Source organism: Phoxinus phoxinus (assembly GCF_949152265.1).
Source record: "Phoxinus phoxinus genome assembly, chromosome: 21".
Classification (NCBI taxonomy): domain Eukaryota; kingdom Metazoa; phylum Chordata; class Actinopteri; order Cypriniformes; family Leuciscidae; genus Phoxinus; species Phoxinus phoxinus.
In genome coordinates, this window is record NC_136896.1 from 24,611,109 (window position 1) to 24,675,443 (window position 64,335).

The following is a 64,335-nucleotide window of genomic DNA, read 5'->3' on the forward strand; positions in this document are numbered from 1 at the left end:
TGTTGGCATGGTCTGAAGATGATCTGATTCAATTTCCGTGAAAATCGGAGCAACGGCCTAGGAGGAGTTAGAAAAAGTAGTTTTTTCTGAGAATTCAAAATGGCAAAAAATGGAAAATGACGTCATAGGGTGCAATCGAATCGACTTGAGCAATGGAATCATTGGAAAAAAGAATTTGGTTTCTAGCCTTGTGAATCTGTGAAGTGAATTTGTGTGTGTGTGTGTGTGTGTGTGTGTTTGTTTATGTATTACTGTTTTACTGATTGTTAAATTCTGCTTCATGTAAAATCTGTTGAAATTTGATTTTAACCTCGGATCGACTGCGTGGAGGAAGGTGTCTCAATGCCCCAGCTAAACTTAAAAGAAAATCCTCTTCCTCATCTGGCTTGCTATTAATGCCGTTCGGGACACAGGGCTGATCTGCCTCAGCTCTTCTCTTTGAAGCAAGAGCACGGCGAGAAGTTTTAGGGGTGCAGAGTGGTGGCACATTAGTGGAGTCAGGAGATCCGGGCTGTGTGGTGTTGGCCTGGGTTTGGGTCCGGGACTGTGTGCTCTCATCTGATGTCTGTGGGGGACAAATCAGAAAATTAATTTGAAAAAATGAATATATATATATAGATAAAGTATACTACTAATAATAAATCCATAAATCCATCCTTTGACAGAAATAATAACGATTGCTCGGAGTGTATCCTGTCACTGACAAATCAGTGGCTGTAATTAAATCATATCACATGATACAATGAAGAAACTATCGAGCATACATAAACCGTTATTAAAAAAGAAGCTTAACTTCATTCAACGTGACAATAAAAAAAAATAATATATATATTTATAATTTTTAATGGACCCATTTTTAACTTAAATTTTAGTCGGTCCATTCTCTCACTGCTATCCTCTCCTCTCCTCTCATTGAAAATGTATGTCTTCCCTAAGTACCTCGACCAGCTCATCGACATGGCCTCTTTTTCTCTTGGCTGGTGGTGGTCGTGGCTCCTCCTCATCTTCGTCATCCACTGCTGAACTTGGCCCTGGTGTGTCCTCAAGGAAGGAGGCAGGTAGGACAGGGGGGTTGGTGGAAGGCCTCTGTCCCAACACCTCATCCATGTGGGCAAACCACTTCCAAGTTTCAGCACTCGCTCCCTTACACTTGCAATCCTACGGCAGAGCAAATAAACCATGCCTCTTAACAAAAACAACAGCAGCACAATACATTTCAGCAAAGACGTGCAAATTAACTTGCTTACGTAGTATTTATTTTTTAAGTACTTCCATTTTTTTCTGGCCTTTGAGGGAGCGGTCTCCAGCAGGCCCATTTTCTTCAGAACTGTCCTAAAACAAGATAAAAAGGAAACACTTATGAAGAAAATTAAGACGGGCGCAATCTTGTCTTAACATTACAAAATATGACACAACAGGACAGGCATACAAAAGTCCTCAGGTTTGGTTAAAACATTTGTAAACATACCTTGCATGACAGTACTACAAAAAACAACAAAGTGAAAGACTATTGCTTTATCTACTGGGCTGTGGGCTTTGTATAGGGTGAGGACTATTTGCTATAAAGAGAGTCTAGTGGAAATAGGCCTTACCTCCAAGCCACACTGTCTGAGTTATCGTCCTCTGTAAATAAATGGTCATTGTCAGCCCTCATTTTTATAAATTCACCTGTCCACTCCTGGAGCCCTAAAACAAAAGAAAATATTATAACAAGTTTTGCAAGCAAAGGGTCCATCAGTTGTATTCTTAATTGCCTGAGAAACGAAGGGCACATTTGAAGTCGTATTAGAATCCGGGTAGCTTTTGTCACGAAGGTTGCAGCCTTTGAATCGGGTTAGCCTTCGTCATGCCGATGTGACATAATCGCACTTTAAATGCCTCTCTGGAGGACGCAGTCTCCGAATTGGGACAAAGCTCATGTTATAAACAGTCACTTGTCGCTAACTAGTGGCATAACAATGTAATCGATACAATCGTTGTTTGAAGCACCACGTTTTTTTACAAAAGGTTAACAAATCTCATGATCGCTACCGTAGACATCAGTGTTTATATCCGAAATATAAACTTTTATCCGAGTACTTCTGTGATAATCTTAATATTTGCAACACAGAAACAACAATACTGTGTGGTTGAAAATGCTACTGTTTGTGAAGCTGTTTCATACACAACTGCTTTCTCAGCAGCAGCGCAAACATAGATTTGAATGTTACGTTGTGATTTTGTCAAATGTTTAATAGACAGAGGCGAATTGTTGTAATTTAGGAATGAGATTGAGTGAGCGATTAATTATGCATCTCTACTTCTAAGGTGTTAAAAATAGTTGTGATCATGAGGAGAAAAACAGAAGAAAGACTTTCTCACCTTTGATCCTATAACTAGGTATTGGCTCAATCTCATGTAGAACACCTTGGACTTCAGACATATTGCCAGCATTTGATCTTGAGGATGTTCTTGGAGACATTTTCACTTCAGTTTCCTTGCCTACTGGGCCTGGAGTCTGAGGCTGGCCCAAAGGCATTTGGAGACCAAGGCTCTGATCCTGTGATCCAACACTTCTCCTTCCTTCTGGGGATTTAGGAGTTTTCTCCTCAGGCTGAGGCTCTAAGCGAATATGCTGGACAACCTCACCAGCACTGAACTTCTGAGGCGTTTTCAAGGGTGTTCTCTTCTTCTGAGAGACAGAAGTTACATCTTTCTCTGTCGATGAGGGGGTGATGGACCTTACAGACGGCATATCATCAACAGTTTTCTCTTCCTGACTTGCAGGAAATGAGCTCTGAGGTAAAGCTGGTCCCATAATATATTCATCTAACATGAAGCAAGGATCCTCGAAAGCCAGTTCTGGAGTTGTGACCGGTTTAGGGCTTTTAACATCTGCAGCGGGAGCTTCCTCATGATCAACCTGAGGTCTTGCAAGAGTTGTTTTTGGTAGCTCAGATGGTGATTTAGCTAAAAGGTCCTGTTTGACCATTTGGACGAGCTCAAAAAAAGGATCATTCTCAACAGATTGATCTTCAGATGGTGGTAAATTTGACCCATCTTTTAAACAAGTGTCTGCAAGTATAGCACATATGACAATCACGGATATGAAATTATATTCAAGCAGATTTAGCAAAACTAGAAAAAAAAACTTACTGTAAACATGTTGCAAAAATTTTTTTTATAGAATATTACAGAAAATGAATGTCATGATCACTAACCAAACGAATGCTCTGACTTCCTCACCAGCACTGAACTTCTGAGGCGTTTTCAAGGGTGTTCTCTTCTTCTGGGAGACAGGAGTTACATCTTTCTCTGTCGATGAGGGGGTGATGGACCCTACAGACGGCATATCATCAACAGTTTTCTCTTCCTGACTTGCAGGAAATGAGCTCTGAGGGATAGCTGTATCAGTAATATCTTCATCTAACATGAAGCAAGGATCCTCGAAAGCCAGTTCTGGAGTTGTGACCGGTTTAGGTCTTTTAACATCTGCAGCGAGAGCTTCCTCATGATCAACCTGAGGTCTTGCAAGAGGTGTTTTTGGTAGCTCAGATGGTGATTTAGCAAAAAGGTCCTGTTTGACTGTTTGCCAGAGCTCAAAAAAAGGATCATTTTCAACAGATTGATCTTCAGATGGTGGTAAATTTGATCCATCTTTTAAACAAGTGTCTGCAAGTATAGCACACATGACAATCACGGATATGAAATTATATTTAAGCAGAATTAGCAAAACTAGAAAATAAACTTACAGTAAACATGTTGCAAAAAATTAATTTATAGAATATTACAGAAAATTAATTTCATGATCACTAACCAAACGAATGCTCTGCATGAACAGGTATGCTTTTTTCCTGCTGGTCTTGCAAAGCCTACAGGATGACAAAATAAAAATTTAACAAATAAATAAATGATAAATTAATAAAAAAATACCCATCATCTGTTTCACAAGACTCACATCAACTACACACCTGAACTGTAGTTGACACTGTCTGTGTCTTGAGAGGTGGGTACTCAAACCTAACATTATGACAAGATGAAACCACACAAAACAAATTATTCTCAGAACAAGGATTCTCCAAGAAAGATTTTTTTTTTCATAATTACAAAAAAAATCATAATCACCTCAAAGAACGATCAATGATGAGATGCTTTAACTGTTCAGATTGATTGAGAACGTGACCATTATGTGTGGGGTTCACAGAGCTTAAGTTGGTCAAAATGAACTTAAACAAGAGAGAGACAATAAATGAACAGCATGTCATGTGCTCTTATATGCAAAGAAACGGTTTAAGGAAACTTATAGTGTTATACCACAACATAATTACCCTGTTGTTCTCATTCAGCTCTATGTTGTCCTCATCTGACACCTGCGAATGCTGAATACGAATATCACAGTCCTGCTTCCTAAAAAGGTAAGAGTCCACATTAAAACTGCTTCTTTGTCCAGTTGCATATATGGCCTATTTGGTAAATGAGCAATATTAAACTATGATGCCTGTGGTGTATTTATTTATTTAATGCCATATCAGCAGCATGGCTAATAATGGCAAAAATCAACAGTATTTCAACTTTTTGATTACAATATAATTTCTATGCATTGTATTTAATGTGGTGTAAATTGATATTCGAAGATGCATCTCCCGTGTATTTCTAATTTCACCATAAATTATTCAAAAAGATTAAAATATAATTCTATCAATAGCTTCTTGCACTATAGTGCCTTTTTGCAGGTAACATTTTGTTTTTGTTCATTGATGTCTAGAACATTTCAAATAATTACAGTTACAGCAAGACGAACGACATATGCACCACACAATCAAGTACATTATTCATTTGTTGTTCAAGATTTCCTTTTTTGAATTATACACATTAAATGTGCGCATTTAAATAATTTAGTTGCAAATTATTATTTTCAGGGAAACGCACTGCTAAAGTAGTTCCAGGCAGGTCTTGACCGCATTACAGCTCCATATCACTTCCTGTTTACTGTAATAACGGAAAATAGGATACAATTCATAACAAGAAAAAAAAAATGACAGACAAGTTCTAGCTTTATAGTGAAAAAAAAAGTATACTTTGTTTCCTGTGGCTTCCTGTGGTCGCATCCAGTTTCAATTTTTAGTCTTATTTTATAAAGCCTGTCACGACCCCGCACCTCAATACCTCGCTGATTTAGTGCAAACATGTCTTCCTGCCCGGACTCTTAGATCTAGCAACGAAAATCTGCTTGTCGTTCCCAGGTTTAAACTATCTACTGTGGGTGGTAGGGCTTTTAGTGTTGTAGGCCCCAAGCTATGGAATAAGCTGCCCCCTAATATTTGTGCCATTGACAATCTCCAGATCTTCAAATCAAAACTTAAAACTCATATATTTGCCATGCTTAATAAATAATCTTCTATTTCACTGTCCACCACTCTCTCACCTTTATTTTATTTTACATACTCTGTCAAAAATATTATTTTGCTAAAAAAGCTTATGTTTGTTATCTTTGACTTATGTTCATTTGTAGTGTTTGCTTGTCTCCGTCTGCTTTTCTTCTTGTTTGCTTGATATAGCCTAATAAGCTGATTGCCTGTTTCTTTTGTCTGTCTACTATTTGTATTACTTTATGAAGCGACCTTGGGTTCTTGAAATGCGCTATAAAAAATAAACATATTATTATTAGGCTATTATTATTATTGTATTTGAAATACATTCCCTTTTTCAATAGTAGGCTACATTGCAAATACTAACAAAAAATTTACTATCTTTAAATATATTAAAAGTATATTAGCATCATGCTTTTACCTATTTTCACAATACAACTTTTAACACACTTTAAAATAATCGTACTTTAGTATATTTTCTAAAAAATATATTTAAAAACAAGCATACTCTTAATATATTTCTAACAAGTGCCCTAGAACTTAAGTACATTGGTAATAAATATGTGCTTAGTTACACTTTTAAGAAATATGCTAAACACGAGCATACTTTTAATATATTTCTAAAAAGTACACTACAAGTACTTTGGTAATAATTATAAGCTTATTACATTTTTGAGAAATATGCTAAACACAAGCATACTTTTAGTGAAGTTTTAGTGTATTTAAAAAAAACATGCTTATGTTGCTCTTACTTAAAATACATTTTATGAGTACTTTGTGTAAGAACATAGCAAAATGATTAAGCTTTTAGTGTGTTTAAAATATATGTACTTTATAAACACCTAGGCTTATATTTTAATTATTTATTTATGTATTTATCATTTTTATATTTTGGAAAAAAAAAAAATTTTTACAATACACCAATGTATTAGAAACATTTGTCAACTAGGCAACTATTAAGCATTGCAGTAAGCATACCTAAAATTAACGTTGTTCACTTGGATGTTGTCCATTACATGATACGTTTGGTCTATTAGATTTTCACTGTCAGCCCAAATTCAGCCTTGTTTTAGCCTAGCCCTAGACCCTTATTCACTGTCTATTTAGCCGTCTAATTGGAAACGAGGATGCACAAATAAGAATTGAGAAGCACCCTACTGTCTATGGAAGCACCCATACCTTTTATAAAGGCACCCATACCCATACTTATTCAGTTTATTAACTTGCCATGAATTATTATTACACAAATGTTCAGTAAATGCATGAAGAGGTATGCCTAGGCTTAACATTGTTTTGACAGTGGCATCATAAAATGCTTGATATGACTCATACCATATGAAGGCTACAGTAGCCTATCTAAAGTGAACGATAAGTAAGGGATAATGTAAAGGTTGTTATAGCGAATACAACTCGCGAAAGGCTGATTATGAGCCCGAAGCGAAGTTGTCTGTGAATTTTTTATATAATCTTTCGTGTGAAGAATGCTACAATTTAGCGGGTAGAAGTTTGATACGGGTAGACTTTGTGTGAGAGTACTTTGTGGACTACAAATCTTCGCTGCTTTCGACGCGTTTGAAACGTCAACACCACTAGCTCACGGCTCTAGCTCACGGATCCCGCTAGACATGGCTGTGTCTTTAGTGCACTTCACCGCCTTCAGGGAGAGGACAAAATCGTTGAGGTTGGCGAAAACCACGGGTAAGTCAACTTTATGGGGTGACGTCACATAGGCGACATGTAGTCTTTCTCGTTATGTCTTTTCCACAACTGCTAGCCGACGAATCATACCATATACTGTCAAACTTGTAACATGAAAGATTATATAAAAAAATTAACAGACAACATATGTTCACATTCATGGCACAATTCAAACGGGACCAGAAAATAATTATTTTCTCCCATTCACTTGCATTGACGGTTTTTCAACTTCTCTGTTTGAGGTCCAGCGGGGTTTTACGGAAGGGACGGGACTTACCAGCTCTATACTGCACAGCCATACAGTGCTGAGGCTACTAGCATGCTATTGGCTGGTCAATGGGAACTGCACGAACCAATGGCAGAGCGGCGTAACTGTGCGAACCAATCGGTGCGAAGCCCGCCGAACTGAGCGCAGGGGTCAGGGGAATCGCCGGGGAAATTCCGGCGCGAATTCCAGGGGAATCCGCCTATAAAAAGATAGGCGGTGAGTGAGTCGTTTGCTCTCATTAGTTAGGCCGCTGGCTCGCTTCTGGATCAGGCCGACAGCAGGCTCGCTGTTGTTCCGCAGCAGACTCCACTTGACTCAGCGAGAAGGCGTAGGCTTCGATGTACAGAGGATCTGCAAGGTCCGAAGATCGTCGCTGAAGGAGCTCATCTGAATTCCCCGGGGATTTCCCTGCGCTCAGTCGATGTTCTCGCGATTCTTAATGTAATCAATCAAACTTTAATTCATGTAATATTTTATTTTTTATCTTGATGTATATAGTTAAAGTGAAAAAAATAATTAATTCTTAAACATATGTATATCGTAATAATTGTTATCGTAATTTTTTTACTTTATCGAAAATGGTGAATAAAACTATCTACCGGTAACGTTAGTCTAATCATTTCGAATGTATGCTGCCTCTGCTAGCCTAACGTTACGTTATCTAAGCGAACTAAAAAAACACTAAGAACGATAACGTTAAATATCTAACTTCACAATCTATAGCTTCGGTTATAGTAAATTAAACCTATAAGTTAAAAGACATTAATGGTCGTTGGTCGTAACAGTTCAAACGACTTGTATAATAAAGTGATTTCTGATTTGTAACTAGGCACTAAATCGATTAACGTTACCCATAAAACGTGTTTGGAACAAATCGGATTGCTTGGGTCCTAAGCTGGGACTCATTTCTTCACCACACCGGCAAGCTAGAACCATTATGAGAGCATGTACAAAACATTATTAAACAACATGATGGTTAATAATATTTATCATACCCGCGTATAACATAGTGGGGGATGAAATGAAGTGGCATGACATCTTGTGAGCACATTTGTTATTATTGTTTTGTGAGTCGGAGTACACAGGTCTTTGATGCGCGTCTCAGCAGCTCGTTTAACAAATGCATCTGCTGTCAGTTTGTGTTGAATATGGGAACGCAATGTGCGCCATTTCACCAGAGTTGTAAGGTAAATAATCTAGGCTATAAACCTACGCCAACGCAACACAGCATATTTGTATTAATATGTTTCTATATGCAAACTTTCCTCAGCTAGCGACTCGCTCTCCACACGCACAGAGCGACTCATTCATGTAACTTACATCAGTTCCCCAACCCTGCTCCTGAAGGACCCCCAACACTGCAAATGTGCGGTGTTGGGGGTACTTCAGGAGCAGGGTTGGGGGGAACACTGATGTACATTGATACCTAATAGTATAATACTATATATTGTATTTTCAAATACTGTGATTGTGCAATAACTAACTATATTCAGTAAAGTTTTTAATTTTTGTGTTGTAAATGTAATTTATTCAGAACCAATATTCCCATCAGTGTTCTGTAGCCTACTTAAATCATCATATTTGTATATGCCCTCTTAAATTGATTCTCATGGCAATTATTTGTATTACCTTTTATAAAGGCAATTTCCCACTAAACCTTTATCCATTGTGTTTGTTTTTCTCGTTCCTCACTGTACATTAACAGCATTATAGTTGAAAATATTCATAGACATCATGTCACTTACTCAATTCCCCATATGGCCCTATATAGCCATGCAAGCCATAATTATAAATAAACGTGTTACTGACCTTCCGAACAGACAGGGTGGTGTGAAGGGAAATTCAGTGCCATCTTCTCCATGTCTTTCGATCAGCACCATCTTCCCGAGCAAAGGCATTTTAAAACAAATTACCTTGTTAAGCAATCACAAAAGACACACTTTTAAAAGTCTATCCTCTGTCACGGGTCACAAATTTGACACATGCCAATGAAAACCGGATGTGCAAAGAAGCATAGGTCTAGCAATGTGGTCTGTAAAGTTTAATTGAACTCCAATTACAAATCGACCTTTATAGGAGTTATGGATGGCGTGGGTTGGTCGGGTTCACTAGGGGTTTTTGCAATGGGGTTTCAGGGTTTTTCCTGGCTGAAAACAAGGTGCAGGCTGATAATGTATTTTAATAATAAGATAATTAAATATTTATCTTTCGTAGACCATATAGCCTACTGTGTTTCCCACAGTATTTTTGTGGGTGGAGCTCGTTACCTCTAGGGGGGTCCGCGGGCATGCACCCCGGAAGAATATTTTGTACATTTTAAGGATAAATTCATTAATCTGGTGCACTTTGAGTCACCCGAATCCGCCGTTTAAAAAAAAATTATCCACCCACTAACCGCCCAAACCTATGATATTCTTTAATTTAGATATATCTGCATCTGATCATCACATTATTCAAATTCTCAGTGTTAAGCATTAAAATATGCAACTTCACACTGAAGTAGGCTGATTTTAAATGAACATTTATTTATCTCTAACCTATTTATTTAGGTTACTTTGACTTTAAAATAAATAGATCTTCTTTTGACAAAATTACATTTCCTTAATAGCCTAAACAGAAATTATTAATGTTTCTTCATTACATCACTGTTGGAAAACACTCTTATCAGAATAAACTATTTTACCTTTATAAAGGTAATTTTTTCCCTAATTTTATTAAATGTATGCTCCATCTTTCATTTCAAATTCTTAAATTTGATAAATAGCCTACATTGAATTATAATAATAAGACACTGACTAGGCTGTTATCAATCAAATTAAATAATTTACATTGAAAAATTACTGTGTTAAATGAGATTATGAGAGTGTTTTAAATATTTTTGATATATATATATATATATATATATATATATATATATGAAATATACATACAAACACAAATAACCTATATTTATATATGTTTATACTACAGGGCCCTTGAATGCTTGTATCTGATAACCGAGAAGCTATATGGCTCTGACTTTACCCAACCTCTCCATGCCGAGTGATGCAGTAAACATAGCCTAGCTAACCTAGCTGGCTACGATTTCAGTACAGTAATATCAAAGATCCTTGCTCCTTCTCTATTATCTGGTAATATTCTATTCACAAAACACAACCAAAAGTACGGTAATGTTAAAATGTACTTGTGAAAAGTAATCCCGGGCCCTATTTGCGATGGTCCACCGATTAGAACAGGAAAATGCCCCACAGTGCTCTGGAATCTGACTGCTGCTAAGCAACGAAACTAGGAGTACGACCGGTTTAAGATGGCGGCCGTATTTCTCAGTGCAATGCTATATGCTACTACTCACAGTACCAAGTCTGAGACTGCACAGGGCCTCGCGCTAAAGTGACACTGACAGTTGATGATTAAAATCAGAATGCCAATTAAAAAGGTCCTGTTTTTGCCCTTCGAAATATTATAATAGTTAAAAGACATTGCTACAAGTGAGACTGTGTATCGTGATTCTGTACAGCTATTCTGCTAGTTGAAAATGTATTATGCAGTAACTTTACAATATTACTCCGAGAGTGTGTGTGACCGTGATTATGTGCATACATGTCAGTCACTCTTTTATTACAGTCTTTGGTCCGTCAGCGCGGCATCGCTCGTCAAGTTCGTAGAAAGCTTTATTATTCAGTCCATTTTAAATTCTGATTTTGGCCGCATCTCAATTCTCAAATGGGTCAAAACATAGATATATTACCTATGCAGTTCAAGTAAATGCGCTAGAGATCGGCACTCATTCAAGGATGTGCATTTATTATGGACGGAGAAACACAGACACCTGCAGGATTTCATCTGACGGAACATAAGCATGTTATAATCTGTCCCAGAGCAACGGTACCGCAGAACGAGTGTAGCCTTTATATCTATAGACTCTTTTAAATCTGAAAACTCCAAAAAGCAACGAAATTGTCAGACATCCATTAGCAAGCTAGTGCATGTTCACAGAGGAAAACCACTGGAATACAGCGCTGGTTGTTCAGTCGAACGATGCTCGACGATAACAGCGGAATCCAAAGCCGTGGGCGAAGTAATGGGTGTATTAAATTATATTAAATAATGCCGAAAAAAAGCACAAACACGGCAGAGATGGCAAGTTCAGCAGCTGGAATTTGCTGAGGTGAAGTGAGTGACGGCTAACCGGCTAGCATTTACATCATCGGGAATCCACCTGTCACTCAAAAGTGGACACACCCTTAATTTTGCAGAACTTTAAATATTAATCAACTTAACGGGTGAGTTATAAAAAAATGCACCCCCCTCACAGTTGTTATGAAGGGCAAAATTAGCTGTATAGACCAAAGCCACATAGAGAACCAGGCTGTAAACATGTTTTTGTCTGCTGTAAAGTTGGGCATTTTAACATGGGGGAGATACAGATTTGACTCCCTTCTGCAGCCAGCCTCAAGCGGCCAGTCGATGAATTGCCGTTTAATTCACTTCCGTGTTGGTTTCAAGAGAGAGATGGGGAGGTTTCCGCTTGGTTAGAGCTAAACTCTGCAGGTCAGTGGCCCTCAAGAAACCTAGATCATTTACTGTATGAGCCATAAAAGCCAAATAACCAATATAAATTTTTCAGCTCCAGATTTTGAGCGAGATCATGCTTTTCGGCCGATTGCCATTAAAAATCTGCTTGTTTAGAAACTAGAAGGTGAACAATAAACATTAGGGTGAACAATTGATCCGTGCAAGTTAATACAGAGGGGGGAAAATTGTTGTGGTAATCTTTAATCAAAATCTGAAAAGCTACTTCCGGTCTGGAATGGAGTTCTTTTTCAAATGGCGTCAGTTTGACGTTCGGCTGAATGTCCTTAACCACTCCCCTCCAACCATCAGTCTGCTATGTGCGAGGGATGGAGAAAAGGTGCGCTAAAGTAAAACCCTGCCCTCTTTTCACTATTCATTTTCACTTGGAAATACGTCACAGCACTGAAGTAAAATCAGTTGCTATTCTGGTTCTTGGGGACTTTAAAACTGTTATTGATGTTAAGGGTAAAATTGACGGTTATTTTCGTCAGTTACAGCTTGTTAGATCTAACGACGTTAGCATTCTGCCCGCTTTGAATCAGACACAGAGATCAAGTAGTGCGGAAGATTACATTTATTCAAATGAATGAATTCTTGCATTTATTTGAATAATTTTTTGAGAGAGAGAGATTCATTCCTGCGTCTGTTCAGTATCTCTCTCTATTAACAATGAAGCTGGGGGTTTAATTCCTTCAAAATAGTGACACAACCCCTTCATTGTTGAGAAATATCATGTAGCGATTCAGTAGCGAAGCTGGTTTAGTTGATCTTGATTTTTTACTAGTAAAAGTTGGCAGTGTTAAGTTTCTGTGCTCCTGATGTTTGTTTGTGTGTGCGCTGTGTGCGAGTGACGTATGTGTATGTGCGCTTCAAGAACAAATATACACATGTAATTGTTACCAACAACAACAATAGACAAGAAACATGAAAAGATAAACATGGAGGTGATGGATTGGAAGGACCCACATCAGAGAAAATCTATTGATCTGTGAACTTCACTATATGAACTGCATTGAATGATTCACTTTCTGCTGCTGTTCTAGGTAAACCATTAGCAGATTAGTTTATTCAAATAAATTCACATTGATTCACTTTATATTACACGTGTTTTATGTTTTCATAGTCAAGAAGAGTCATGGATCTTTCAACTTAATTTGCAAATGTTTTATTTACACAGGTTAAAGGTGAAGAGGGACGATGATCTGCATTAGGAGTTTGTTGCGGTCGTGCTTGTTGATCCACGAGTGCTTCAGTTTCGGATCGTTCATTAGCGTTCAAGCAGCAACTCATTTTCTCTTCGCTCCTTCTCTTTGGTTATTTTCTTCTCCTCCTTTTTCTTGGCCTTCTCCTCTGCCCAGGTGAAGAGAAAAAATGGTACTTTTCTTTTGCACTTTTTCTGGACGTTCACCTTGTGCTGCGTCTCATTCTTGGGACCGTCAGGAGAGGCTACACAGAAGAGCCTCCTCATGCGCTCATCGATCTGAGAGGCCTCATCCGAATGGCCTTGCATGGCCTTGGAGTCTCCCATTTCACTGGGGTCACCTTTCTCTTCCTCAAATCCCTGGATCTCCTCCACTTCGCTCGCCCACGCTTCCTCCTGCACCTCTCTGTCCTTCTCCAAGCAAGCAAACATCTTTCTCGGTTTAATTTCAGCCTCCGGCGTTTGGGAGCGTTCAGACTCGAGTAAGTCACTGGCCCGGATGGTCTTCCTTGTGTACTCCATATACTTGTTCTCCACATCCTCGATGTCAACCAGCATGTTTTGCGGAGGTGGCTCAAACAGGGAAGAAGTGAACCGATGAGGCTTCCGGCTGGGAGGACGTCTCAGAGCAACGACTTCATCAGGTGCATGAGTGAGGCTCGGAGGAAGTCCTTTGAGAGGACGCACTTGGGATGAAGAGCGTCGGATGGAAAACAGTTGATCAGGTGCTGGAGTGGGACGCGGAGGAACCACCAATGGATGCACCTGGGATGAAGAGTGTCGGAAGGAAACGACTTCATCTGGACATGAAGGAGCTGCCGACAGTTTGGGAGGGTCCACTTGAAGCGGAGAACATGGCAGGGATAACACATCCTCAGGTGCTGGAACTGGTTTCTGAGGATGCACGGATGGTTTTGTCACTGGCGGCAGGGGTTTGAAGCGAGCGTCTGGTAGAGCGAGGTCTCCGGAGACACTTGGAAGCATTGGGAGTTCTCCCTCTATTGGCTTTAAGAAGGAAGATCTGGCTGTAGATTGCACAGGTTTGACCTCCACAAGAAGTGGCGTTGGCCCTGTGATCGTCCGTTCCTTCCGTTTTCTCTCCTTCCTTTTCTTTTTCTTTTCTCCAGCTTCTCTAAATCCAGCCGCTAATTCTTGCGCTGCACACTGCTGTGCTCTCTGAGGTTTCTTCCTTCTGCGCAAGAAGTGAGCAAAACTCTCAAACAGCTGACAAACACTGCTAAACAGCGCCATTATGGACACCGAATGCTGCAGATGGATTCAATATTTGTAGTCAATATCTGTAGAAGTCTCAAAAGTCTTTCGATCGATTCACTCCTACTAACAAACGAACAGTAGACCAGAGTCAAAGCTGCAGTTTACAGTTTACAGTTGCCTGGACGCAATCTCCACTATGATGTCACCACATTTAGAACTCTGAACTTTCTGAGCAGCTCCAGAAGCAGAATACACACATTCACACTGCAGGCACCAAATGAAATACTGACTGTTTCCAAACAAGTTTCCCAAACACTCCTTTCCCACACTGAATATTAAACTGAGATAGTGGAAATAAATGTTCCCTGGTTTTAGTTTCATATTTGAATTGCCTGCAGGATCAACTTTGCTAAAAAAAAACCCTGTTGTATACAATCTATGAAATGCCTTCTGTTATCTTTTTTTATTTTTTTATTTTAGCCTTTTAGTAGGCTATATAATTGTAAAGATGTCCATCTTTAGGTTGTGGCTTTTTGCAGTGAAATCTTTTTTTTACTGACTTTTATAAAAGTAAATATAAGAATACATTTTATTTCAAGATGGAGATTAACTGGATTGAAGCAACTATGGTTTACTTGATTACCAATTAAAAAATAGTTTTGTTAAAACGACATTTTATCATTGTATTACATTGCATTCAATGTTTTGGCTCCCTGCAATTAAAACAAAAAAATAGTGGGAAAATAGTGACACAACTGTTATTTATTTGCATTTTATGTTAGTCTGCTATACTGTTATATATATAAAAAATCGCATTGATTTACATTACAGGCTATTTCAAGAATTTTATCTTACTTTTTGGCCATAAAAAGCACCATATCTGCACCAATATTTTTTTGCTCTGTTTGGTCCTCTGAATAAAAATGATGTGTTTTCTCTCCTGGAGTGTAAACACAATGTTCTCCTAGATCAGGGGTGGGGAACGTCGGTCCTGGAGAGTTTAGGTCCAACTTTGATCAAACTCACCTGCCTGTAGCTTTCCAGTAATCCTGAAAGGCTTAATTAGCTGGCTCAGGTGTGTTTAATTTACGGTTAGAGCTAAACTCTGCAGGTCAGTGGCCCTCAAGAACCCTAGATCATTAACTGTATGAGCCATAAAAGCCAAATAACCGATTTAAATTGTTCAGCTCCAGATTTTGAGCGAGATCATGCTTTTCGGCCGATTGCCATTCAAAATCTGCTTGTTTAGAAACTAGAAGGTGAACAATGAATATTAGGGTGAACAATTGATCCGTGCAAGTTAATACAGAGGGGAAAAATTGTTGTGGTAATCTTTAATCAAAATCTGAAAAGCTACTTCCGGTCTGGAATGGAGTTCTTTTTCAAATGGCGTCAGTTTGACGTTCGGCTGAATGTCCTCCTTAACCACTCCCCTCCAACCATCAGTCTGCTATGTGCGAGGGATGGAGAAAAGGTGCGCTAAAGTAAAACCCTGCCCTCTTTTCAATCTAGTCTCTATATAATATCTATGCTTCAAATAGAGCATCACAGTCCCGCCCACAGCCGGTGCCGGAAGTAAAAATTCAATACAATTTCTCCATAGACATTTGGGGTATAAGCCATAAAAACGTAACCATACATGGTAGACTTAAAACCAGCAACGGCTGTACTAAGCGATTGTATATGCTCATATAAACGCCAAAAGTTCATGGGGCACTAACCTTGATTTGAGATAAATGCCTTTTATTCGCGATGTCTTGGATAAGTACTTCATTACCCACAATCCTAAACAATCCCACAATCCCTCAGTGATGCATCTGATTGGTGGATGTCGTGTAAACCCCGCGAAGGTCAGAGCGTTGCCATGGAAGCAGAACTCTAACAGTAGAGACCAGAGCCCGTCTGAACGGAGTGTTTTCTTTAGCGGAAGCCATATAAATAGTTTTAAATCAATACATTCCTTTTTAAATTTATATTTTGTGTCAAATTATTTATTTATTTGGTAGGTAGCCATGTAATAAGCTGGATAATGTATAGCGAGTTGGTTGTTATAGCGAATACAACTCCCTTCAGGCTCCGCTTCGGGCTCATAATCAGCCTTTCGCGAGTTGTATTCGCTATAACAACCTTTACATTATCGTTCACTTTAGATAGGCTACTGTAGCCTTCATATGGTATGAGTCATATCAAGCATTTTATGATGCCACTGTCAAAACAATATTAAGCCTAGGCATAACGTTACCTCTTCATGCATTTACTGAACATTTGTGTAATAATTCATGGCAAGTTAATAAACTGAATATGATGGTCCAAGAGCAGACCATGCACTGGTCCATGCATCAGACCGGTGGCGCTGTGCACTTTCTGGTTTGCTGACCATCACTTTTTAATTTTCACTTGTTGTGGATATTAAGAAAATACATAAAATGTTATTACAATTAAGGATGAACTATAACATCATGAAAATGAGCATGGATCTCAGCCTGTCCTGTCAGCTGAGTGTCCTGTGTCATAAAGGGCTTTGAAATAAACACACAAACTAACGTTACACACTGACTGAACACACGTGTGTTGATGACTGAGCTGCACCATGTTGCTAACGCTATCGTTAACCGCTTTCACACACGCACACAATATATTATTATTTTTATTTACACGATTATTACTGAAATAACTGCTATTAACTACACATTTACTATATAAAATTCACTCAAAAGGCTCTTTCGCGGTTGGCTTCAGTCGACTTCAGTGAGGCGCGGTGGTTTATGGGATGAGTAGTTCCTTCGCTCGGAAATGAAAATATGTACACAGTCTTGTACCTTTGCCTTTTTTTGGATTTTCTCTTCGTTTTTTTACTCGAAATGATATGTTGTATGCTTATGAGTTCAGCCATAGCTGGTTATCATCAGACATGCTCTAAAACTCTTTAGATACGGATTTTTCCAAAAGTCAATGGGAGAAATGAATGGGAAATTTACTTCCGGCACCAGAGCCCTCTCGGGCTGTGGGCGGGACTGTGAAGCTCTATGGGCTTCACTTTTCTCCGTTGAAATCTATGGGGTTGCTGTGTCCATCTTATATACTGTCTATGATTTATTCAGAATGAGGCAGTTTATGAATATGCAACCGATTCGTTCAAAACGCTGAATCATTCAGTAATGAAACATGGATCTCAACTTCCTGTGAGATGCGTGATGGTTCTGCTGTGATCTTTGTTTGAAACTATTTTCGGTGCTGAAACAGAACAAAAACAGTCATTGCGTCTAAAATGTAAGTGACTTAATTTTAACAATTTGTTTATTGAACTGTTCTGAAATCAGTGTCTTGGTTTCAATCGTGATGGTAGGAAAACAGCACTCTGGTCGTGTGATGGTATAATATGTTATAAATAACTGCGCAAGCCTCAACAGTGCAACTTTAGGCTTGTTTGAGATGCTCATTGCCTCGCCTGAAATGTATGCGAGAGTAGCGGCTGCAGTGAGGGGAGGAGTGAAAAAAGTAAACCCCTACTGCCCAGGTGAAAATAAAGTGTAGGCTACTTGAGTGCACTAAAAAACCACTTAATTACAAGAAAGTGCATTTGTAGTACATTCTTATTTTTTGTGCTAAAGAAAACTTAAAAAAGTATGGTAACACTTTACACTAAGGTTCATTTATTAAACATTAGTTAATGTATTAACTAACATGAACTAACAATGACAACTAACCCTAACCCATTTGTTACAGTTTTTATTAATCTTTGTTAATGTTAGTTAATATGAATAAAGCTGTTCATTTTTTGTTCATGTTAGTTCACAGTCATGTAAACACGATTTTAATAAAGTATTAGTAAATGTTGAAATTAACAAAGATGAATAAATGCTGTATAAGTGCATTTCATTATTAGTTAATGTTAACTAATGAACCTTATTGTAAAGTATTACCAAAATTATACACTATAAATACACAAATTAAAAGTATATTATTACTTCAGTAGTACTTCAGTGTAATTGCAAAAGTATACTAAATATTGATATTTTAAATGTATTTATAGTGCATAGAAATAAGATATACTATTGAAAAAATGCACAGAAGATTTTTAGTAGTGTATTTCTTACAAGTACATTTATAACGCATTAAAAATAGTTCATTGTTAGTGCACTTTTAGATAGCTATCATAAGTTTAAATTAAATTGATTTTACTTAAAATATATTCCAAATGTAATAGTCAAAAATTAAATTTTGTAGAATTAAAACACTTTATACCCAAATGTCAAAAAAGTTACTCGAATTAATGAACAGCACTAATAAAGCCCCAAAGTTGGTTTAGGGTTTAGTTACCCTTTAACTTTTTTTTCACTTATATTTTTTAAAAGGAAAAAAATATATATCTGTAAATTTATTTATTTTTACGCAACTTTAAATGTGTAAATAAAAGAGAATTCATTGCTCTGGACATTGTTTATTTTTGTAATGACAGTCATAATTTCTACATGAAACAAATTCTTCTAAACCATTTTTTCCCCAACTATTTACAACATACGTTTAACATCTCAAAATCAACATAAACATTTAAATTTACAGTACATAAACAAAGAAAAAATGATGTAGACTTTTATTCAGCTGAGTGGGAGACCCTGGTGTGCTGCTGGACCGGAATGGGCTTCACAATAGAGACCCTGGTAAGGCCTCCTGCTGGTGGGACATCATCTGGGATGGTCTCCAGAGTGTTTGACTGCATATTTTCACTATCCACTAATGCCTCGTTTCCACTGAGCAGTACGGTACGGTACGGGACAGTACGGTACGGTTCGGGTCTGTTAACCATGATCTGGCTAGCGTTTCCACTGCCAACAGTACCCTTACTTGATAGGCGTGGTGTTTCGATCTACGTCATTTTCGCGCGAAGATAAACATAGTAAACTACAATGGATGACATACAGCAGATCTAGTTCTTGCTCCTCGACATGTATGATGTTTGTCACAAGAAGACAAGCGCCGACATTAAGCTTTTCTCAATATCAAGTACGCAAAGTTTGTACTTGCCATGTGCGACTCCTACATGCAAATGGTAGGCTACAGCGCGTTCTTAAAAGCGTCACTCAGCTCGCGCTGCTACTCCGGTTATCTCTGTCACTCGGTATACATTTTAAGCAACAATAAAACGAAATATGTTATAAAACACCACTCTGCCTCTTTTCGTTTTCATTTAAATAAATTAAACATATAGGGACACAAATGTGGTTCATGCGCAACGCATATTGATTATTCACTGCACGTTATACGTTATTCTATTTATAACAAAACGAAATTTAAAACACAACCCTAACGTTACCTCTTTTCGTTTAAAAAAATAAATAAAATAAACATATTCCAGGCAATATATGCATTTGTACAAATGTAGCAATAAACATCAGTGATAATCTTGTAATAAAAAATGACAATAAACCATATTTCTTTTTGTAAAATGTCAGTTTTATCAATAATAGCCAATATAAAACTTTAAGTAAAGTACAAGAAGCTATACAATAAGAAATAAAGCAAACAATTCATTCAAATATCCAAATGCAGCGCTCTAGTCTTTACAAGTAAACACAAATAACGTTAATATGAAACTAAACTTAGCCCTCAGCCAAAACGATTGACAGGGAACTCATTATATATTCACGAGACCAAAGATCGCCAGTTAGGTCTACACAAAACGAATTATATCTTATGTTTAACCACTACCGTCGGAGTCAGCGGCGAACTAGCCGAGGAAAGGCTCATCCAGCCGGGAAACATGAGCGCCGAGCGCCCGCTGAACACATGGATCTCACAACCGGGGAAAAAAATAATCATCTTTATAAATAAACCACAGATTTGAGCTTTAAACAACTACATTTTCGCCTGAAAAACTCTTAAAATTACATTTCGTGATACAGTAACAGTAGTATTATATTAAACTATATTAAAAAATGGCGCTTCTTATGTTGTCATTCCTCTTGTAGCACGCGCAAGTGACGATTCTCTGTCAACCAATCAACGTCCTGCAGTGATCTAGCTCCACCTTTTAGTACCGTTCCACTGTGCTAGGTACCCCAATGGAAGGGTACCTAAAAAGTGGTACGGTACGGTTCGGCTTTTTGGTACCATTCACAGCTTTTGACAGTGGAAACGCAAATAATTGCGTACCGTACCGAACTGTACCGTACCGTACCGCTCAGTGGAAACGGGCCATTAGTTGTCTACCAACAGGTTTGCAGGGCTGACACATGGAATAATATATAGCCTATATACTGTATATATATATATATATATATATATGCCTATGTATGTTTTCTTTTCATATTTTTTATTACATTATTTACGTAAGTTAACACCCAGTACTTGAACAGTTTAAAGTGTAATCCGGCAATTCAGGACGGGACGCAGCAAACCAGCTCAATTTACAGCTGGTCATGGTCTTGGCTAAGCCGAAAATACATGACCCGGCGGTGCCGGGGCTGAAAAATCCTCACGATGTCTTCCAGTAAAATATAAAACATAAAAATGACAATAGCCAATTCTGGCTCCATAGCTGTTTACTCAATTATATCAAATGAATTATCAGGATGGCAGCTGTCCTCTCGCACCGTTGCTTGGCGCCAGGAGGAACACCTGGTTGCGCAATTAGGAAATCCTACGAAGGCTACATGATGCATCCTTCGAAGGATGCAGCCTTCACATTGGGACACAGCTACAGTTTCAGAGTCATTTTGGCATCATGACTTAACTTTGTCGCTGCAATATAGGAAAACGGTAACATCTATCAGGACGAAATCCACATTTTGTCAGCATGGTCTGGAGATAATATTAGATTTTGGTGAAAATCGGACAAACGGTCTAGGAGGAGTTTGAAAAAGTAGGAATTGAACGAAAATCAAGATGGCGGACAGGAAGTGCTGCCACATATGGCAACCTTGGTATCTATGTTCTCTGTGTGCCCCAAGAGATCTATTAAGACCAGTTTCATTGCAATAGGCTAATTTATTCAAAATTGATCAGCATTTTTGTAAATTTCATTATAACTTTTGACCAAAAGGTGACGGTCTCAAAATCTTTTGAGTACCTTCAAGGCTTGGTGCTGATCGTACATACTGAGTTTCGTAATGTTACACCAATGCATTCGTTAAGTATAACATTTTATATCACAATACTGTATTGAAATCTATGGCAATTTCATGTTTTTGTTCTATTGTAGCGCCAACAAGAGGCACGATCCTACCATTTTTTTATGTGTCCTCATAGTAATCCCATACATGTGTGTCAAATTTGGTGAAAATATCTCATTTGGTTTTGGAGGTATAGACATTTATTTATATAAACGCATAAAAAAGTATCCACACACACCTGTCTTTGTTTGCATTTTCTTGCCACTTACTATTAATATTTTGTCATGTGGGTATAAGCGATCGACCAACGACCTATGTTTCCAAACTTCCTACGGTGGCTTCATTTCGATTGGTCAAACGGTTTCGAAGATATTGGCAAATGTTTTTTAAGCGCTAAATCACAACGCTACCCAAACCGTAAGGCAAAACCTTAAAATGTTTGGTATCGTAGGACTCGGCAAGGATTCAGGAACCTAAGGAGATGACTCCCGAGTTATAAGCATTTGAAATTTTGATTTTACCACTCAGGCTCCTTCAGGTCATCGTACTGATGACCCATTCCGAGTTCCGTAACGATCCGTTCATGTGTTCATAAAATACAGCATTTTGGTACAAAATTCAAAATGTCTGAAACCTAAAATGGTCGATATGGAAAAATTGGATATCAGTCGACTCTGCATGATGTCCTGAATCTAACGAGACCACTTTTATGATGTTTGGACAAAAAGGTTAGAAGTTAAGCAAAAGTAGCCGTTTATTGTATCTCCGGACCAGCAGGTGTCACTGCACCAAAACACAGTATGTGGCCTCAAGGCATGCTTGTGATGACATACATGTACCAAGTTTGGTCTGAATACAATAAAATGTTGCGGAGATACAGCGTTACTTTTGTTTTTGCAAGCGCTACATAAAATTAGTTTGCACGGTATTTGAGAACGGTTTGACAAATCAACATGAATTCCATAACTTTTGTTGGCATGGTCTGAAGATGATCTGATTATATTTTCGTGAAAATCGGAGCAACGGCCCAGGAGGAGTTAGAAAAAGTAGGTTTTTCTAAGAATTCAAACAAATGGCAAACTATTTTTTCATGATGGGAAATAACGTCATAGGGTGCAATCGAATCGACTTGAGCAATGGAATCATTGGAAAAAAGAATTTGGTTTCTATCCCTGTGAATTTGTGTGTGTGTGTGTGTGTGTGTGTGTGTGTTTGTTTATGTATTACTGTTTTACTGATTGTTAAACTCTGCTTCATGTAAAATCTGTTGAAATTTGATTTTAACCTCGGATCGACTGCGTGGAGGAAGGTGTCTCAATGCCCCAGCTAAACTTAAAAGAAAATGCTCTTCCTCATCTGGCTTGCTATTAATGCGGTTCAGGACACAGGGCTGATCTGCCTCAGCTCTTCTCTTTGAAGCAAGAGCACGGCGAGAAGTTTTAGGGGTGCAGAGTGGTGGCACATTAGTGGAGTCAGGAGATCCGGGCTGTGTGGTGTTGGCCTGGGTTTGGGTCCGGGACTGTGTGCTCTCATCTGATGTCTGTGGGGGACAAATCAGAAAATTAATTTAAAAAAATGAATATATGTATATAGATAAAGTATACTACTAATTATAATCCTAATTCCATCCTTTGACAGAAATAATAACGATTGCTCGGAGTGTATCCTGTCACTGACAAATCAGTGGCTGTAATTAAATCATATCACATGATACAATGAAGAAACTATCGAGCATACATAAACCGTTATTAAAAAAGAAGCTTAACTTCATTCAACGTGACAATAAAAAATATATATATATTTATAATTTTTAATGAACCCATTTTTAACTTAAATTTTAGTCGGTCCATTCTCTCACTGCTATGCTCTCCTCTCCTCTCATTGAAAATGTATGTATTGCCTAAGTACCTCGACCAGCTCATCGACATGGCCTCTTTTTCTCTTGGCTGGTGGTCGTGGCTCCTCCTCATCTTCGTCATCCACTGCTGAACTTGGCCCTGGTGTGTCCTCAAGGAAGGAGGCAGGTAGGACAGGGGGGTTGGTGGAAGGCCTCTGTCCCAACACCTCATCCATGTGGGCAAACCACGGCCAAGTTTCAGCACTCGCTCCCTTACGCTTGCAATCCTACGGCAGAGCAAATAAACCATGCCTGTTAACAAAAACAACAACAGCACAATACATTTCAGCAAAGACGCGTCAATTAACTTGCTTACGTAGTATTTTTTTTTTAAGTACTTCCATTTTTGTCTGGCCTCTGAGGGAGCGGTCTCCAGCAGGCCCATTTTCTTCAGAACTGTCCTAAAACGAGATAAAAAGGAAACACTTATGAAGAACATTAAGACGGGCGCAATCTTGACATAAGTGCAATCTTAACATTACAAAATATGACCCAACAGGACAGGCATACAAAAGTCCTAAGGTTTGGTTCAAACATTTGTAAACATACCTTGCATGACAGTACTACAAAAAACAACTAAGTGAAAGACTATTGCCTTATCTAGTGGGCTGTGGGCTTTGTATAGGGTGAGGACTATTTGCTATAAAGAGAGTCTAGTGGAAATAGGCCTTACCTCCAAGCCACACTGTCTGAGTTATCGTCCTCTGTAAATAAATGGTCATTGTCAGCCCTCATTTTAATAAATTCAGCTGTCCGCACCTGGAGCCCTAAAACAAAAGAAAATATTAGTTTTGCAAGCAAAGGGTCCATCAGTTGTATCCTTAATTTCCTGAGAAACGAAGGACACATTTGAAGTCTCTTTAGAATCCGGGTAGCTTTTGTCACGAAGGTTGCAGCCTTTGAATCGGGTTAGCCTTCGTTGTGCCGATGTGACACAATCGCACTTTAAATGCCTCTCTGGAGGACGCAGTCTCCGAATTGGGACAAAGCTCATGTTATAAACAGTCACTTGTCGCTAACTAGTGGCATAACAATGTAATCGATACAATCGTTGTTTGAAGCACCACGTTTTTTTACAAAAGGTTAACAAATCTCATGATCACTACCGTAGACATCAGTGTTTATATCCGAAATATACACTTTTATCCCAGTACTTATGTGATCATTTTAATATTTGCAACACAGAAACAACGATACTGTGTGGTTGAAAATGCTACTGTTTGTGAAGCTGTTTCATACACAACTGCTTTCTCAGCAGCAGCGCAAACACAGATTTGAATGTTACGTTGTGATTTTGTCAAATGTTTAATAGACAGAGGCGAATTGTTGTCATTTAGGAATGAGATTGAGTGAGCGATTACTTATGCATCTCTACTTCTAAGGTGTTATAAATAGTTGTGTTCATGAGGAGAAAAACAGAAGAAAGACTTTCTCACCTTTGATCCTATAACTAGGTATTGCCTCAATCTCATGTAGAACACCTTGGACTTCAGACATATTGCCAGCATTTGAACTTGGGGATGTTCTTGGAGACATTTTCACTTCAGTTTCCTTGCCTACTGGGCCTGGAGTCTGAGGCTGGCCCAAAGACATTTGGCGATCAAGGCTCTGATCCTGTGATCCAACACTTCTCCTTCCTTCTGGGGATTTAGGAGTTTTCTCCTCAGGCTGAGGCTCTAAGCGAATTTGCTGGACAACCTCACCAGCACTGAACTTCTGAGGCGTTTTCAAGGGTGTTTTCTTCTTCTGGGAGACAGGAGTTACATCTTTCTCTGTCGATGAGGGGGTGATGGACCCTACAGACGGCATATCATCAACAGGTTTCTCTTTCTGACTTGCAGGAAATGAGCTCTGAGGGAAAGCTGTCAACACACATGACAATCACGGATATGAAATTAAATTCAAGTAGAATTAGCAAACTAGGAAAAAGAACTTACAGTAAACATGTTGCAAAAAATGAATGTATAGAATATTACAGAAAATTAATTTCATGATCACTAACCAAACAAATACTCTGACTTCCTCTTCTCTGCATGAACTGGTGTGCTTTTTTCCTGCTGGTCTTGCAAAGCCTACAGGATGACAAAATCAAAATTTAACAAAGAAATAAATTATAAATTAATAAAAAATACCCATCATCTGTTTCACAAGACTCACATCAACTACACACCTGAACTGTAGTTGACACTGTCGGTGTCTTGAGAGGTGGGTACTCAAACCTAACATTATGACAAGATGAAACCACACAAAACAAATTATTCTCAGAACAAGGATTCTCCGAGAAAGATTTATTTTTTATTTATTTTTTTATAATTACAATAAAAATCTGAATCACCTGAAAGAACAATCAATGATTGTGATGAGATCACCATGCTTTAACCGTTCAGATTGATTGAGAACTTGTCCATTAATAAGTGTGGGGTTCACAGAGCTTAAATTGGTCAAAATGAACTTAAACGAGAGAGACAATAAATGAACAGCATGTTGTGTGTTCTTATATGCAAAGAAATGGTTTAAGAAAACGTATAATGTTATACCACATAATTACCTCGTTGTTCTCATTCAGCTCTATTTTACAGTGCTCATCTGACACCTGCGGATGCTGAATACGAATATCACAGTCCTGCTTCCTAAAAAGGTAAGAGTCCACATTAAAACTGCTTCTTTGTCCAGTTGCATATATGGCCTATTTGGTAAATGAGAAATATTAAACTATGATGCCTGTGGTGTATTTATTTTTTTAATGCCATATCAGCAGCAACGGCTATTAATGACAAAAATCAACAGTATTTCAACTTTTTGATTACAATATAATTTCTATGCATTGTATTTAATGTGTTGTAAATTGATATTCGAAGATGCATCTCCCGTGTATTTCTAATTTCACCACAAATTATTCAAAAAGATTAAAATATAATTCTATCAATAGCTTCTTGCACTATAGTGCCTTTTTGCAGGTAACATTTTGTTTTTGTTCATTGATGTCTAGAACATTTCAAATAATTACAGTTACAGCCAGACGAACGACATAAGCACCACACAATCAAGTACATTATTCATTTGTTGTTCAAGATTTCCTTTTTTGAATTATACACATTAAACGTGCGCATTTAAACAATTGGTAACACTTTATTTTGATGGTCCCTTTTGAACATTCTGTTACCTATAAGTAACTGTGCAACTACATGTCAACTAACTCTCATTAGAGTATTCGTAGACTGTCTGCTTAATATCTGCAAACTCTTTATTGTGATGCTCCTCCAACAGACACTTTACTGACTATAAGTAACTTTGCAACTACATGCCAACTCATTCTAACCCTACCAGTCTACTAATGCTCTACTAACACTCTGATGAGAGTTAGTAGACATGAAGGGACAATGTTACTTATAGACAACAGAATGTGTTAAAGGGACCATCCAAATAAAGTGAAACCAAACAATTTAGTTGCAAATTATTTTTTTCAGGGAAACGCACTGCTAAAGTAGTTCGGCAGGTCTTGACCGCATTACAGTTCCATATCACTTCGTGTTTACTGTAGGCTAATAACGGAAAACAGGATACAATTCATAACTAGAAAAAAAAATGACAGACAAGTTCTAGCCTTATAGTGAAAAAAAGTATACTTTATTGTATTTGAAATACATTCCCTTTTTCAATAGTACATTGCAAATATACTAACAAAAAAATTACTATCTTTAAATATATTAAAAGTATATTAGCATCATGCTATTTTCACAATACAACTTTTAACACACTTTAAAATGATTGTACTTTAGAATATTTTTCTATTTACGTATTTAATAGAAAACGTAGTGTTGTTTCTAATTTTACCCAGCTTCTTCAAGTGTGCATGGCTGGCGTATGATATTTGGACGTTTTTTCACTGCGGTCAAGCCAGCCGCCACCCCGAAATGCACTGTCAATCTAGCCACTACACTCTACTCCATATTGGGTCAAATATGGACTAACCCAGCCGTTGAGTTACACTTTTAACCCAACGTTTGGGTTTGTCCATATTTGACCCAAAATTGGGTTGAAACAACCTAGCATTTTTTTGAGTGTATATTTCCCGTTCACGCATACACCAGCTATTACGGTAACCGTCAGACAGTCATCTGATTTGAAAACTGTTGATCTTCCGGCGAAGGCGATTTCACATTAATTTATTAAATCCGTCTATCAATCAATCGATCGATCTATCTATCTATCTATCTATCTATCTATCTATCTATCTATCTATCTATCTATCTATCTATCTATCTATCTATCTATCTATCTATCTATCTATCTATCTATCTATCTATCTATCTATCTATCTATCTGTCTTAGTGATGTAATATTAATCATAGTGTAATTTTCAGTAATACAGGTATAACTGAAATGTTCTATAGCTCTGCCATAGCATTTCACTGATCTTTATGTATTTTGTTCAAGAAATTATATAAGCTTTACTTTGTTAATGTACTCTTATGTATTTGTTTTGTAATGTACACAACAAGATACTATATTAAAGTTTTTTTTATTTCAAAGTCTGTGTGTGTCTTAACATTTATATTTAATTATTTTTGCACTTTTAATATACCATTTTAAATACTGAATAAAACAGCTTTATAATAAACTTGCTCTTTTTAAAATGTGCACCCTGTTGACTTCAATGGGGCACGTTTTAAACCTGCTTTTAGCCTCTTAACATCTTTGATGTGTCATTACAAGTGCCCAGCCATGTTAGATGATTCCTTCAGAGTGAACACGGTGAATCTGACTGCAGTAGATGTGAAAGATATTAATAAAAATGATGTTATTTCTGTACCTGTATTTACATCCTGTTTTCGGTCGAAGTCCAAAGTAGTCGATTGTCGAGTTCACGTGCGTGATCATAACTCGACAATCGACTACTTTGGACTTATGTACAGGATGTAAATACAGGTATGTGCGCTGGCTGATATAACATCTTTTTTATTCATATCTTTCACATCTACTGCAGTCAGATTCACTCGCGTTCACTCTGAAGGAATCACTCACATGGCTGGACACTTGTATGACACATCAAGGATGTTTTAGAAGAACTGGTTAAGTTTAAAACTTGCCCCATTGAAGTCAACAGGGTGCAAATTTTAAAAAGAGGATAACACGGTGTAGGCAACACTGATTTTTGTCGTTGTTCTCTGTATTGACAGCACTCCAAATTTACAAAAAAATGTGCTCAATGTTAAAATTGACCGGAGTTCTCCTTTAATGTAATCAATCAAACTTCAACTCATGTAATAATATTTTATTTTTATCTTGATGTATATAGTTAAAGTGAAAGAAATAATTAATTCTTAAACAGATGTAGGCTATGTATCGTAATTGTTATCGTCATTTTTTTTAAATCAAAAAATATCGTAGATGGCGAAAAAAACTATCTAAGTTACCGATAATCATTTCGAATGTATGCTGCCTATGCTACTACGTTATCTAAGCTAACTAAAAAAAACACTAAGAACAATAAATGTTTAATTTCACTATCTAGCCTATAGCTTCGGTTATAGTAAATTAAACCTATAAGTTAAAATACATTAATGGTCGTTATATAACACACAGTTCAAACGACTTGTATAATAAAGTGATTTCTGATTTGTAACTAGCACTAAAGCGATTAACGTTACCCATAAAACGTGCTTTGAACCAATTGGATTGCTTGGGTCCTCCTAAGCTGGGACTCATTTCTTCACCACACTGGCAAGCAAGAGACAGTATGGGAGCATGTACAAAACAATATTAAACAACGTGATGGTTCATATCATACCCGCGGGATAGTGGGGGATGAAATGAAGTGGCATGATATCTTATGAGCACATTTGTTATTATTTTGTTTTGTAAGTCGGAGTACACAGGTCTTTGATGCGCTTCTCACCAGCTCGTTCAACAAATGCCATCTCTATGCTGTCAGTTTGTGTTGAATATGGGAACGCAATGTGCGCCATTTCACCAGAGTTGTAAGGTAAATAATCTATACGCCAACACAGCATATTTGTATCAATATGTTTCTAAATATGCAAACTTTCCTCAGCTGGCGACTCATTACTGTGACTCAAATACTGTGATGGTGCAATAACTAACTATATTATTCAGTAAAGTTTTTAAATTTTGTGTCGTAAATGTTATTTATTCAGAACCAATATTCCCATCAGTGTTCTGTATTTCTAAATCAGGATATTTGTATGCCCTCTTAAATTGATTATCATGGCAATTATTTTTATTACCTTTTATAAAGGCAATTTTCCCCAAACCTTTATCCATTGTGTTTGTTGGATAGTGTTTGTTCGTTCCTCACATAACACTAACAGCATTATAGTTTTAAATATTCATAGACATCATGTCACTTACCCAATTCCCCATATGGCCCTATGCACCCATGTAAGCCATAATTATAAATAAATGTGTTACTGACCTTCCGAACAGACAGGGTGGTGTGAAGGGAAATTCAGTGCCATCTTCTCCATGTCTTTCGATCAGCACCATCTTCCCGAGCAAAGGCATTTTAAAACAAATGACCTTGTTTAGCAAACACAAAAGACACAATTTTAAAAGTCTATCCTCTGTCACGGGTCACAAATTTGACACATGCCAATGAAAACCGGATGTGCAAATAAGCATAGGTCTAGCAATGTAAAGTTCAATTGATCATCAATTACAACCCTAAGGTTCCTGGCCGACCTTTATAGGAATCGTGGATGACGTGGGTTGGTCGGGTTCACTAGGGGTTTTTGCAGGTTTTTTTGCAATGGGGTTTCAGGGTTTTTCCTGGCTGAAATCGAGATGCAGGTCGCAAAACCCTGATAATGTGTTTTAATAATAAGATAATGAAATATTTTTTTTTCGTAGACCATCATATGGGGGTCCGCGGGCATGCCCCCCCTGGAAGAATATTTTGTACATTTTAAAGATAAATTCATTAATCTGGTGCACTTTGAGTCACCCGAATCCGCCGTTTAAAAAAAATAATCCACCCACTAACCGCCCAAACCTATGTTATTCTTTAATTTAGATATATCTGCATCTGATCATCACATTATTCAAATTCTCAGTGTTAAACATGAAAATTTGCAACTTCACACTGAAGTAGGCTGATTTAAAATGAACATTTATTTATCTCTAACCTATTTATTTAGGTTACTTTGACTTTAAAATAAAAGTTATTCTTTTGGCAAAATAACATTTCCTTAATAGCCTAAACAGAACAGCACTGTTGGAAAACACTCTTATCAGAATAAACAATTTTACCGTTATAAAGGTAATTTTTCCCCTAATTTTATTAAATGTATGCTCCATCTTTCATTTCAAATTCTTAAATTTGATCAATAGCCTACATTGAATTAGAATAATAAGACACTAGGCTGTTTACTTATCAATCAAATTAAATAATTTACATAGAAAAATTACGGTAACACTTTACAATAAGGTTCGTTAGTTAACATTAGTTAACTACATTAGTTAACATGAACTAATAATGAACTGCACGTATACACCATTTATTAATGTTTGTTCATGTTAATTTCAACATTTACTAATACTTTATTAAAATCTTGTTAACATTAGTTAATTCACTGCGAACTAACATGAACAAACAATGAACAGCTGTTTCTATTAACTAATGTTAACAAAGTAGTTACAAATGTATTGCTCATGGTTAGTTAATGTTAGTTAATACATTAACTAATGAACCTTATTGGAAAGTGTTACCAAAATTACTGTATTAAATGAGATTATGAGAGTGTTTGAAATATTTTTTTAATATACACCTAAGAAATGTTGAAAAGAAAGATACTTTGAAACTAAACCGCCAGTAGGTGGCGGCAGGCGACCGTCTTAATGAGCGAGTCATTGAGTCATTTATTCAAGGCTGATTTATTCAGAATGAGGCAGTTTATGAACATAGATATTATATAGAGACTAGATGCCCTATTGGCCGCTGGGCACTGAGAAATACGGCCGCCATCTTAAACCGGTCGTACTCCTAGTTTCGTTACTTAGCAGCAGTTAGATTCCAGAGCACTGTGGAGCATTTTCCTGTTCTAATCGGCGGACCAGCGCAAATAGGGCCCGGGATTACTTTTAACAAGTACATTTTAACATTACCGTACGTTTGGTTGTATTTTGTGAATAGAATATTACCAGATAATTGAGGAGGAGCAAGGATCTTTGATATTACTGTACTGAAATCGTAGCCAGCTAACGTTAGCTAGGCTGTGTTTACTGCATCACTCGGCATGGAGAGGTTGGGTAAAGTAATAATTACAAGAGCTTCTCGGTTATCAGATACAAGCATTCAACGGCCCTGTAGTATAAACATATATAAATATAGGTTATTTGTGTTTGCGCACGTGATATCAGGAAGCAATGTAACGTTAATAACGTTAACGTTAAGTTACCTGTGTAATACACACATGACGGCGTCGGCGATGCGCAAATCGAGTGTGTGTGTGTGTGTGTGTGTGAGAGAGAGAGAGTGTGTGAGAGAGTGTGTGTGTGTGTGTGTGTGTGTGTCACAAATCATTAATGTTTCTTCAACTTATTAAAATATCTTACTTTACTGCAACTCTGTTTCTGCTTCTTTATCATATTTATAGTGTGTGATTCATAAAATACCGGTACCTTATATCCTACATCACATATTATGATTTTGGACGTCTGGTCACTTTATATCTTATATCAGAATATTATATTACTGTTAAGCCTACTATGAATATTAAAATATGCCGAACCATGTGTCCTGTATCATAGCTACATGAATGACATTTGCAGAAAAAAACCCCGCATGAAAATCAGTTGGGTATTCAGTGAGGTATGATTAATTAAATGCACTGACAGCTCATTGCACCTGCCATACAGATTACACTGAGTGGAGCGGGTGACCGGTTTAAGATGGCGGCCCCACGGCTCGACCGCGCTAATAGGCAGTAGCGGTCGATAGGGCGTCTATCTATATGATGTCTATGGTTTATGAATAGGTAATTGAATTTTTGACTCAACCGACTCGTTCAAAACGCTGAATCATTCAGTAATGAAACATGGCTTCCTGTGAGATGCGTGATGGTTCTGCTGTGATCTTTGTTTAAAACTATTTTCGCTGCTGAACAGTCATTGCGTCTTAAATGTAAGTGACTTCATTTTAACAATTTGTTTATTGAACTGTTATGAAATCAGTGTCTTGGTTTCAATCGTGATGGTAGGAAAACAGCACTCTGGTCGTGTGATGGTATAATATGTTATAAATAACTGCGCAAGCCTCAACAGTGCAACTTTAGGCTTGTTTGAGATGCTCATTGCCCTGCCTGAAATTTATGCGAGAGTAGGCGACTGCAGTGAGGGGAGGAGTGATAAAAGTGAACTCCTACTGTCCAGGGCAGGGTTTCCCAAAAGCATCGTAAGCTTAAGTTGATCGTAGAAGAATTGCGACCAATGGTCTCTACGATCAACTTAGGCTTACGATGCTTTTGGGAAACGCAGCCCAGGTGAAAATAAAGTGTACTTGAGTGCACTAAAAAAAAAACTTAAATACAAGAAAGTACATTTGTAGTACACTCTTATTTTTTGTGCTAAAGAAAACGTAAAAAATTATAAATACACTAATTAAAAGTATATTTTTACTTAAGTAGTACTTGTGTAATTGCGAAAGTATACTAAATACTATTGATATTTTAAATGTATTTTTAGTGCATAGAAATAAGATATACTATTGAAAAAATGCACAGAAGGGTTTTAGTAGTGTATTTCTTACAAGTACATTTGAAACGCATTAAAAAATAGTTCATTGTTAGTGCACTTTTAGATAGCTATCATAAGTTCAAATTAAATTGATTTTACCAGAAATATGTTAGAAATTTATTCACAAATGTGCTATTTAAGTACACTTTATCTAAATACACTAAATAGCACTAACACAGAAATTTATTTTAAGTGTAATTAGATAGTTAACCTAAATTAATTTTGTTTAAAATATGTTAGCAATGTAATAGTTTAAATTAACTGTGCTACTTAAGTATATTTAAATGCACTAAATCTTAAATTGATTTTAAGTCAAACATAGTACACATATTCAGAGGTGTGTTGCATTAAAAAAGCATGCAGCGATCACTCTACATAAAGTTATATTTGGATTTTCATGAAAAATACAGTAGATATAACCTTGTTGGTGCTTAGGCTATACTATAAATGCACTAGTATCACATTAAGCATGTTACATAAAAGTGTGCTTTTGCAATACAAAATGACAATATGTTTTCCACATTTATTGTCATTAAAAAGAAAACAGATATTTGAATAATTGACTCATTTCACAGTAATCAAAAATAAATCACTTAACACTGCACAGTCTGAGTTAATATTTAGGACAGGCGTGACAACTGTATTTTTCTAACTGTTTGCTTTGTATTGCATAACATTATATATATATATATAAAAAAAAACTTGCAGGCTTAGAGGACAAGTAGTCTGTAAGTCATCTCACATTCATAGTAATGTGTAATCAGTTCATATTTAATCTCTCTCTATATTATTTGGGAGTGGAATAACATAGGTTTTGGCTCTTGTATCTATCAAAACACATTTTCTGTAGAACAGATCAGTGGGAACCGGTTAAGATTAAAATTTGGACACATGCTGCTGTCCCGAGAATTTTAGGTTTATTTCGCTTTTTGAGTGAGCATATCAGTGAACACCCCTGACCACTCGGTGGTCATTTTGTGTAGGTGGGGGGAGGGGAGCGAAATAAACCTAAAATTCTCGGGACAGCAGCATGTGTCCAAATTTTTATCTTTCTATTTCATCAGAAACGATCTGTAAACAGGGCTTTAAGTGTAAAACACCTAACTTACCCTTTAAATTTAATTTATTAACCATTCTCTTAATAAGAGAAAATAGTCGGTCCATTCTCTCACTGCTATCCTGTGCTCTCATTGAAAATGTATGTAATTAAATCATATCATATGATACAAGAAACTATCGAGCATACATAAACAGTTATTAAAAAAGAAGCTTAACTTCATTCAACGTGACATTAAAAAAAAATATATATATTTATAATTTTTAATTAACCTATTTTTAACTTAAATTTTAGTCGGTCCATTCTCTCACTGCTATTCTCTCATCTCCTCTTATTGAAAATGTATGTATTGCCTAAGTACCTCGACCAGCTCATCGTCATGGCCTCTTTTTCTCTTGGCTGGTGGTGGTCGTGGCTCCTCCTCATCTTCGTCATCCACTGCTGAACTTGGCCCTGGTGTGTCCTCAGGGAAGGAGGCAGGTAGGAAAGGGGGGTTGGTGGAAGGCCTCTGTCCCAACACCTCATCCATGTGGGCAAACCACGGCCAAGTTTCAGCACTCGCTCCCTTACGCTTGCAATCCTACGGCAGAGCAAATAAACCGCCTGTTAACAAAAACAACAACAGCACAATACATTTCAGCAAAGACGCGTCAATTAACTTGCTTACGTTGTATTTTTTTTTTAAGTACTTCCATTTTTGTCTGGCCTCTGAGGGAGTCTCCAGCAGGCCCATTTTCTTCAGAACTGTCCTAAAACAAGATAAAAAGGAAACACTAAAGAAGAACATTAAGACGGGCGCAATCTTGACATAAGTGCAATCTTAACATTACAAAATATGACAAAAGGACATGCAAGTCCTCAGGTTTGGTTAAAACATTTGTAAATATACCTTGCATGACAGTACTACAAAAAACAACTAAGTGAAAGACTTTTGCCTTATCTAGTGGGCTGTGGGCTTTGTATAGGGTGAGGACTATTTGCTGTATAATACACAAGAGAGTCTAGTGGAAATAGGCCTTACCCCCAACCCACACTGGCCGAGTTTTTGTTCCCTGTAAATAAATGGTCATTGTCAGCCCTCATTTTAATAAATTCAGCTGTCCGCACCTGGAGCCCTAAAACAAAAGAAAATATTACAACAAGTTTTGCAAGTGAAGGGTCCATCAGTTGTATCCTTAATTTCCTGAGAAACGAAGGACACATTTGAAGTCTCTTTAGAATCCGGGTAGCTTTTGTCACGAAGGTTGCAGCCTTTGAATCGGGATAGCCTTCGTTGTGCCGATGTGACACAATCGCACTTTAAATGCCTCTCCGGAGGACGCAGTCTCCGAATTGGGACAAAGTTCATAAACAGTCACTTGTCGCTACTAGTGGCATAACAATGTAATCGATATTGTTGTTTAAAGCGCCAAGTTTTTTACAAAAGGTGAACTGCTCTTATGATCGCTACCGTAGATATCAGTGTTTATATCCAAACTATAAACTTTTATCCCAGTACTTCTGTGATAATTTTTATATTTGCAACACAGAAACAACGATACTGTGTGGTTGAAAATGCTACTGTTTGTGAAGTTCACACAACTGCTTTCTCAGCAGCAGCGCAAACACAGATTTGAATGTTACGTTGTGATTTTGTCAAATGTTTAATAGACAGAGGCGAATTGTTGTCATTTAGGAATGAGATTGAGTGAGCGATTACTTATGCATCTCTACTTCTAAGGTGTTAAAAATAGTTGTGATCATGAGGAGAAAAACAGAAGAAAGACTTTCTCACCTTTGATCCTATAACTAGGTATTGGCTCAATCTCATGTAGAACACCTTGGACTTCAGACATATTGCCAGCATTTGATCTTGAGGATGTTCTTGGTGACATTTTCACTTCAGTGTTCTTGCCTACTGGGCCTGGAGTCTGAGGCTGGCCCAAAGGCATTTGGAGATCAAGGCTCTGATCCTGTGATCCAACACTTCTCCTTCCTTCTGGGGATTTAGGAGTTTTCTCCTCAGGCTGAGGCTCTAAGTGAATATGCTGGACAACCTCACCAGCACTGAACTTCTGAGGCGTTTTCAAGGGTGTTTTCTTCTTCTGGGAGACATGAGTTACATCTCTCTCTGTCAATGAGGGGGTGATGGACCCTACAGACGGCATATCATCAACAGGTTTCTCTTTCTGACTTGCAGGAAATGAGCTCTGAGGGAAAGCTGTATGAGTAATATCTTCATTTAACAAGTAGGATAGAAGAGAATCGAAAACCGGCTCTTGAGTTGTGACCCATTTAGCTTCCTCATGATTAACCTGAGGTCTTGCAAGAGGTGTTTTTGGTAGCTCAGATTTCCATGGTTCAACATGGTCCTGTTTGGGCATTTGGTAGAGCTCAACAGATTGATCCACAGATGGCGGTAAATTTGACCCATCTTTTAAACAAGTGTCTGCAAGTACAACACACATGACAATCACGGATATGAAATTAAATTCAAGTAGAATTACCAAAACTAAAAAAACTTGTTTACATGTTACATTACTATGAATGTGAGATGACTTACAGACTACTGTACTTATCCTCTAAGTAAACATGTTGCAAAAAATAAATGTATCACTAACCAAACGAATGCTCTGACTTCCTCTTCTCTGCATGAACTGGTGTGCTTTTTTCCTGCTGGTCTTGCAAAGCCTACAGGATGACAAAATCAAATTTTAACAAATAAATAAATTATAAATTAATAAAAAATACCCATCATCTGTTTCACAAGACTCACATCAACTACACACCTGAACTGTAGTTGACACTGTCGGTGTCTTGAGAGGTGGGTACTCAAACCTAACATTATGACAAGATGAAACCACACAAAACAAATTATTCTCAGAACAAGGATTCTCCGAGAAAGATTTTTCATAATTACAATAAAAATCTGAATCACCTGAAAGAACAATCAATGATTGTGATGAGATCACCATGCTTTAACCGTTCAGATTGATTGAGAACTTGTCCATTAATAAGTGTGGGGTTCACAGAGCTTAAATTGGTCAAAATGAACTTAAACGAGAGAGACAATAAATGAACAGCATGTTGTGTGTTCTTGTATGCAAAGAAACAGTTTAAGAAAACTTATAATGTTATACCACATAATTACCTCGTTGTTCTCATTCAGCTCTATTTTACAGTGCTCATCTGACACCTGCGGATGCTGAATACGAATATCACAGTCCTGCTTCCTAAAAAGGTAAGAGTCCACATTAAAACTGCTTCTTTGTCCATTTGCATATATGGCCCATTTGGTAAATAAGAAATATTAAACTATGATGCCTGTGGTGTATTTATTTTTTTAATGCCATATCAGCAGCAACGGCTATTAATGACAAAAATCAACAAGTCAAGTCCAGAATATTTGTATAGCGCTTTTCACAATACAGATTGTATCAAAGCAGCTTCACAGTATTAAATTAAAATAATAATAAAACGTACATGTTTGGTAATGCTAATCAATAGTATTATTCATTGATTAATTAGATTGAATATCCCCAACTGAGCAAGCCAAATGCAACAGTGGCAAGGAAACGAAAAACTCCATCAGGTGACCTAAAACTCCATCAGGTGACCTAATGGAGAAAAAAAAAAACTTTTTTTCTGGGAGAACTGGGAGAACCCAGGCTCAGTCGGGGGCCAGTTCTCCTCTGGCGGTTATGAACTAGACTAGAGGCTAGCGTAATCGACATTAGCTGTCCTTGTTTGTAGGTAACGTTAACCAGCATAACGTTAGCTATAGGCTATATCACTGTGAGTACAGTAGACACAATAAATGTCATGAAATCTTAACGCTTTAATCACAAACGTTTCTGTTATGGCATCCAGGCGCACAGCAGCTGTCCACTATGTTGAAATATTTAGGTTTAAAGGGCACCTATTATGGAATTTTGAAATTTACCTTTCATGTAGTGTGTAACATAGATCTAAGTGAACAAAAACATCCTGCAAAGTTTGAAATATGAAAGTGCACCGTATATAAAGTTATTGTCTTTCAAAAGTGAGAGTCGACTCTGAGTCATTTTTATGAATCGTTACAAGACCGAAGCTTTTTCTCTGACTAGATGACGTCAACTTGTCAAGTTATTTGAATATGATACGCCCACTTATTGCGCTCCAAGGCCAGGGAAATATCATGGTGACGAGACGCTGTGTTCTGAAGTGCGGCTCAAAAGCCAACTTTTTTCATCTGCCCAAGGAGGAGCATTTGAAGACTAAGTGGCTACAATTCATATAACTATACCACAGAAGTATAGTCCGAGCCTTGTGCTTTGTTCGCGTCATTTTGAAGACGATTGCTTTTTAAATGCAATCAAACTTGGATTCGCGAGCTGGCTGATATTGAAGGAAGGTTCAGTTCAGTGTATTTGCATCAGCTTCCTCCTCCGTATCGCAACCTGTAAGTGTTATTAATAATTGTTGCTTTTATATTTTATGTAGCATGCTTAATAATAATTTTGTTTGTTGTGTAAGCACCGTTTAGCTTCTAGGTCTTCAATGGCAATTGTATTGAGATATGTGAAGTGTTTGTCGTTGTTTTCGGAGTTGTCTAAAGAATAGAGTAATACCTCGTAGTAACGTAACTGCATTTTTTGTGTGTAAAAACGTTATGTTTATGCATCGGGCTAACGCAAACAAAGACTGATTGTGCTTTTACAATATGAACTCTGGGCTATGCTCGCTAACATAACATTAAATTCTTTATCTTATTTTTCGTTTTTTACTACAAACTATAAAGCAGTGGACTATAATCATTATTATAATACAATTGAATTGATAAAAGCACCATTGTACTCCGTGTTAAAAATAAGTATTATCTCTGTAAACACTGCTGGGTCATCTGACCAATCAGCGCAGATTAGCGTCGCGCAGAGGAGGGGTTTGAAAAACGAGTCGTTGAACGAATCATTTGGGAGTCGGTGAGCAAATCAGGTAAAAATAAATGCATATTATAAGAAAACAAAAGTGTTTTTTGTCATTGCATGCATGTAAAACTGTTGTTGGGGACTCCCACAACAACATTAGGAACATTTTAAATGTCATAATAGGTGCCCTTTAAACAGTCTGGCTTTGAATAATCATTCGACCGCTATGGATACGACCATAGACATCATATAGATAGACGCCCTATCGACCGCTACTGCCTATTAGCGCGGACGAGCCGTGGGGCCGCCATCTTAAACCGGTCACCCGCTCCACTCAGTGTAATCTGTATGGCAGGTGCAATGAGCTGTCAGCGCATTTAATTAATCATACCTCACTGAATACCGAACTGATTTTCACGCAGGTTTTTTTTCTGCAAATGTCATTCATGTAGCTATGATACAGGACACATGGTTCGGCTTATTTTAATTGTGACCAGATGAAGTGGTTTTGTTAGGATCTAGACACCTATGCAGGCTAACCTCCTTTGCTTAGTTTCCCACTCGGGTCCTATAGGGCGTGGTTGGATCTAGGAAGTGGTTAAAAGCTGCGTGCAGAGTTGAGGGATTGTTTTTTTTTTTTTTTTTTTTTTTTTTTTTTACAAAAATAGTATTTCAGTTTATTATCACCACTAATGTGGTTAAAATATTGAAGGTCGACAAATAATACTGTCCAGAGGCACACAAATGGCCAACAGCAAGGCCTCGCTATCACACAGAAACACAGTGCATTAAATACCTCAATCTCAGTTAGCACAGCACCCCCAATATGAAAACTCTGTACACAGCAAGCTCAAAAACACGTGTGAAACCACACCACATCTAAGTTAGAGACTGGCTTAGGGCAAGTGCTGCACAATGTTACAGTAATGCTCGTCAGACCCTTCAAAGAAAAAGGCAAAAAGAAAAGAACAAAACAAATAAACAAAATACACAATAAACCTTGGAGGTACAGTATAATTGATACGATTACAATAAGGGGGGAAAAGCGGCAATTACACCCAGAAGCACTCCGTTTCTGTAACACAACACAAACATACCATAAGCAAGCACACATAGCATCAAATCAACTGTACAAGTTTCTTTCTATTAAATCAACTGTACAAGTTTCTTTCTATTTATGTTGTCCTTCCCTGAGTTACAAAATAGTATTTCACACGGAATATCACACCAAATAAATATCTAAAATCTATTTTTACCCACGGCAATAATTCAACACGTTTAAGCAGGGAAACCACAAACCAATCGCACAGTATATCCCACACTTATGAGTTAAATCATTATATAATTACATTAATGGATTACCTTGCACTAAGGATGCCCGCTCTTAGTTGTATTAACTACTAGTAGTTAGGGAAAGTTAAGCATTTCTTTGGCCAATCTGCAAAAAAATTTCTTACCAATAGCTTTTTTTACCATGTGTTCCTATAGGTGTCTAGTAACACCTCCCAATTTATCCACGGCCAAATCCTCGGGGAAACGCCTGGAGAGGCCATCAAAGTTGGGGTGCCCAGAGGGCCTGGGTACCAAAAAAAAAAAAAAAAAAATTTTTTTTTTTTACCAATATTAGCTTTTGAGATGTCTAACTATGGGTTTTTAGGGGTGCTGAATCTATCCCAGCCATTAGTTTTGAGTAAAAATGACTCCAAATCCATACAAAATCCATAAAAATGTTTAAAACCATTACAAAACAAAACTTCCTAAATCAGTTTAAAATTTACCAAACCTCATCCAACTCCCCTGCATCTCCCTCACTCCTGTTATCATCTGGCTGGTTGATGTTCTGGCAAGAGTTACCATGACAGTTCCAACAAACAGAAATACACTTGACTCCTAGCTGCACCTGAGAGTGTCACAGTCCTCAGCACAGTTGCAGCTGACAAACTTCAGAAGGTGGTCCGGTGCAATGGGACCACCTCTGTTGTAGGGACTGGTGCATAACCTTGTTCTCCTTGTTTCCATCCATACTCAAGGACATCCAGTTATGGACTTTGTCAAGTCAAGTCACCTTTATTTATATAACGCTTTTTACAATACAGATTGTATCAAAGCAGCTTCACAGTGATAATATGAAAATAATACAACAAAGTTTGCTTCTAGAAGAACATTGCGTCATCGTCCACCTTAAGTAAGGTAGATCAATAATATTGTTGAATATTAAATGTCCCCAACTAAGCAAGCCAACAGCCAAGGCAACAGTGGCAAATAACCAAAACTCCATCAGTGACAGAATGGACAAAAAAGCATTGGGAGATCCCAGGCTCAGTCGGGGGCCAGTTCTCCTCTGGCCAATCAGTGAACAGTGTATGATTATGATTCAGGCAGCATTACAGGTCAGTTATGACACAAACTAGTGAGCAAAGTCAGATTGGATCAGAACATTTATCCAGTTCCATCTGGTTGGAGGTCGGAGTCATCACGTCGGTATGTAGACGGGTTTGTTGAGGATCAGTGCTGATGGCTGTCGTGTCGATGAGGCCTTCACAGGGCTGATGAGGGATGCTTTGTGGATGGGCCCAGGCGCAGGTCCATCCTCTGATCTGGATACGGCCCGGATTCAGCTGACTTCAGTAAACAGGAGAGAGACTAGTTGACTAGTGTAGCAGACTTTATAGCAGTAGCCTATCTCTGGTCTGGAGATATGCCCGCAGAGAGTGCTGTGCTGCAGCTCCTGTAGTCGGAGGCAGTTTCTCAGGCTTGATGCTCCCGGCTGCGGCCCGGACAGTTGAACAGTTCGCAGCCAGCTTTGATGATGTCCCTTTTCTTGGCTCAGATGTCATTGAACACATCCATGGCCCCCTCTGCTTTGTCAGTCTTGCAGAGCTTGGTGAGCAAAGTTGGTTTGCTAAACCCAGAAATTGCTGATACGGTATCGCAGCCAGAGAAGCTGTGTAGGAAGATCAGGTATGTAACAGAACCTCTCCGGGAGGGCCACCCGGATCTTTCCAACATCGTAAGATGTGTCTTTAGCTGTTGTGAGAAAAACCGGGTGGTTTGCCCTATGATGGACCAGCATAACCATAACGTCGGTGTCCTCGGCCCTCACCTCAACAGAGGACTCTATTGCCTCATTTAGTGATGCACACACGATAGAAGTGTCAGCATCATCAGAGCATTGGTGTACACCCCGAAAGCCAAAAATATTCAGACTTATAAAACCGTGCGTATGCCAGAACCTGCGCAGAATTCACTTTATAAATACCAGTCAGCGGAAGACTGTGCACACATGCGTCTCCTCCCCGAAATAACCTTACAACGCCTAGTTTTACTATGCATATCCTCATCTTACCACTGCCACTTTACATTTTTAAACAATCTACTTTTAACTTCTTATTAATTTTAAATGTCTTCTATATGTATGATTGTGTATTTGAATGTTTGTATGCTGTGTGTAACTTTGTTGCCTTGCACCTTCTGTCTTATCTTGGCCAGGTCGCGGTTGCAAATGAGAACTTGTTCTCAACCGATTAACCTGGTTAAATAAAGGTGAAATAAATAAAATAAATAAATCTGCATATAATTTGCATATGATTATTCATCCACATGTTTAACGGTACAAGACATTAGGAAAATATGAAATACGGATGTGCAGTCACATTACATTAATAAAAATGATTTAGTAGCCTCTCCTTGTCATGATTCTAGTCAGTGTTCCCGTCTTGTTCCATGTTTAGCAGCTCCCCATTATGTTTAATGTTTATTAGTCTCCCCAGGTATTTCCTATTAGCCACGCCCTCTTGTTTTCTTGTTTAGCTTGTCTACTTCTGTATTTACGCCCTGTGTCTAGTTTCAATCTTTGTCAGTTCTTAACGTTATTTGTTCTGGTTAGTGCTGGGTATCGATTCAAATTTCAAGAATCGATTCGATTCCGATTCTCAAGATCTTGAATCGATTATCATTATTCGATTCGATTCGATTCGATCCGATCTGATCGATATATTTTTAAAATCAAAAGTTTTAACTGTTCATGAACAATCAAGTGTTTGTATTAAATAACATTCACAAACATACATTAATGTTGTAAAAATGTATTGTTCACTCAATGTGTTAGATGTTAGATAAGGCATTACTAATGCCGCATTAGTTTAATGAATGGTATCTTAATGTAGTGTTACCAACTAAACAGGAGATAAAACGTGTTTTATTTGACTTGACTGTCCTTTTATTTAATCCAAAACTGCGTTCATATTTAGAAGACCTTTTAAACTAGATACAACCGCACACGATACCACTTTAGGGGCCGTTCACATATCGCGTTTTATGCGCGTGCAAATTCAGTGAGAAGCACTTCAATGCATCTCAACAGGTCATGTGTCAAAAACCAGCGGCCTTTCCGTAACAACATGGAAAGCTCGACCGAACAGCTGATCATCGCTGTACAGGGCGGCTTTTTATTTCTCATCTCAATGAATATATCTAGTAGTAAAGCTAATGCAAGGGCTAGAAATCAATTAATTATTTGATGATACTTCCTTGTCATCATGGAGAGCGCAGTTTGCGCCGCTTTCTCCTCTCCACAAGCGCGTGCTTTCCCTTTGCGTCTGTCGTTGCTATGCAACCATGAACAGAGGCGCACCTGGAAAACGAATTTGCACGCGTAAAAAACGCGCTATGTGAACGGCTCTTTCCTCCTTTCTTGTCAACAAGTGGATTCAGAGAAACCGCATTAGCAGCGCCGCCAGTCGCCGTGTGTTTATGGGGAAAATGTAGGCCTGTTATTAAATCGATCCTCTGAGTTACGGATCGATCTTTAGAAATTAATATGAAAATCGATTCAGAATTGGTGAATCGATTTTTTCAACACAGCACTAGTTCTGGTCAAATCTGTTGAGTCTTGTTCCTGAGTCTGAGTCTATATTTATGTAGTTATAAGTTTATTAAAGTAATAAAGTAATGCTGCACGTGGATCCTGCTTCCTCCTCTGCTTCAAACTACCGTGACAGAAGAACTGACCATAACATGGATCCAGCAGATTGACTCTTCCGCCTCCGCCAGGGTAACTGTCCGATGGAGGAATATGTGAAGGAGTTTTGTGAGCTTTGCCATGGGGTGGACTTTAATGATGCTGTCTTAAAGGACATATTTGGCCATGGACTTAATAAGTTTCTTCATTTCCTCATGCCTGACGATACCCCTCACTACACTCTAGTGCAATATATGGGCTTTGCCCTTTTATTGAGCGGTTCGCCATTTACTGTGGGCTTTGCGGATGAGGAACCCCGCAAGCTCACAGTATCTCCTAAGCCTGAGCCAGTTCATGTCATGCCCTCTTTGGCAACTCTAGTACTCACACCACTCGCCAGCACACCAGAGCCTCATCGGATCTGCCCCGTCATGGCCGCCAGTCCAGAGACTCGTCCCGCCAAGACCACCCTTCCGGAGTTTCGTCCAGTCTTGACCACCCTTCCGGAGTCTCGTCCAGCCGTGACCACCCTTCCGGAGTCTCGTCCAGCCGTGACCACCCTTCCGGAGTCTCGTCCAGCCGTGACCACCCTTCCGGAGTCTCGTCCTGCCGTGACCACCCTTCCGGAGTCTCGTCCTGCCGTGACCACCCTTCCGGAGTCTCGTCCAGCCGTGACCACCCTTCCGGAGTCTCGTCCAGCCGTGACCACCCTTCCGGAGTCTCGTCCTGCCGAGACCACCTTTCCAGAGCTTCTTCACGGCATGCCCGCCACGCCTGAGCCCTCGTCTTCGAGCAAGATGGCCGTCACCACGCCTGTGTCTTCGGACAAGATGGGCACCTCAACGCCTGTGTCTTCGGACAAGATGGCCGCCTCTACACCTGTGTCTATGCCTGTTTCTTCAGACAAGATAGCCGACTCCACGCCTGTGTCTTCAGTCAAGATGGTAAGATGTGTCTTTAGCTGTTGTGAGGAAGACCGGGTGGTTTGCCCAATGATGGACCAGCATAACCATAACGTCTGTGTCCTCAGCCCTCACCTCAACAGAGGACTCTATTGATTCATTTAGTGCTGCACACACGATAGAAGTGTCAGCATCAGAGCATTGTTGTACACTGATCCTACTTCTTTGGAAGGTCTCAGGAAGGAGCAGAATGAGCTGGGTCTTGTTTTGCTTGTTGTCAAGGAACTTTTCCCGTGGAACAATGTTTTTTTTAAGTCTGAACGAATCTGAATGTCACAGCATGCATTTTTTGTACGTCTCAGGTGGTCATGGTCCTTGGTGGAGCTACCGTATCTGTCAAAGATCACAGTAATCCGTAGGTGCTTCTCTCCATTGATTTTGGGAGCAGATCTGATGACTTGACCTTGTGCTTGGTTTCCATTGTATCCAGAACAGTTTTCAGCTCAGTAAACAGCCCAGATGGAGAAAGACAATGATGTTGTTAACGCCATAGTTGGATGGTTGGAGGAAGTCAACCCCTTCGATTCCATACGTGACAGGAAGACTCTGGTATCTTTCTCTACGGGGTTCAGCAGCACTCCCGGGGACTCAGTCAATGCTGATCAGGCAGAGGAGGTTGGCAGAGCCATACAGGCCAAGATGGATGGGAAAACTGTTCTGATACAAAGTAGGATCAGTGTACACCAATGCTCTGATGATGCTGACACTTCTATCGTGTGTGCATCACTAAATGAGGCAATAGAGTCCTCTGTTGAGGTGAGGGCCGAGGACACCGACGTTATGGTTATGCTGGTCCATCATAGGGCAAACCACCCGGTTTTTCTCACAACAGCTAAAGACACATCTTACGATGTTGGAAAGATCCGGGTGGCCCTCCCGGAGAGGTTCTGTTACATACCTGATCTTCCTACACAGCTTCTCTGGCTGCGATACCGTATCAGCAATTTCTGGGTTTAGCAAACCAACTTTGCTCACCAAGCTCTGCAAGACTGACAAAGCAGAGGGGGCCATGGATGTGTTCAATGACATCTGAGCCAAGAAAAGGGACATCATCAAAGCTGGCTGCGAACTGTTCAACTGTCCGGGCCGCAGCCGGGAGCATCAAGCCTGAGAAACTGCCTCCGACTACAGGAGCTGCAGCACAGCACTCTCTGCGGGCATATCTCCAGACCAGAGATAGGCTACTGCTATAAAGTCTGCTACACTAGTCAACTAGTCTCTCTCCTGTTTACTGAAGTCAGCTGAATCCGGGCCGTATCCAGATCAGAGGATGGACCTGCGCCTGGGCCCATCCACAAAGCATCCCTCATCAGCCCTGTGAAGGCCTCATCGACACGACAGCCATCAGCACTGATCCTCAACAAACCCGTCTACATACCGACGTGATGACTCCGACCTCCAACCAGATGGAACTGGATAAATGTTCTGATCCAATCTGACTTTGCTCACTAGTTTGTGTCATAACTGACCTGTAATGCTGCCTGAATCATAATCATACACTGTTCACTGATTGGCCAGAGGAGAACTGGCCCCCGACTGAGCCTGGGATCTCCCAATGCTTTTTTGTCCATTCTGTCACTGATGGAGTTTTGGTTATTTGCCACTGTTGCCTTGGCTGTTGGCTTGCTTAGTTGGGGACATTTAATATTCAACAATATTATTGATCTACCTTACTTAAGGTGGACGATGACGCAATGTTCTTCTAGAAGCAAACTTTGTTGTATTATTTTCATATTATCACTGTGAAGCTGCTTTGATACAATCTGTATTGTAAAAAGCGTTATATAAATAAAGGTGACTTGACTTGACAAAGTCCATAACTGGATGTCCTTGAGTATGGATGGAAACAAGGAGAACAAGGTTATGCACCAGTCCCTACAACAGAGGTGGTCCCATTGCACCGGACCACCTTCTGAAGTTTGTCAGCTGCAACTGTGCTGAGGACTGTGACACTCTCAGGTGCAGCTAGGAGTCAAGTGTATTTCTGTTTGTTGGAACTGTCATGGTAACTCTTGCCAGAACATCAACCAGCCAGATGATAACAGGAGTGAGGGAGATGCAGGGGAGTTGGATGAGGTTTGGTAAATTTTAAACTGATTTAGGAAGTTTTGTTTTGTAATGGTTTTAAACATTTTTATGGATTTTGTATGGATTTGGAGTCATTTTTACTCAAAACTAATGGCTGGGATAGATTCAGCACCCCTAAAAACCCATAGTTAGACATCTCAAAAGCTAATATTGGTAAAAAAAAAAAATTTTTTTTTTTTTTTTTTTTGGTACCCAGGCCCTCTGGGCACCCCAACTTTGATGGCCTCTCCAGGCGTTTCCCCGAGGATTTGGCCGTGGATAAATTGGGAGGTGTTACTAGACACCTATAGGAACACATGGTAAAAAAAGCTATTGGTAAGAAATTTTTTTGCAGATTGGCCAAAGAAATGCCTAACTTTCCCTAACTATAGTGCTCTGTTCGGCTACTAATCTTCCCGTTTGAGACCAAGGGGGCTGAGAATGAGGAGGATAGCTCCGTTAAAGTGCATCTTCAAATAACAAGCTTTCTAAATTTCATGCAACAGTCAACAACAGATGCTTACCGTCCCCGTTTATCGCTACAAACAGCAATACGTCGCCAGTGTGACGAAAAGCTCTCGTTGCTCCAGCTCACAGCTGAGAACAAGGAGAGAGACGTTTTAACGTGACTTAACTACATCGGTAGGCATCATGCTTTGTATATAAAATAAAACGCTTACCGTCCCTGCTTTCAGCTGCGAACAAAGGCGATGCGCCGACCAGTGTGAATGAATTACTCCCAACTTTTAACAAGTTGTGCTTGACGCAGAAGAATGAGAGTTCTGATTTCCAATGTGACAAACGTTTACCAGCTCGCACTTGACGCACGCTAACCAGGCCAACTAAAAACAATCCCTCAACTCTGCACGCAGCTTTTAACCACTTCCTAGATCCAACCACGCCCTATAGGACCCGAGTGGGAAACTAAGCAAAGGAGGTTAGCCTGCATAGGTGTCTAGATCCTAACAAAACCACTTCATCTGGTCACATAATATTCATAGTAGGCTTAACAGTAATATAATATTCTGATATAAGATATAAAGTGACCAGACGTCCAAAATCAAAATATGTGATGTAGGATATAAGGTATTTTATAAATCACACAATATAAATATGATAAAGGACACATGGTTCGGCATATTTTAATATTCATAGTAGGCTTAACAGTAATAATAAAGATATAAAGTGACCAGACGTCCAAAATCAAAATATGTGATACAGGATATAAGGTATTTTATAAAGCACACACTATAAATATGATAAAGAAGCAGTAACAGATAGTTGCAGTAAAGTAAGATATTTTAATAAGTTGTGACACACACACACACACACACTCGATTTGCGCATCGCCGTCATGTGTGTATTACACAGGTAAGTTAACATTATTACATTGCTTCCTGATATCACGTGCGCAAACACAAATAACCTATATTTGTATATGTTTATGCTACAGGGCCGTTGAATGCTTGTATCTGATAACCGAGAAGCTCTTGTAATAATTACTTTACCCATAGACAGTATATAAACTGACTTTACCCAACCTCTCCATGCCGAGTGGTGCAGTAAACCTAGCCTAGAACGTTAGCTGGCTACGATTTCTGTACAGTAATATCAAAGATCCTTGCTCCTTCTCAATTATCTGGTAATATTCTATTCACAAAACACAACCAAAAGTACGGTAATGTTAAAATGTACTTGTGAAAAGTAATCCCGGGCCCTATTTGCGATGGTCCACCGATTAGAACAGGAAAATGCTCCACAGTGCTCTGGAATCTAACTGCTGCTAAGCAACGAAACTAGGAGTACGACCGGTTTAAGATGGCGGCCGTATTTCTCGGTGCCCAGCAGCCAAGGCCGGACTTACCATTGGGCTTGACTGGGCTGCAGCCCATGGGCCCTGCCCAGTAGGGGGCCCCCTCCCTTACCAGTTTTCATTTGTTTGTTTTGTTCGGTTAACTTGTATGCCAGATATCCAGAAATGATTAGCCGTATTTCCACTGTCTGGCCATGTGCGAGCGAGGGCTATGATCAGCCCAAAGTAGTGACTTGAGCACTTGAAAACAAAATCCAATACACTTTAGTGCGCACGCACGCGCCACACGCGTCTTTCCGCGCTCACAGAGTAGTTTGAAAGACGGAGGGGAGCACGGGATAAAATACCCGGGCCTTAATATCCTCCGACTGAGAGCTTCGAGGCCATAATCAAACGGTACAACCTGATATTTATCTTTATTTCACAAAGAATAACATGCGTGTTGATCCATCTGCTCCATTGCGATCGGCTACTTAACAGCTTCAATATGCTTTTAGTCCAAAAGAGCGCACATTTAGAAACATCTGGATAAATTATCATATGTCTCATTGCTTTACTGAGAATGATACTTTCTATAATATAATTTTTTTCACTAAATTATGTGCTCTGGAGAGTTTTGAGCGCTCTCTCCATTGCCATCACAAACAGGAATAGGCATATAGCCTACATAAAATGCACTCACGGTGGTTGAGCGCGGTAAAGTTAGTTTTAGGTTCGATATTCGCCGGACATTTATTTTCCTTTGCCACTGTTCTATATAGGGTCGGCAGTCTTACGAAGATATATCAATAGCAGAATTACAGTAACCATTGTATATCGACATTAAATATTCATTCAAAAGCACCTACGTGCGCTATAGCTGCATATGCTTTGACGCGTTTCCACAGCGCATGATGCCCAAGGGTCCAAGGGAACATCTGCCAATTACACCAACTGCGTTAAACGCAGCCTATAATTTGTATTATTTAAAATTACTTTTAACATTTAAAAACAGACATTTTCAAATTCCAAAGCTTGAAGAAGGTTGAATGCCTGTGTCTGTGGGTGGAACTGTGGGAGGGGTAGTAATGTGGACTGGTGTGCATAGCTACACCATGGTAACACTCTTGTCCCAAAAAGTATTGCTATACAACGATATTCAATATGTTGTCCCACGGTTGAGTAATTTTTCCCTGTTGCACCTACACAAAATAGGTTCCCTCACCTGCCAAATCCCACTTTAACCACTGATTATGATGACTACTTAATATTAGCCTACCACTAAACTTTGACTATAGGCATGTTTCATATTAATTGTTCTAAGAACCTCAAAGCATATTTATTTTGTAGCGCAAGTAGGGCCCAAACATAAACTCAAGCCCAGGGGCCCCCAGCACCCGAAGTCCTGCCCTGCCAGCAGCCAATAGGGCATCTAGTCTCTATATAATATCTATGGATACGACTGCTACAGCCGCTCTGGCGCTCTCTTGTTTGACTGCCAAAATGGCGGAGTTTAGATTGTGTGCCGTCAGCCTCCGGAGCTCTGACAGACAAGTTCTAGCTTTATAGTGAAAAAAAGTATACTTTATTGTATTTGAAATACATTCCCTTTTTCAATAGTACATTGCAAATATACTAACAAAAAAATTACTATCTTTAAATATATTAAAAGTATATTAGCATCATGCTATTTTCACAATACAACTTTTAACACACTTTAAAATTATTGTACTTTAGTATATTTTTCTATTTACGTATTTAATAGAAAACGTAGTGTTGTTTCTAATTTTACCCAGCTTCTTCAAGTGTGCATGGCTGGCGTATGATATTTGGACGTTTTTTCACTGCGGTCAAGCCAGCCGCCACCCCGAAATGCACTGTCAATCTAGCCACCACTACACTCTACTCCATATTGGGTCAAATATGGACTAACCCAGCCGTTGGGTTACATTTTTAACCCAACGTTTGGGTTTGTCCATATTTGACCCAAAATTGGGTTGAAACAACCTAGCATTTTTTGAGTGTATATTTCCCTATCTATCTATCTATCTATCTATCTATCTATCTATCTATCTATCTATCTATCTATCTATCTATCTGTCTTAGTGATGTAATATTCATCATAGTGTACTTTTCAGTAATACAGGTATAACTGAAATGTTCTACAAAAAAAATATAATAGCACTGCCATAGCATTTCACTGATCTTTTTGTATTTTGTTCAAGAGATTATATATGCTTTACTTTTTTAATGTACTCTTATGTATTTGTTTTGTAATGTACAACAGAAGATACTATATCAAAGTTTTTTTTTATTTCAAAGTCTGTGTGTGTCTTAACATTTATATTGAATTATTTTTGCACTTTTAATATACAATTTTAAATACTGAATGAAACAGATTTATAATAAACTTTTAGTGTAATGCTATTTTAATGCTATTTAAATGTTCTTGAAGTACATTAAAATGTAGCTTCAAATATATTATTAAATATAAAACTCCTTTCTCCGAAATACTGAAGCCTTTATAAACCAACGCAGACGCCGGGCTGGTGCTACCCAGAGCCATAGAGAGAAAGAGTTGCGACACTCCCATAGACCTCCATTGTAAAAAATGGCGGCGCTTTTAACCGCCTACTTCCGGGATTAGGAGATCGGATTAGTTCTACCAGAGCCCGTCTACGGAGAGCCTGTTCACTCCCTATTAAGTCCTATTGTACCGAATTTTGGTTGTAGTTCCACCAGAGTTCCACTGGGGGCGATCACCCCCGAGTGCAAAATGAATGGGAGTCTATGGGGCTAGACGGCTAAATTTGTCCCTTTCAGCCGATTGCCGTTGAGAAATCTCAGATTTGATTGTAGGTTTGGCAAGTTCAACATGGGTTATAGGTCGAAAATTGAATGAACGAGTACTTATGTCCTTTCGATTTCTTACAGGTTGAGTTGTTGTTGCCCATAACACGCTAGCATTCTGCTAATGAACGCTGATTGGTCAGTGAAGGACTGGTTACGACCAGAGATACCGCTTGATGGCATCATGGCATCCGAAGCGGGACCAGAATGTATTCTAGCAGAAACTCTTCTAGCACGTGTGTTTACCTGTGTCAGCTGTGCTGGCGATGCCTCGAGAGAAAATAAAGTGCAGAGCGCGAAAGCACCACAGTGACTGAAGGATTGCCGTAAAGCAGTATCTCTGGTCGTACGATGTGTATGACGTCATTGACATTTTGAAAGACTTTTTAAAGCAAATAAGTGACTCTAAAAAATCTAACACCCAGCAATGTGCAATTTCTTTGCATCTCCTTTCGAATACAACATTCAAATTACTAGACAAAAAATTATATCTTGAGAAAAGTGGATTTTGAGGGGTATAGCTCCATAGACCTCCATTCATTCTGCACTCGTCCTGTGAGCGCCCTCATATGGAATCAGAGTGGAACTGCAACCAGTCAGAAGCCGGAAGTGTAGCGAGAGTGAACCTTCTCCCCTTATTAGACATTCTCTGGTTCTACCAAAGAACGTATATTGACAAGAAGTGAAAGCCAATAGAACGTTCCATTGCAACACCAGCGCCCAGCAGCAGCCCTACGTTTCCCCCATTTTGGGGTGAAAGCGACTCGGCAGTCCACTACTAGTGATGTGTCGTTCGCGAAGGAGCCGGCTCTAAGAGCCGATTCTTTGAAAAGAGCGGACTTCCCATCACTATCCACTAGCTTCTTGCTGTCGCTATGGCAATATCAGCTGCTTTATATATATAAAAAGTACATTAAAGATCAAATCCTAACTGAATGATGACAACATATAATAACGTACAATCACTGATCATCAAATCCCGTTTAACAGTTTATTTCACAGACTTAGACAAGTCACTGCTTTCTTTTATTCCACTTGGACTTCATTGTCATTCTGTTTGTTTATGTGTAACTGTTACGGTAACTGTTATCTGTGCTGTTGTCCAGTAACTCCAGTTGGAATCTTCACCCCAAAATGGCGGCCGCGCCACCTAGTGGCTGTTACCCAGGGGGGCAGTGTTCCGAAAGATATTGAAGCCGACCTGGGCGCCGCCATTGGCTAGCGGACCCCCACCTGCTGTTAGCATTCCATTGACTCCCATTCATTTTGGCGTCACTTTGACAGCGAATAACTTTACATCTGAGGCGTTTAAAGACACCGTTTGTCCATTGTTTATTTCTAAAGAAACACGAAAATGTATAAAAGGCTCCATTACCTTGTATCTTACGTTATGGCCCCGTAGAAGCAGTTTTTGTAAAAATAGGCTAACGATTGCGTCATACCCGCGCGACTCTGTCGCACAAGTCGAAAAATTACCGTATGGACAGGCAGAGAAGCTCGCAAGCAATCGGGAGGACGTTGAGGCATAAAGTCAAGGGAGAAGCCCATAGAGAGTGATAAAGTTGCTCCCGTTGCTAGCTCATGGACAGCAAATACCCACGCTCTCCGTCTCTGCGAGATTCGGAAGGGAATGATTCAGATTTCTCTCGGCACAGCTACTAGAAGACCTACAGGTTGCTCACGTCACATCTACGTCGTCAAGCTCAGTTTGAGCCTGCGCAGTTCGCCTTGCGATCAGGAAGTAAGTGCTTCTAATTGACTTCACTGCTCTCCGTTGAAACCTATGGGGTCGCTGTGTCCAGTTTATATACTGTCTATGCTGTTACCCAGAAAGCATCAGAGTTTCGCCTCTTGTTCTTCTATACTCTTTGGTTCTACTGTCTATGGATTAGTTCCAAACACTGTCATTTGAGCGTTGAACCCCATTCACTTACATGGCTGCGCGTCGAGTTGTTCCAGAGGTAACTTGCTGAAATATCGACCTCTTTTGAATTGTCAACTGTCTATATTGTATCAGAGGCCCTTTGCGATGATTATACTGGTCTTCATTTGTATATGCACAGCGTAATTATTTATATTTTATCTTGGTTATTTCAACCAATTTTCTAGCATTGCCAGCGTGACTTCGCCAGCTGTGAAGGTAGCATATCTGATTAGTTCGGTAATTCATCGGTAATTTATAGCAACTTTTATTTAATTGAGTTTTTTGGGATATAATAACTTTTCATTTATTGTCTTGAGTGAAGCGGCTTGTGAGAACAATGCTGGACATCTAGGATCATGTTTCATGGATCACCTGCCCCTGGTTTTTGTTTTTCTTGTTCACACAAGCACACATTTTTGTTGTCTGTCATTGTTTAATAAAATATATTTTATTTGAAAACCTTCATTTGTATCAGCCATGCGAATTCTGAACGGACCGGTCCGCCACGGCAGACCTCTGCGTGATCACGAAGGTAACGTTAGGCTAATGGCTGAATCGGAATTTATAAGCAAAATCACGGGAATCAATAGCCTAATACAGCACAGTTGTGCTAAAATAAATATCATGAGACGTCCATCATCAGATGAATGATATGGAAAAGTTAAGTTAGAGCCGCTAAAGCCAGTGCTACTACCCATGCGACCATGAACACTAAGCTTTTCCCTCCAAAAATATAGGCTAAAACTTATCTAAGTAATATACAGTACCTCGTTGCCTCTCCAAATGCAAAACTGACATTAACAAAATGCAATAACAGCTGAAAAAGTACTTGGGTATGTGTTTTATTTTATATTTACCGTTCAATAATGCAATCGCTGCTGTCTGTCCCATAGAATAACATGACAGCCAGCGTATGTTTTGGAACTATTGGGGCTTACATGAACCACGTGACTGCCATAGCGGCGACATCAAAGAGTGTCGCAACTCTCTCTCTCTATGGCTCTGGTGCTACCATAGACAGTAAAGCTACTGCAGCACAGCCATACACATGACATGAGATATGAGCCATACAGTGCTGAGGCTACTCGCACGCTATTGGCTGGTCAGTGGGAACTGCACGAACCAATGGCAGAGCGGCGTAACTGTGCGAACCAATCGGTGGGAAGCCCGCCGAACTGGCGCAGGCGAATGCCCGGCCGATAGGCGGTGAGTCTTTCGCTCTCATTAGTCAGGCGCACGCGCAGGCCGCTGGCTCGCTTCTGGATCAGACCGACTGCAGGCTCGCTGCTGTAACTGTTCCGCAGCAGACTCCACTTGACTCGGCGAGAAGGCGTAGGCTTCGATGTACAGAGGATCTGCAAAGGTCCGAAGATCGTCGCTGAAGGAGCTCATCTGAATTGCCCGGGGATTATATACTGTCTATGGGATTCCCCTGCGCTCAGTCGATGTTCTCGCGATTCTTAATGTAATCAATCAAACTTTAATTCATGTAATAATATTTTATTTTTATCTTGATGTATATAGTTAAAGTGAAAGAACTAATTAATTCTTAAACAGATGTAGGCTATGTATCGTAATTGTTATCGTATTTTTTTTATCGAAAAATATAGTCGATGGCGAAAAAAACAAAAAAATTCTAAGTTACCGATAATCATTTCGAATGTATGCTTCCATCCTATGCTACTACGTTATCTAAGCTTAGCTAACAAAAAAAAAAACACTAAGAACAATAAATGTTTAATTTCACAATCTATAGCTTCGGTTATAGTAAATTAAACCTATAAGTTAAAATACATTAATGGTCGTTATAACACACAGTTCAAACGACTTGTATAATAAAGTGATTTCTGATTTGTAACTAGCACTAAAGCGATTAACGTTACCCATAAAACGTGCTTTGAACCAATTGGATTGCTTGGGTCCTCCTAAGCTGGGACTCATTTCTTCACCACACTGGCAAGCAAGAGACAGTATTTAATTAACCGAGAAGTTTTTGTATAGCCTACTGACCAAAAGATAGAAAGAAGTAAGCTACATAAAATTATTTGTATTGTTGTCCATTAATCGAACTTCCATGCCTCGGTCTCTCTCGCGCATGTCGCTCGCTCGCGCAGTTCGCCTCGCTTTTGTCCAGTCCGGCGCCTTATAGTATGGGAGCATGTAAAAAACAATATTAAACAACGTGATGGTTCATATCATACCCGCGGGATAGTGGGGGATGAAATGAAGTGGCATGATATCTTATGAGCACATTTGTTATTATTTTGTTGAGTCGGAGTACACAGGTCTTTGATTATGGCAAGCCGTTTTAGCTTTTATTCATTTCCAGGATATGAATTCTTGATATCAACAATTACATTTTCACTAGTTAAAATTATAGTTATTGATATCAGGAATTAGATTTATACTATAACAATGGCCATTTTTGATATCAGGAATTACATTTCCACTAGTAACAATGCTAATTCTTGATATCAACAATTACATTTTTACTAGTTAAAATGTTAATTCTAGATATCAAGAATTTAATTTTTGATATCAACAATTTAATTCTTGATATCTGTAATTGTATTTTCACTAGTGAAATGTCACCATAGGCTGCCATTCAAAATCAATTGTTGATATCAAGAATTGATTTCTTACTAGTAGAAATTCCAATTTCACATATCAGAAATACAATTCTTACTAGTAAAAACCTTTATTTTTGATATCAAGAATTCAGTTGTCACTAGTTGAAATGTCTATTCTTGATATCAACAATTGAATTGCTACTAGTAACAATGTTAATTTTTGATATCAATAATCCCATTTTCACTAGTGACAATGTTAATTTCTGATATCATGAATGTGATTGTTACTAGTAAGAAAGCCATTTTAGATATCTGAAATATTATTGATATCATAAATACATTTTCAGATATCAAAAATGAAAAATGTTACTAGTAGCAATTCAATTGTTGATATCAAGAATAGACATTTCAACTAGTGACAATTGAATTATTGATATCAGTAATTGGCATTTTTACTAGTAACAATGTAATTATTGATATCAACAATTACATTTTTACTAGTAAGAAATCAATTCTTGATATCAACAATTGATTTTGAATGGCAGCCTATTGTGACATTTCACTAGTGAAAATACAATTACAGATATCAACAATTCAATTGTTGATATGAACAATTACATTTTTGATATCAACAATTGCAATTGTTGATATCAAGAATTCAATTGTTCATATCAACAATTAAATTGTTGATATCAACAATTACATTTTTGATATCAAAAAATGTAATTGTTGATATCAAAAATGTAATTGTTGATATCAAGAATTCATATCCTGGAAATGAATAAAAGCTAAAACGGCTTGCCATACTTTGATGCGCTTCTCACCAGCTCGTTCAACAAATGCCATCTCTATGCTGTCAGTTTGTGTTGAATATGGGAACGCAATGTGCGCCATTTCACCAGAGTTGTAAGGTAAATAATCTAAACATACGCCAACACAGCATATTTGTATCGATAGGTTTCTAAATATGCAAACTTTCCTCAGCTGGCGACTCATTACTGTGACTCAAATACTGTGATGGTGCAATAACTAACTATATTATTCAGTAAAGTTTTTAATTTTTGTGTCGTAAATGTTATTTATTCAGAACCAATATTCCCATCAGTGTTCTGTATTTCTAAATCAGGATATTTGTATGCCCTCTTAAATTGATTATCATGGCAATTATTTTTATTACCTTTTATAAAGGCAATTTTCCCCAAACCTTTATCCATTTGTGTTTGTTGGATAGTGTTTGTTCGTTCCTCACATAACACTAACAGCATTATAGTTTTAAATATTCATAGACATCATGTCACTTACCCAATTCCCCATATGGCCATATGCAGCCATGTAAGCCATAATTATAAATAAATGTGTTACTGACCTTCCGAACAGACAGGGTGGTGTGAAGGTAAATTCAGTGCCATCTTCTCCATGTCTTTCGATCAGCACTATCTTCCCGAGCAAAGGCATTTTAAAACAAATGACCTTGTTTAGCAAACACAAAAGACACAATTTTAAAAGTCTATCCTCTGTCACGGGTCACAAATTTGACACATGCCAATGAAAACCGGATGTGCAAATAAGCATAGGTCTAGCAATGTAAAGTTCAATTGATCATCAATTACAACTCTAAGGTTTCTGGCCGACCTTTATAGGAATCGTGGATGACGTGGGTTGGTCGGGTTCACTAGGGGTTTTTGCAATGGGGTTTCAGGGTTTTTCCTGGCTGAAAACGAGGTGCAGGTCGCAAAACCCTGCTAATGTATTTTAATAATAAGATAATGAAATGTTTATTTTTCGTAGACCATTATAGCCTACTGTGTTTCCCACAGTATTTTTGTGGGTGGAGCTCGTTACCTCTAGGGGGGTCTGTGGGCATGCCCCCTCTGGAAGAATATTTTGTACATTTTAAAGATAAATTCATTAATCTGGTGCACTTTGAGTCACCCGAATCCGCCGTTTAAAAAAAATAATCCACCCACTAACCGCCCAAACCTATGATATTCAAATTTTCAGTGTTAAGCATGAAAATATGCAACTTCACACTGAAGTAGGCTGATTTAAAATGAACATTTATTTATCTCTAACCTATTTATTTAGGTTACTTTGACTTTAAAATAAAAGTAATTCTTTTTGCAAAATAACATTTCCTTAATAGCCTAAACAGAACAGCACTGTTGGAAAACACTCTTATCAGAATAAACAATTTTACCTTTATAGGTAATTTTTTCCCTAATTTTATTAAATGTATGTTCCATCTTTCATTTCAAATTCTTAAATTTGATCAATAGCCTACATTGAATTAGAATAATAAGACACTAGGCTGTTTACTTATCAATCAAATTAAATAATTTACATAGAAAAATTACGATAACACTTTACAATAGGGTTCGTTAGTTAACATTAGTTAACTACATTAGTTAACATGAACTAATAATGAACTGCACGTATACACCATTTATTAATGTTTGTTCATGTTAATTTCAACATTTACTAATACTTTATTAAAATCTTGTTAACATTAGTTAATTCACTGCGAACTAACATGAACAAACAATGAACAGCTGTTTCTATTAACTAATGTTAACAAAGATAGTAACAAATGTATTGCTCATGGTTAATGTTAGTTAATACATTAATACACTTTATTGTAAAGTGTTACCAAAATTACTGTATTAAATGAGATTATGAGAGTGTTTTAAATATTTTTTGAATATACACATAAGGAATGTTGAAAAGAAAGATACTTTGAAACTAAACCGCCAGTAGGTGGCGGCAGGCGACCGTCTTAATGAGCGAGTCATTGAGTCATTTATTCAAGGCTGATTTATTGAGAATGAGGCAGTTTATGAATAGGTAATTGAATCTTTGACTCAACCGATTCGTTTAAATGTAAGTGACTTCATTTTAACAATTTGTTTATTGAACTGTTATGAAATCAGTGTCTTGGTTTCAATCGTGATGGTAGGAAAACAGCACTCTGGTCGTGTGATGGTATAATATGTTATAAATAACTGCGCAAGCCTCAACAGTGCAACTTTAGGCTTGTTTGAGATGCTCATTGCCCTGCCCTGCCTGAAAAAGAGAGTAGGCGACTGCAGTGAGGGGAGGAGTGAAAAAAGTAAACCCCTACATCCGTCAGTTCTCTCTTCTCGTACTGGATCAGACACCAATGAGATCAAAGGCGGATATCGCCCGATTTACGCTCGTACGGTGTTGCTAATAAACTGGATGTAATTTACGTTCTGTTGCTTTTATAAGAAAATAAATACAATGAACAAGACACTCAAAGTTCTTGTTATTTAATTACATACCAAAGACGTGTTTATCAATATTTTTTACTTTAATTATATGTTTTATAAATATTTTTTAATAAATATGACAACAATCAAATAGGCCTAACCAATAGATCACACTGTCAGAGAGTTTGGGAATACTCACACATAATTTATACACATAAATACACGAAATCAGAGTTTTAAATTCAAACATTTTAAAAGAGAACAATACATCATGGTTGTTTAAACCTTTTCAATAAGCTGTGTCGTCAGCAAGTCATTTCCCATTGTGCTTTTGATAAGCCAGTCAGTGGAGAGCAACTGCGCTCGACTGCAGAATCCGACACGTGCGGCTTGTGCTCGCGAGAGGTTTTTTTTACATACATCAGAGCAAGGCGGACCGCATTTCTAAGCGGCATGCATTTCGCGCTGATCACCGGTGATCGGTTCTGCGCATATTTTGCTAAACTCTAACAAGCCTATTTTTTATTTTATTTGTATTTTTTTATTGATTTTTAGGAATTACAACTTCAGTCAGGGGGGTACAATGATTAAACCAAATAAACAAACATAAAAAGACATAAAGAAACAGTGACAAACTTAAAATTTAAACAAAAATGTGAAAATGTTTACAGATTTAAACATACTTTGCAGCTTTCTTATTTTTCAAAACCAATATTGTGTTTAGGTATTGTTGCATTTCTGCTCTTAAAATTAAAAACAAAGGCTTGTTTCGTCCAAATTTACATTTATGAATACTAAATTTAGCTAACAAAAGAAGTAGATTAATTAAGTAATATTCCTTATTGTAAGATTTGTCATAAGAGAAAAATACAAATAACACATTTTTAAAGCACAGTTGAAAGCTGGGCATAATATGAGCCTTAAAGGGATAGTTCACCCAAAAATGAAAATTCTGTCATCATTTACTCACCCTCAAGTTGTTTCAAACCTGTATGAGTTTCTATCTTCTGTTGAACACAAAAGAAGATATCTTGAAGAATGTTGGTGACCAAACAGTTGACTTCCATAGTATCTTTTTTTCCTACTATGGATGTCAATGGGGTCCATCAACTGTCTGGTCACCAACATTCTTCAAAATATCTTCTTTTGTATTTTGTAATATGTAATTTCGGAGCGGGATTTGAGCGAACGGCGTCTTACCGGTGAACATGTGGGGGAGAGGTACGATTTTCGAACAATCATTGAATAATATTTAGCTTGATATGCCAATCCTTAATATTTCGTGTTTTAAATGCCAACCCTTCTTCATCCGGTGGGTAGTATTACTTTTGGTTTGCGCAGGGTAATTCACAATTGACTGCTCTGCTACCAGTCTCTGTCACGTACCGTGTGGAGCTTGTGACTATATCAAGCGTGCAGCTGAGAACACAGTGTAAAGAAAAGTAACGTTGTGGCGAATTGAAAAAGTAACTACGTTTCGTTACCAAATTTTCAGTAGTAGCGCGTTACACTACTTTTTACCTGAAAAAGTAGTTACGTTACTGTAACGCGTTACACACAACACTGATATGCGCTTATACCATACACAAGATAATTGACAATGTCTAAGACAAAATGTCTTACTGCAGTCAGCTCATATGGATCTATGTTCTGAATGGATGACAATTTCTCCAAATAACGGTCCCTGGCATCTTTATCGAGTTTATCTCGGTACGCCTTTTCTCAATTTTATTTTGCTTCTCCAGGTTTGCGAGTTATATTTACTTATTATCTAGATAGTTATCTTAGTGTTATCTTACTTACTTCTACTCCTGTAATCTCTTTAATTCTCAGTCAGTCGCGATACCACAAAAATGGCGCCGCGGTGACGTCGCACACAACAAACCCACGTGTCTGACAAAGAAGACATATAACATTTTTACTTCTCTTACCATGTACTATATTTTGACTTGTATTCTCTGCTATCATTTTAGGCACAAAAGGCAAACAAGTGTGTTAAAGTTTAAATGTGTGCGGCATAAGGCCTCATGGGTATAAGGTTGTCTTTTTTAAAGTAATCTTTCTTGCATTTTCTAAAGCATTATATCATGGCTAACATGATCTTAGATGTGCATGAAAGGGTTTTGTTTTGTGTGTTTTTGGCTACAGGTAACGTGAACTGGGGAAAGAAGATTGAGGAAAGTGTGTAAAGGATGTTAATGTCTAACCACAGATGTATATGTACAAAAATCTAATTAATTTGTACAAACAGATATGTATATGTACGGAGAAATGTATATGTAAAGTTTCACCTATCTTTATCTGAACTAATTAAACTTTTTGATACCTAAATAAATACCAATGAAATAATTGTCTTGTGTTATTCATATACAAACAATGCTGGTATTATAACCCTTTTCATTAACAAGTAACCCATAATTGATTCATTTTAATAACATCTTGAGACTTACTGAAATAACATTAAAATGAATAAAAATAACTTGAAACTAAGTTTGTTGAAATTGCAATGTGACAACAAGTCAAAAGAAGCAACTGGATTATTGCTTGGAAATGTAGCCTACATAATGAAACGTTTTCCAAAAAATAACAATGTTTATAATACTAGGTATTACTTCCAGATATAAGTAATTAACGGATTCAAAGTTTTGTTTTATACTATGTAAGGCCACATTTACACATAGCCGGGTATTTAGAGAAACGAATATTTCTCCCCCTCCGTTTTCAATAATAACATCGTGCACACAACCCGCATAAATACGCCGTCGAGCGCCTTTATAACTATGCCAAACCTATGGGCGGCAGTGTAGGGAGAAGGATAAAGTAATGCAAGCCAATCAGAATCCTCAGAATCGACAAGAGAGAACCTAAAACCCCGTTTCTCCCAGTTGACACGACAACATATAACCGGCGTTTTCAGAAATCTCCACTTTGGCCGGAGTTTTTAGAAATAATCGTTTTCTGGGATAAAAACTGCGTTTTCGTGTAAATGACAGGCCAAAACGCAGAGAAATATCTGCGTTTTCCCATCGTGTAAACGGGGCCTAAGTCATAAGCATTGTTTTCAACCGCATTTCCTGTTTACAGTGGCATCGACTCATTACTGTGCCACTAACCAATGAGAAGCATTATAGGTGCTTTCCCAGGACTGAGATTAATTCTAGGTGCACCCCCGCCCCGATCTGCAGGCTGCAGCCAGGCTAACAAGCCAAGCCAACCACTCACGGTCTTAAATGCATAAACAAACTATTTAATAGTGGTATATAAACGGTCTTTACATAGCTTTCACATTGAAACCACTGTAGTTTACCATCCCTGTTATCTTTTGTTTTGTTTTTTTACGGTGAAAACATTTTTAGTAAAATGCATATTGTGAAACGTATTGTAAAATACATGCAATATTCGGTAATGTTTCAACCTTGCTGCTCAGTTTAGCTCATTACATTCGAATGTAATTTCCTGTACACAATTCTAATATCAATATTATCATTGGTTTCATTACAGATGCATCATGCATCAAAAGTGTAAACAGTAAATGTTTCAAATCTTTTTTAAATGTTTTTATGCTTGAAACGCAATTTACACCTTTCATTTGCAAATCTTTTTGGGTTATATATTGATGGGTTGGTAACACTTTACAATAAGGTTCATTTATTAAACATTATTTAATGTATTAACTAACATGAACAATACATTTGTTACAGTATTTATGAATCTTTGTTAATGTTAGTTAATATGAATAAAGCTGTTCATTGTTTGTTCATGTTAGTTCACAGTGCATTAACTCATGTTAACAAGATTTTAATAAAGTATTAGTAAATGTTGAAATTAACATTAACAAAGATGAATAAATGCTGTATAAGTGCAGTTCATTATTAGTTAACGTTAACTAATGTAGTTAACTAATGTTAACTAATGAACCTTATTGTAAAGTGTTACCCTCCCCTGTCTGCTTCATCACTATCCCTGACATGTATATACTAAGATTAATATTCATTGATTTTTAGATGCAACTCCAAACTTTCTTGGCTGCAGATAAAGACAAAATAATTTAAAGTGGTGAGTATTTACCTTAACCTTTTATTATGTTTGTGAACATTTTATCACAAACATTTGAGTGTCAGGAAAAAAGAGTGAAATTCAGAAAACTGGTGGAGGGCCACTCCTCCAGAATACACTGGTGGAGAAATGGGCTCTGAGTAGCAATAAGGGACGGCCGATTATGGATGGGATTACAGGTGCTGTACAATCTGACCCTGTTGGCTCCTCTAAGCAAGTAACACTGGGTACATGCAATACATTTACTTTTTTTTTTCTTTTTTTTTTAGTTTTAAATATGGCTGACTATGTTCACAGTAGAGGGAAATGTAGTGTCCTTGTTGAAGCCAGCACACAGCCTCCCACATAGAGGTCAGTATTGGTCAGTATGCAGCAGACAGAACATCAGAAATATACTTTACAACAGTTATGCTTTACAGTATATTGGCCTACTTTTATTTATTAGGGTGGAGGAAATTGATGACACTGTGTTATGACACAGTTGCTGAGGTGAATGCACTGGACTTTTTATTATGGCAAACATTTGAATATGTGGCATAAAAAAGGGACTGGCCCTTACACATCTCTTTTATTGTAGGGTGTTTCACAACCTGCCCCAGAAACTGAAGCCTCTACCTCCAATAGTTTTCAGAAAAAATGTGAACTGAACAAGGTAAGGATTTAAAACCCTTGACATTACAGTCCTGTGTAGGCAGTCAAGGAACTTTAGTGATTTTGATTACCCTCCAGAAAACTTGTAAAGATGTTTGTGGTAGAATTATGTTTCAGGTGGAAACCGACTCCGTCAGGGCCCTTTACAAAAGGAACCTAGAACTAGACTGCACACTAAAGGAGCCGGACTGTGAGGAGAGGCTCCACATTTATAAATAAATTGATCAAACCGCGGGATTAAACTGATCTCAGTATGTAAATTTATT

The 64,335-nt window shown here is 38.2% G+C and overlaps 3 protein-coding genes across 3 annotated transcripts; all 3 read right to left on the reverse strand.

Moving 5' to 3' along the window:
- Window positions 1-242: 242 nt before the first annotated feature.
- LOC306989610 (uncharacterized protein) lies at window positions 243-9,194 on the reverse strand (the record flags this gene model as incomplete). Its single annotated transcript, XM_079595459.1, has 9 exons — window positions 243-565; window positions 940-1,158; window positions 1,248-1,332; window positions 1,593-1,686; window positions 2,362-3,054; window positions 3,226-3,651; window positions 3,797-3,851; window positions 4,308-4,386; window positions 9,124-9,194. 9 exons carry the CDS (start codon window positions 9,192-9,194, stop codon window positions 257-259), a joined length of 2,031 nt encoding a protein of 676 aa, XP_079451585.1. The 3' UTR covers window positions 243-256.
- Window positions 9,195-13,035: 3,841 nt separating this feature from the next.
- On the reverse strand, window positions 13,036-15,339 carry LOC306989891 (uncharacterized protein). The gene is made up of 2 exons (XM_079595957.1): window positions 15,161-15,339; window positions 13,036-14,282 (listed from the first exon to the last, which is right to left on the reverse strand). The coding sequence occupies exons 1-2, from the start codon at window positions 15,181-15,183 to the stop codon at window positions 13,157-13,159; spliced, it is 1,149 nt and encodes a 382-aa protein (XP_079452083.1). The 5' UTR covers window positions 15,184-15,339; the 3' UTR covers window positions 13,036-13,156.
- Window positions 15,340-20,501: 5,162 nt separating this feature from the next.
- Window positions 20,502-47,893, reverse strand: LOC306989659 (uncharacterized protein). Its single transcript, XM_079595549.1, has 20 exons — window positions 47,680-47,893; window positions 47,524-47,596; window positions 37,255-37,336; window positions 37,042-37,157; window positions 36,893-36,941; window positions 36,725-36,794; window positions 35,899-36,552; window positions 35,146-35,239; window positions 34,792-34,873; window positions 34,486-34,704; window positions 29,751-29,854; window positions 25,863-25,944; window positions 25,650-25,765; window positions 25,485-25,533; window positions 25,317-25,386; window positions 24,751-25,176; window positions 23,988-24,081; window positions 23,631-23,715; window positions 23,326-23,541; window positions 20,502-22,957 (listed from the first exon to the last, which is right to left on the reverse strand). The coding sequence occupies exons 7-20, from the start codon at window positions 36,485-36,487 to the stop codon at window positions 22,649-22,651; spliced, it is 2,535 nt and encodes an 844-aa protein (XP_079451675.1). The 5' UTR covers window positions 36,488-36,552; window positions 36,725-36,794; window positions 36,893-36,941; window positions 37,042-37,157; window positions 37,255-37,336; window positions 47,524-47,596; window positions 47,680-47,893; the 3' UTR covers window positions 20,502-22,648.
- Between the last annotated feature and the right edge of the window lie 16,442 nt (window positions 47,894-64,335).

Bases quoted from the DNA above. Each gene is read 5' to 3' on its own strand.
- LOC306989891 (XM_079595957.1), bottom strand. From the start codon at position 15,183: ATGGTGCTTTTTATGGCCAAAAA. The intron at 14,283-15,160 runs GTAAGATAAAAT...CTTCTTGCGCAG, and splicing joins GTGCTTTTTATGGCCAAAAA to AAGGAAGAAACCTCAGAGAG.
- LOC306989659 (XM_079595549.1), bottom strand. From the start codon at position 36,487: ATGCCCAAACAGGACCATGTTGAACCATGGAAATCTGAGCTACCAAAA. The intron at 23,716-23,987 runs GTAAGGCCTATT...ATCTCGTTTTAG, and splicing joins TCAGACAGTGTGGCTTGGAG to GACAGTTCTGAAGAAAATGG. The intron at 22,958-23,325 runs GTACTTAGGCAA...TGTCCCCCACAG, and splicing joins ATGTCGATGAGCTGGTCGAG to ACATCAGATGAGAGCACACA.